This window comes from Triticum aestivum, chromosome 4D, assembly GCF_018294505.1.
Source record: "Triticum aestivum cultivar Chinese Spring chromosome 4D, IWGSC CS RefSeq v2.1, whole genome shotgun sequence".
Taxonomy (NCBI): Eukaryota; Viridiplantae; Streptophyta; class Magnoliopsida; order Poales; family Poaceae; genus Triticum; species Triticum aestivum.
In genome coordinates, this window is record NC_057805.1 from 45,852,349 (window position 1) to 45,924,437 (window position 72,089).

General features: G+C 43.7%; 1 protein-coding gene and 1 long non-coding RNA gene across 2 annotated transcripts; one reads left to right on the forward strand and one right to left on the reverse strand.

Annotated features, from left to right (window-relative positions):
- Positions 1-12,339: 12,339 nt before the first annotated feature.
- On the reverse strand, positions 12,340-18,697 carry LOC123099551 (uncharacterized). Its single transcript, XR_006448179.1, has 4 exons — positions 18,666-18,697; positions 18,381-18,457; positions 13,305-13,584; positions 12,340-12,775 (listed from the first exon to the last, which is right to left on the reverse strand). It is a non-coding gene; the product is annotated as an uncharacterized lncRNA (long non-coding RNA).
- Positions 18,698-32,493: 13,796 nt separating this feature from the next.
- On the forward strand, positions 32,494-41,943 carry LOC123096643 (uncharacterized). Its single transcript, XM_044518405.1, has 2 exons — positions 32,494-35,741; positions 36,955-41,943. The coding sequence occupies exon 2, from the start codon at positions 41,092-41,094 to the stop codon at positions 41,941-41,943; it is 852 nt and encodes a 283-aa protein (XP_044374340.1). The 5' UTR covers positions 32,494-35,741; positions 36,955-41,091.
- Positions 41,944-72,089: the final 30,146 nt, after the last annotated feature.

Below are 72,089 nucleotides of genomic sequence, written 5' to 3' on the forward strand. Positions count from 1 at the left end.
CAACTGCCAAGCTTGGGGGGTGCCCCGGTATCGTATCACCATCACACTCCTATCTTTACCGTTTTTCTTAGTTCGATCCTTTTAGTAATATCTTGACCTAGTAGAATAAAGTTTTAGTATGATCTAGTTTTGAGTTTGGCTTTATGATCCTTCTATGTAATCGGGTCCGTGAGCTATATAATAAAGATTAGTGTTGAGTCAAGGGCTTGATTGTCTTGCTATGATCGTGAGGGAATAAAAGAAAAAGAAAGAATAAAAGAAACAAAGAGATCATATTGATTTTATGGAGAGTAATGACTTCACATATAAAGAGTATGATGAATAAAAGTTGTTGAGAGTTGACAAACATAGTTTTGGTCATCGTTGCAATTAATAGGAAGTAATAAAGAAAGAGAGGTTTTCACATATAAATATACTATCTTGGACATCTTTTATGATTGTGAGCACTCATTAAAATATGACATGCTAAAGAGTTGATGTTGGACAAGGAAGACAACGTAATGGGTTATGTTTTCTTATATCCGAAATAAAGTATATTGTCATGGATCATCCAACATGTTGAGCTTGCCTTTCCCCCTCATGCTAGCCAAACTCTTTGCACCAAGTAGAGATACTACTTGTGCTTCCAAATATCCCTAACCCAGTTTTGCCATGAGAGTCCACCATACCTACCCATGGATTGAGTAAGATCCCTCAAGTAAGTTGTCATCGGTGCATGCAATAAATATTGCTCTCTAAATATGTATGATTTATTAGTGTGGAGAAAATAAGCTTTATACGATCTTGTGATGTGGAAGAAATAAAAGCGACAGACTGCATAATAAAGTTCCATATCACAAGTGGCAATATAAAGTGACGTTCTTTCGCATTAAGATTTTGTGCATCCAACCATAAAAGCACATGACAACCTCTGCTTCCCTCTGCGAAGGGCCTATCTTTTACTTTTATCTTCTACCTTATGCAAGATTCATGGTGATCTTCACCTTTCCTTTTTACATTTTATCCTTTGGCAAGCACATTGTGTTGGAAAGATCCTGATATATATATCCAATTGGATGTAAGTTGGCATGAACTATTATTGTTGACATTACCCTTGAGGTAAAAGGTTGGGAGTCGAAACTATAAGCCCCTATCTTTCTCTATGTCCGATTAAAACTCCAAACTCATAAGTATTGCGTGAGTGTTAGCAATTGTGAAAGACTAAATTATAGTTGAGTATGTGGACTTGCTGAAAAGCTCTTATATTGACTCTTTCCTATGTTATGATAAATTGCAATTGCTTCAATGACCGAGATTATAGTTTGTTGGTTTTCAATGAAGTTTCTGATTCATACTTGACATTGTGAATAGATTGTTACTTTAGCATAAGAAATCATATGACAATATATATTTATGTTGCTGTTATAAGAATGATCATGATGCCCACATGTTCGTATTTTATTTTATCGACACCTCTATCTCTAAACATGTGGACATGTTTATCGTTATTGGCTTCCGCTTGAGGACAAGCGAGGTCTAAGCTTGGGGGAGTTGATAAGTCCATTATGCATCATGCTTTTATATCAATATTTATTGCATTATGGGCTGTTATTACACATTATGTCACAATACTTATGCCTATTCTCTCTTATTTTACAAGGTTTACATGAAGAGGGAGAATGTCGGCAGCTGGAATTCTGGGCTGGAAAAGGAGCAAATATTAGAGACCTATTATGCACAACTCCAAAAGTCCTGAAACTTCATGGAAGTCATTTTTGGAATTAATAAAAAATACTGAGCGAAGAAAGTACCAAAGGGGGCCACCCACCATCCACGAGGGTGGGGGGCGCGCCCTACCCCCTGGGCGCGCCCCCTGCCTCATGGGCCCCCTGGTAGGCCTCCGGTGTCCATCTTCTACTATATGAAGTCTTTTACCCTGGAAAAAAATCATAAGCAAGCTTGCGGGACGAAACACCGCCGCCACGAGGCGGAACCTTGGCACAACCAATCTAGGGCTCCGAAGGAGCTGTTCTGCCGGGGAAACTTCCCTCTAGGAGGGGGAAATCATCACCATCGTCATCACCAATGATCCTCTCATCGGGAGGGGGTCAATCTCCATCAACATCTTCACCAGCACCATCTCCTCTAAAACCCTAGTTCATCTCTTGTATCCAATCTTTGTTCCATAACCTCAGGTTGGTACCTGTAGGTTGCTAGTAGTGTTGATTACTCCTTGTAGTTGATGCTAGTTGGTTTACTTGGTGGAAGATCGTATGTTCAGATCCATTATGCATATTAATACTCCTCTGATTATGAACATGAATATGATTCGTGAGTAGTTACGTTTGTTCCTGAGGACATGGGAGAAGTCTTGCTATAAGTAGTCATGTGAATTTGGTATTCGTTCGATATTTTGATGAGATGTATGTTGTCTTTCCTCTAGTGGTGTTATGTGAACGTCGACTACATGACACTTCACAATTGTTTGGGCCTAGAGGAAGGCATTGGGAAGTAATAAGTAGATGATGGGTTGCTAGAGTGACATAAGCTTAAACCCTAGTTTATGCGTTGCTTCGTAAGGGGCTGATTTGGATCCATATGTTTCATGCTATGGTTAGGTTTACCTTAATACTTATTTTGTAGTTGCGGATGCTTGCAATAGGGGTTAATCATAAGTGGGATGCTTGTCCAAGAAAGGACAACACCCAAGCACCGGTCCACCCACATATCAAATTATCAAAGTACCGAACGCGAATCATATGAGCGTGATGAAAACTAGCTTGACGATAATTCCCATGTGTCCTCGGGAGCGTTTTTCCTCCATATAAGAGTTTTTCCAGGCTTGTTGCTACAAAAAGGATTGGGCCACCTTGCTGCACTTTATTTACCCTTGTTACTTGTTACCCATTACAATTTACCTTATCACAAAACTATCTGTTACCGATAATTTCAGTGCTTGCAGAGAATACCTTACTAAAAACCGCTTGTCATTTCCTTCTGCTCCTCGTTGGGTTCGACACTCTTACTTATCGAAAGGACTATGATAGATCCCCTACACTTGTGGGTCATCAGATGGGTAAACATATTGTTGTTGGGCAATTGGTAGAAAAGCGCATAGTTATGACATATTCACGATAATGATCATGTATATAGGCATCACGCCCGAGACAGGTAGACCGACTCCTGCCTGTATCTACTATTATTACTCCACCAATCGACCGCTATGCAGCATGCATCTATGGTATTAAGTTCATGAAAACGGAGTAACACCTTAAGCAAGATCTCGATAAAACGCGAATTAAAATAAGTAAATAAAAAGTGTAGCAAGGTAGTTTTGGGTTTTTGGAAATATAGATCTGAAAATAAAAGTGTCAAATAATAGATCGGAAAGCAAATATGAAGAACAATAGACTCGGGGCTGTAGATTTCATTAGTAGCTTCTCTCAAGAAAATAGCATACGGTGGGTAAACAAATTACTGTTGGGCAATTGAAAGAACTTTAAATAATTATGACGATATCCAGGCAATATAATGATTATATAGGCATCACGTCCAAGATTAGTAGATCGACTCCTGCCTGCATCTACTACTATTACTCCACACATCGATCGCTATCCAGCATGCATCTAGTGTATTAAGTTCATGGAGAAACGGAGTAATGCAATAAGAACGATGACATGATGTAGACAAGATCTATTCATGTAGGAATAGACCCCATCTTGTTATCCTTAATGGCAACGGTCAATACGTGTCTTGCTGCCTCTTCTGTCACTGGGAAAGAACACTGCATGACCGAACCCATCACAAAGCACCTCTTCCCATGGCAAGAAAAATCGATCTAGCCGACCTAACTAAACCAAAGATTCGAAGAATAAATACGAGGCTATAAGTAATCATGCATATAAGAGATCAAAAGAAGACTAAAATAACTTTCATGGATAAAATAGATCTGATTATAAACTCAAAGTTCATCGGATCCCAACAAACACACCGCAAAAAAAGTTACATCAAATAGATCTCCAAGAGACCATTGTATTGAGAATCAAAAGAGAGAGAGAGAGAGAGAGAGAGAGAGAGGAAGCCATCTAACTATTAACTACGGACCCCGTAGGTCTACAATGAACTACTCACACATCATCGGAGAGGCACCAATGAGGATGATGAACCCCCCCCCCCCCCGTGATGGTGTCTAGATTGGATCTGGTGTTTCTGGAACTTGCAACGACTGGAACTGTGTTTCGTCGACTCCCCTAGGGTTTTTAGATTTTTAGGGTATTTATAAAGCAAAGGGCGGTGCAGGAGGCGGCCGAGGTGGACACAACTCACCAGGGCGCCCAAAGCCCCCAAGCGCGTCCAGGTGGGTTGTGCTCCCCTCAGAGCCCCCCTCTGGTACTTCTTTGGCCCAACAGGTGTCTTCTGGTCCAGAAAAAATCTCCAAAAAGTTTCGCTGCATTTGGACTCCATTTGGTATTGATTTTCTGCGAAGTAAAAAACAGCAACTGGCACTGGGCACTATGTCAATAGGGTAGTCCCAAAAAATGATATAAAGTTGCTAAAATGATTGTAAAACATCCAAGAATGATAATATAACAACATGGAACAATCAAAAATTATAGATACGTTGGAGACGTATCAACAACCGCGCCTGCTCCCGCACCCGCACCCACACCCGCCCATAGCAGCCCGTCCTCTGTCTCTGGCGTGCTAGGCGGGCCTTCGTCTTTGGTTGAGCTCGACGCCCTCATGGTAATTACACGGCGCACCAAAATATATCTAGAATATTCCGTTTTCGTTACCTTTCTGATGTTTTACGTCGCAGACATGTCTTTGCAGGCTGACGAAACCCCGTGCACCATACTCTCCTTGATCAAAGGCTGGAAGGTGGGTGTGGGAAAGACAGTGATAACGAAGCCCTTGGAACTCAGGTTCCATGGCCAGCAGATACCCGTTGGCCACTTCAGGGTTAACTTGTCGAGTGTGAAATCGGGGCATGAGGATTTGCCTCCTCCAGTAAGGCTCGGGGGAGAGGACGATGAGACCCCGACGTGGCTTGGAAACTGCAAGGGTTGGATGCTGCTATGGACGAAGAATCTTCTTCGTCTGGAGGCAAGCGAGAGCACACCAATAACCACACATCAGCAAGCAGGTATGAACACCACCACCCCGCCTCATCTTCGGAGAAGATCACCTTGGCCTACTGCTGCTGCGGCCTCCATCGACCACCTCGGCGGCATCGAGAAACCTTAGGCAGGCCGACTCGCGGTCACAAAATACAGGTAAACCGGTCTTCAATATCTTTGATTCCGGATTATATCAAGTGCAAATGTTGTCTTTGTACTGAATTGATTATTTGGATTCGCAGTGCCCAAAGTGTTTGGACACCAGGGGTTTGTGCAAAAATGGCCACGTAATGTATGCCAAAACCTTCCTAATAACACTTCTAGTTGGCTTTGAAGACATGACAATATGTTTTTTACTTTGGTTGTTCTTTCATTCATGGTGTGCCTGAATTGATATTAGTTACTTCATGAAACTGTACTAGTGGTCTATGATTTAGGCCTTTGTTAAGGTGATGACCATGGCCGGCCTGCATGCAACTGACTAACAGTTAAATTGATATGTGAACATACATGCATGTTGTTTACATGATTGCTTCGTAATTACAAAGGAGTATTGATCAGATTTTAGATCATTCACATTGTTTTTTGAAAAATCCTAACAATAGTTATCCATGTATAATTTAGAGAACATGCTAAAAATAGAACAATAGAGTTTTCAGAAATTTATGCCACATAGTGCACATTTTTGTTAATGCTTGAATAGACATAATGATCTCTTGGACATTCATCTAGTTGTTTTGTGCAAGTATGTAAAAAGAGCAAGTCATTGTTAAATTTGTGAACATGCTAACATAAGCCACTGAGAATTAATAGACAATTGGTATATGTACTTATTTATGACTTGCAAGTGTAACTATTCCAATCCTTCCATTTGTGCACAGTTCATCCACTGCTTTGTAAGAAAAAAAAGTCCTGATGAAGCTGGGCATTTATTCATTTCAACACTCTTTTGTTAAGCATCGGCTTAAAACAAAGCATGGCTTTCTTTTCTATTGTTGTCTCCAAAACTTTGAAGGGAAAACATTTTTCACTGGACCAACTTGGCGAGAATTTGCAAAAGTATACAGAATCCAAGTTGGTATGAATTTGTACTTCAATATTAGCACACATGGAAATCAAAGTGGTGTGGAATTGGACAATGTCCCAACGGTTCATCCTTGTAAATGTTCTCAGACATACATACCTTGCTTAGGTAGACTTGCGTTTACTTCCCTGTTCTTAATAGTCGTAAATATAAATATCTGCACATCTCGTTCTTGTTTATGTATATCTGCTTAGCTTACTATGCGATATCGGAAGAAAAAAAAATGATAGTTGGCAACATGGAACTCACTGCTGGAATCACATGTACGTGGAAAGACATGCAATACGTCGTCATTTTTGCTGACAATATTGAATCATTTGTGGGATCGTATGCACATGAACCAAGTTTCGGACCATACAAGGTACTGATGCACACTCTGACCGAGACCAACGTTAAGAAGAAACTGCTGGTAATAATTTTATTTGTTTCAGCGTTCATTATACAACATTTGTTAAAAATATGCCATCATACCATGTAACAATTGTGTTAATGCAACAGAGACTCCCTAGTCGTGTTCTTCCTGGTCAGATGGATTGACATGGTGAAATGAGAATTATTATGTTTCCTGAAGCTGACATATGGTCATTATACTTGACGTCAGAAAAAGATATATGCCTCATCGTAATTGGATTGCTGGAAGGATTTACTTTCCTTGTCCAAATTGGTAGTTGGAGACAAGGTGTTCTTCGTGATCCACCACGGAGGTGATGAGGTTATCCTCTTTGTCAAACCGATGACTGGGTAATCTGTGTAATATGCTCAAGAGTAGTTCTACGTTATTGCTGCACTTCCTGTTGATGCTCGAACACTCCTACTCGTGATGTGTGATACTTTCGGGAATGACATTGCTGATGTACCAAATGTTTGTTCCATGTCTGAACTTGTAATGCTATATTATTATTTGTGATCATATTTTCCTGTTCATGTTTTATTTAAGAATTATTATGGCATCTCATAGTTCAGTAAATGATAGCATAAACAGAAAGAATATAATAGATTTCATTACGAGCATCTCAACTAATATCCATTACATAAACCCAAAACTTTGTTTCAAGCCAACTGCACCATTTTTCTCCTTTCTCAACATGCCGAACATCTCAACTAATACCCTAAAAATTTGATTCTAATATGTTATAAACTCTGCCATGGCAGAAACTATAAGGTACTATATTCCGAACACCAACTCGCCATTTTAAATAATATTTATAACCAACCGACCATTTTTTTGACACCAAACATTTTACGTGAAACTATGAACCATCTCAGAAAATGGACATGCATAGTGACGTACAAATGCGTCGCCGCAAATCAGGCCAAAACGTCGCCAAAGTTGGCTAGGGCGTTGCCCCGGGAGGAAAACACCTCGTGACAGTGGACCGTCACGGAAAACGGTTTTAGGCGATAGTTCCTGTTTCATCACTAGTTTTTTTTTTTCATTGAATAGAGCAAATTTTGTAGTGATTACAACATGAATGAGATCATGCAAGACAAAAAAACCTTCTATCAAACACTCCTTAAGATACGAAAAATGGGACATGTCGAGTTAAACTACAAGTAGAAAAAGCATCCGGTCGAAACGAGAATGCCCACGATGTACATCTCATCTCTCAAACCATGGATTAAGGTGGTATTTTGGGGAGCCAAAAATACAGTCACCATACTAGTTCTGTTGAGCTCGTAGTTTAACAAGACGGTCGCACTCCATTTACGGGAACGAGTGTTCTCGGCATACGCTTGCATGAAGCTATGGCTTAACGCGTACATAACTTTTTAACAGGAAGTACTTAGCTTATCAAACACCCCGAGCATTGGATCTCGACGCCAAGGACGTGTTAAGGTGCTTGATGATTAGGCATTGACCAGGTCAAGGTCCACACTAACAGTGTGAGACCCATCGTTGGCCTATCGTCGGCCTGCGCTATGTTGATGATGAAGGAATTCTTCTGCTCGGCCGGCCTCCCCAACAGCCCTGGCTCCATGAACGCCGGTTGTAGCATGGGCCCGGGTCTCGAGATAGCAAGCCGGCATCCGCCAACTCCCAAAGGTTGCTAGTTCTGCCTACCCACCGAGCCGCCATTGCCGATTGAGGGGGGTTATGGGATTCTGAGATCTATTCTTTCAACCTTGCAATGCTTTCAAAATAATGTTGGCGGTTAATACAAATTCCCTATGTGCGAAAGTTTTGAAAGCTAGATATTCCCCCACTGTGACTCTTCAAGCTAGCTTGAAAAGTGGAGCGTCATTGAAAGGGCTTGAAACTTCCAAGTTGGGGTACATATGGAGGATCGGGACACGAGAAAATGTGAGCATTTGGAACAACCGCTGGATCCCTTTGAGTCCAGACCAGAGAGTGATTATAATTCACGGACATACAATGGTTTCATCGGTCAATGACCTTGTTAACCCAATGACCGGTGCATGGGACGATGATCTGATAAAAACTATCTTCAATCCAGTAGATGCACGGAGGATCTTACAAATCTCACTAAACTATGGCGCATTCGAGGATTTTATTGCCTGGAACCCAGATCATAAAGGCTACTTTTTGGTTAGATCGGTTTACCGAGTGCACTGGATTCGAACTTTCTAGGCCCATGCAAATGGAATGGCTCGCCAGAACGCCGGAAGTATGGAGTACAATGTGGAAACTAAAAGTCCCACGTAAATTTCAAATATTTTGCTGGCGTGTTTTACATGGAATCATCCTGCTAAATTCAATACTGACTAACCGGCATATTGGCACAGATGGGGCATGCCCGATCTGCCATGAAGATGCAAAAGAGCTACGGGAGAACCTGGGCATCACAGATACAATGGAAGAGGCCAAGTAGGTAGATCGTCTTGGTTCTGTGATCAAGGAGCATGTACTCCTAGTGCAAGATAAGTCACTGCCAATTAAACCAACTTTGAATATCAAACAAGTGGTAATGGTTGACAGCTGTTCACACAATGTGGTAAATCCCCCCCCCCCCCCCCCCCCCCCGGCGCGCGCACATATGCCAGCCCTTGCTAACTTTTGTGATGGTCAGTCTACATTGTGGGATACAACGGTTGCAATATTCGCAGAGTGTGTCGATGTGGCCTCTTCATGGAAGGTCAGCTTTAACCGTTGTTTTTATTCTAGTAATCAAGCGGCGCATGTGCTAGCTAAATTTTGTTATTGTAATAAGACTACTTTTAATTGGACAAATGAACCTCCGGGTTGTCTGGTTTCCATTCTTATGGATGATGTAATTCCTATTTTAAATCAATAAAGCTAGCTATGATGGCCTTTCTAAAAAAAATCTACTCCCTCCGTTTCATAATGTAGTGCACATAGATTTTCTGATAAGTCAAACTAAACAGATTTTAACCAAGTTCATTGAGAAAACTATTTGTATCTACAATACTAAATATATATAACATGAAAAAATAACTCACAATATCTCTAATGATACGCATTTGGTATTCTAAATATAAATATTTTTTCTCTATAAGTATGATCAAAGTTTACAATGTTTGACTTTTGAAAAGTCCAATTATTTTTGTAACACACTTTTGAAAAATTCATACGCACTACATTATGGAACAAAGTGAGTACTAAGTTGGTTAGATATGTACAAGAGAACTAGTAAATCTAGTAGAGTACTAGAACAAATCGCTGAAATATCTCTTTCATGTAGGTATAACCTGACATACAAGATGTAATGCACCAATCAGTTTACACATAGTAGAACCTTTCATGCAACCTCTTGTTTTTTTTTCTTTCTTTCGAGGATTCATACAATGCAACCTCACTTGAAATATACGGATTATGTTGAATTCTTTTTTTTCTTCAAATCCAAAAAATCGCATCACATTTAACAAGTGACTTGTCTGTATTCCCTAAAAAAGTGACCTGTCTGTCAGATTTCCCTCCTACGCATTTAAACTAAATTGGCAAACTGGTACAGATTTTACAAGATCTTGTACAATGGTATCATATATTTACAAACTGGTAAATATTTTAAACTAAATTGGCAATCCCCAAGTTACGTTCATGAATCAGTTTCAGAAATTAGAACTGGGCACTCTGCTAAAAAACAATGTTCATGAAGACAAGATCATGATTTTTTTATTTACAAAATTAGTGTTTTGCCCAACAACCTGTAATTTGTTGCCGTGTCAGTTCACCAATTCAGCTCACATCTGTAATTTGCAAGAGTCTTGCGCGTTTCTAGCTTCTGAACTTTCCCCTTTGTGGACTGTTTTTCATATTCTGCTGTTGTTTGCTTGCAGGAGCACCGCTGCAGTCTGATCAACAGCTCGGGAATAATGAACAGCCGCCGCTCCTCCACAGCTACAACCAGCAACTAGGGCGTTGCTCTCCTCTAAAGGCGCTCTGCCGCCGCTCCTCCGTGCTGATCAGGACGAAGAGGTAGGGCAGGGTGGCGAGGAGTTGCGCGCTCGCGCACCTCGCCATCCCTAGCTGCACGGCCGGCAAGGAGCAGCAGCACACGGCATGCTCGCGCGCCTTCCGGTTCGGCCGGACTTGACGAAGTTGGCCCCAACGGCGCCAGAACCAGCGGGAGGACATGAACCGTCGTGGCGTTCCCCAAATCAGCGAGCCTCGAGGGTTGCTTCTCGCTCAAGAAAGAGGTGTGGCCGGGTAGATCATGGGGACGAAGGGGTTGGTTGGATCCAGAATCCAGATATACCTAGGTTGGATCGGACGGAGCGTAGCGCCGCGCACGCCAGAAGAATTTGATTTTGCGTTATTTATTTGCCCGGTTTTTTCTTTTCTTTTGAGATAATTAAAAACAACCGTAGTTTTTTTGTGTGTAAATGGTCAGTGTTAGACTGTGCTTCCGTGGAATACCAATGTACCCTTCATTATTTGCAGAGGATGAAGATTCCAATACCTATGTATGCACAGAAACTTCTACTAGTGATGCTGATGGAACATGATTGTGTTAAGGTATCTGATATCCTGAATGAAGCGACAGTATCCCAGTGCTTTGAATATTTGCTTGGAGATCTTTCAAATGCAAACGTAAGCAATGTCAAGCTTTGTTTTGCTCTGGCATCTGCTCCCGACATGGACTCCAATATTCTTTCGCAGCTTCAAGTTGTCAGAAGAACAGGGAATCTACTTGAGTTAATTTGTGACTGCCAAGATATGGATGATTTTCAGGAACCAACCGTGGAACTGTCACTAGTAGAAAACAGGGCTTAGGTCACATGGCAGTTTTCACATTAGCCCCGGTTCAGTCACGAACCGGGACTAATGTGAGCATTGGTCCCGGTTCGTGCGGCCAGGGGCCTGCCGGGCCTCGTGGGGGCATTGGTCCCGGTTCGTCCGGACCCTTTGGTCCCGGTTGGTGGGACAAACCGGGACCAATGGGCCACGCTCCTGGCCCACCACCCTTTAGTCCCGGTTCATACCACAAACCGGGACTAAAGGGCTGGTCCTAGTTGCGGCCAGTGTTTAGTCCCACCTCGCCAACCGAAGGGCGCTCACACCAGTTTATAAGCCCGTCCCTCTATGCCTTGTTGAGCTTCTCTTAAAGTGAAAATAAATGCCCTTATACAGGGAATTTCACCTAAATTCACAGTAAATTGAAATTTACTGTGAATTTAGGTTTAATTTTCTCTATAAGCGCATCTATGTTCATTTTTTATATTTATAAAATAAATAAAACTAAATAAACCTTAATAAAATAAAATAAAATAAACTATAGTAACTATAATAAATAAACCTTAATAAATTAAGTAAAAATAGCAGCAGTAAAATAAATAAAAATAAAATAATTAAAGTAAAATACATAAGTAATTACAAATAAAATAAATAAGTTTTTTGTTGTAAATAGAAACAAAACAAAACAAATAAAGCAAAAGAGAAAAAAACACGTCCCTCTCTGTCTTGTTGAGCTCCTCTCAAAATGAAAATAGATGCCCTTATACAGGGAATTTGGCCTAAATCTTTTTAAGTAAGTTTTCGATGTGGGAGAAGGAGGAAGACCTGCGAGTAACCTACCCCAACCTTTTTAAGTAAGTTTTCGATTTCGAGGACGAAATCTTTTTCTAAGGAGGGTAGGATGTAACGACCCGTATTTTTTTCACATAGTAATTCCACTCTTAACTAGATAATTAAGTAGAATCCATTAAGCAAATACATATCAGATTTCTTCAACAAGCATCATAACCACTCAATTATATATATTTATATTCATAAACCTCAGACAGTATAGCTGTAAAAGTGTATTACAAATCTTTGGAAAAAAATTTAGGGAGACCATGCTATGCTAAGCTATACAGTTGGACCAACACAAAATATCTCTGGGTCAACCAGTACAGCAAGACACATGGACCACCACCCTCACGTGCACCATATTAATAGTCAATTGGTCAACAGTATAGTCTATGTATGGGCTTCAACCTTCAGCCAATTAGAAGCTAGCACCTGTGAGAACAATGGAGAAGAGGATGGGCAGCCATACCAGCCAAGGGAGGTGGATATCAGATATTAGATGGCAAGGAGAGTAGAGTAAGCAACTGCCAAGTTTCACTCGTCTCAGCTCTACCCAAAATAGCCAGACCAAGCCCTCTTCTTCCCAGCAACACTAGCATTCCCCTGTCCAAAACCAACAAAGATCCAAGAACAATAAGTGAAGATGGTGACATGAGAAATCATCAGTAGACTGAAGGGGACAGGCTAGAGCAAGAAGCTAGCCTACTGGACTGGGGTCTGGAGCGTAGGAGCAGCAAGAGTAGGGCCAACAGAGAGAACAGAAGAAGAAAGGTGAGTTCTTCCTCTTCTGCCAGTTCTTAGTACTCACATACACAAAGAGGCCTAACCCAGATTTACACACAATATTCCTCAATGGATTTTCACAGATGCACATAAAAGATAAGCCATCACAGTAGCATCACATCTCAGTTTAGGAAATAAAAGTATGAGGAAGAAAGGGGATACAGCCTCAAATAACTCAAATAAAAGGGATCAGGTTATTGTACAGTATCAGCACACCATAATCTTGAACAGGGAGTGATGAACTTGTTCAACACACACATGTGAGCCAATTTAATTTACTAAATCTGAGAACTTGAACGTAAAAATAAAAAAAATAAAAAAATTGGGAAGGGAACAAGGCATCACTAACCTGCACATATGTTCGATCTGCTCCATGGCCACGCACTGGAGCTCTAACCTGCACCATCCAGCATTACGGCGACGCCCAACACCGACCACTTCAATCCGGAGCAGGGAAATCACATCCCCAATAGGGTTTGACCTGCAAGCCAAAAAGAACACACACACAGAGGGGGATTAGAGAGTTGAGGCTGAAATTCATGGGGATAATATGGGGAATCACATCAGGGGAGAGAGAGTGTGGAGGATCTAGCAGCGGCATCTTTCCCGTCGCTGGCGGCGGCGCCGATCTGGGGAAGGAGCAGAGGAGCATCAGTCTGTACTATTACTTATGTTCTTCCTGGACTAATAGTACTAGTGGGTGCTCTGTTCGGTTGATAACTACTAGTACAGAACTAGTACAGGGAAGAGAGAGATAGGTTTAGTTTAGAGAAAGGGAGAGGGCACGTGGAGGATAAATTAGCTTAGTAACATACCCAGGTGCACACCTGGACCTGGTACACGTACTAATGCAAGCTTAGTAAAAAGACATTAGAAAAAAAAAGAATATTCGACTGTAGGATGACCACACTGCACCGGCGTATATTTTTATTTCCTTAGTATTCACTCGACTTAGTCTCGAAATATATATTTGCCGAATTGCAGGAAGCGAGTACAGTCAGGAGAAGGAGGCGCTACAGAAGCAAACTGAGTCCGGGTCTGAGTACGAGAACTCAGGCAAGCTCTCATTGATCATGCTGAGTAGAGCTACTTTTGAAAAACACTATTCTCTGCTGCATCTTATCATCAACTTGCATAAAATGTTTTGGGTAATAAATTGTGTGGAGTGACTGTTGACAAATAGTTGGGTTAGCTGATGGAGCAGCTAATCCATTGATTTATTTATTTTTATAATTATTCGGTGGGTAGAGGGTGCCCTGGATGGACATACGGGAAGGTGGGGCCCTCTACATATGGCTAGTATATTAAGATTAAATAACTTTCACTCATTTTATGCGTCGCACTACAACCGTATCAACCATGGTCTCGTCTAAGACGAGTTGAGCCCAATACCATCAAGTTATTATACTCCACATGGGTAAGTAGTAGTAGGATGGGCGATGAGTTCCCACGCTAACGCCGGATGGGTGCATTAGCAAGCGCTATATATTAAGCGTTGGTGGAGTGCGGGTTCCGAAACCTGACACAACGGCTAGTGACCACTAGCCGGGTGGAGATATAATATACAAATGGGAAAAGCTTAGGTTCTGAACCATGTCTCGCATCTAAGGAAATGCAGATTGCAATTATGGTTTCGAGCTCTATGGGTAAAGTGATACAAACTCTGCAGAGTTAAAGAAAAACATGAATTCATGCCAGTCTCTTGGATTGGGGACTACGGGGACCTATTGGTGGTCTATCTCGCAATACGAGTGTTTGATAGCTTTTATAAATTGAAATGAACTTCTGCAACAAATATTTATTTTTGAAAGGTGTGAGTTGAGGTAGGACTTGTTGATCTATATTGAGCTATCGTGAGTGTTGCATTCTGCTATTTGAGCTTGCTGAGTACTTTGTACTCACTCTTGCTATTAATCATCTTTTTCTTAGAGCAAAGCTTGTATGAGAATCCTACTGGACCAAGTGAGGAGAGCAATGGTGATGGCTACAACTACACAGGGGACCTAGATGTGGATCCATCTAGTGCTATGTGCGATATGGATGCTACATATGGGGGTTGGGATGAATAATTGATGACCTAGCTATGTAATCCAGGAACCATTTTATCACCATCTGTGTAGTACTACTAGTTGAAGCTCCGGTGTTAGGAGATGTAATAATTTGGTGAACATGTGAGAAGCTTACCTAAGACTTTTAGCCCTGCGTGGCATGGTACTGTAATATAAATGACTATCTCTAGCTATTCCCTGTTGCAAATCTCTGACATGGATTATTATTTGACAAAACAAGATTTTGTCAAGAAATAATCCAAGGACTAGTGTCATTATCTATAATAATAATGACACGGGTCGTCACAGGTGGTATCAGAGCAATGGTTTCGAGGGCCACGCATATAGTTAGAGACGGTAGGAATACTTTAGTTAGAACCCATACTTGCTATATTGCACAAGTAATTAGTCCCAGAACATATTATCCTGTCCAGTAACTTTAGATGACTACTATGCTAATTAGAAGCCTGTTGCAGGATGGTTCGAATTAGAATTCCACCATCAAGGGTTCGTGGCCAGCATGTCCTACTACTTTGGCAAATGATGCAGGAGCTTGGGGCACCATGTCCTCAATTCTTTGAAGAGATGCCAGATGATGGAACACACTCCTACAGACGTGTAGTTGTGGTGCTCAGCGGTGTTCCATCAGACATGGACTTCTATGTGGAGCTCTCCACAATGCAGCGGTCATCCGATGACACTCTACCCATGCAGGAGGTTGCCAAGGAAGCTATGCTTGGACTGCGAGCATGCTTTGGAGAGAAACTACGCACCACCGGATACCGTGACTTGCCAGCACTTAATTCTGGGAGTTTTGGGCAGAACCATCAACAAGGACCTAGAGGAGCAAGCCTGGGTGTTGGGTCTTCATCAGCTCAGCCTACACCTGCCGGTTCAACAGTTAGCACCACTTCTAGTATGACAATGATTGCTGATACGATGATGTATCATACAATGAAGGAGGAGCTTATTAGACACCAGGAAGCAACCCAATTCTGGTATCAATGCTATCAGATGAGCGAACATGATAGGATTATGCTTCAGGGAGCACTAAATGCTATGCCTGGAGGTCCTCTGAATCCTATAGTAGTACCAGGTGATGTTCAAGAGGAAGAAGAGGAGGATCCAGAGGAAGTAGAACCAGAGGAACCGGAAGAAGTTGAGGGAGTAGAGAACCCAAATGAGCCACTAGTTCCACCCCCACCAAACGTACCACCTACACCACCCCAGCCACTACCTGAGCATATAGATGAACCAGAACCAGCCCTACAGCCAGATATAGAGCAGCAGCAGCTACCCCACTTCCCTATCCCACGACCACACCAACCTGACTTTATCCACCCACACATGAGTGTCAGCTTGAGGGAGTACAGGGAGGTTGCTACCTATGCAAGGGTACTTGGGCTTGGCACGAGTGGCAGCGGAGGAAGCAATGGAAGTGGCAGCGGTAGCAACAATGGCAGTGGCAGCAGCATCGTCTAATCAAGTTCCAATCTGCCAGACTCTTAGGCGTGGGACGCCTTGGCCATAGACTAGTCTTTTGGGATCAGCAGTAGTTAGTGTAGTGGCAGCCTGAATATGTGTGTTTATGTAAGATATGTGGCAAGGCAGAGTTTGTCCCCTATGTACTAGTAAGATCTGAACCCTATGTGGAGTGTGTTGTAGTTGTAATGCAGTTATGCCCTTAACTAAGACTTATATACTGGTTGTAATATAAGTGCTCGTTCTGTAGTATATAACTTGTGTGCATTAGGAGGCTCATAGTACCTTACTATTGTGTGCTTGAGTGAGTAATCAGAGTGGTATCATTCTGGTTAGTAAGAGGCATTTGCCACCATGATTGCACTTCATGTTGGGTTACTGCAAATTTAAGGACAACATGCTATTTATTGGTATCACTTGCACTTGTGCTTGCTGATTGGAATCAATAATCATGCAAAGAAGTAACCAACTAACTAGAAGAAAAAAATGCAGGATGAATAACAATGGTTTGACTGAGCAAGACCTTGTCTTTCGTTTGGGATCAAGCGCCCATGATCAGCATGGGGGTACACCAGTTTCAGAAAATCAAAGTGCCCTACCTGGAGCGGCGCAACTTCCAAGCAATCCAGAAGTGGGCAATGCTGGAACTTCTGGACTTATGGGTGGAGAAGGCAATTTGGGAGATGTCCTTAAGTTCATGGAGAATTCTCGAAGGGAGTCCCAAGAGAACCAGAACCGCTTCCTCGAAGGGATACTGACAAGACTAGTTCCTGGAGGAGCAAACCTACCCGGTGCAGGAGTAAGCTTGGGAGAATTTCTGAAAACTCAGCCACCCACATTCTCCAAGGCGGTGGATCCACTAGAGGCAGATGACTGGCTGTTAGAAGTAGAACACAATCTGGAAACCGTGGGGTGCTCAGATGAAGAGAAGGTGAGATATGCATCGCACCAGCTAACCGGACCAGCAGCAGCTTGGTGGAGGAATTTCAGCCTTAGCCGAGCAAATAATCAGCCTATCACTTGGGAGGAGTTCAAGGAGAATTTCCGTCAGACCCATATTCCAAAGGGAAAGATGGATATCAAAAAGAGGGAGTTTCGCAATCTGACTCAAGGTAGCAAGAGGATAAACGACTACCTAAACCAGTTTAATGATTTGGCAAGATATGCCCTGGATGATGTGAATACAGAAGCCAAGAAGGTGGAAAAGTTTATGGAAGGGCTGCATCCATTCCTGAAAATGCACCTCTCGATTCACGGGATCACCCAGTTTCAAGACCTTGTCAACAGGGCCTTCATACTTGAGAATGAGCATGCCAACCTAAGTGAAGAAAGAAGGAAGAAGGCAAGGGTAGATCCACGCCCCATGATGCATCACCCACGTCCTATGATGCCTGTACCAGTGCGTCCTCATATGCCACCACCACGGCCTAGATTTCCTACTCAGCCAACCTTTGTTCCTAAATGTGGGAAGTGTGGAAAAGGTCATGCTACTCGAGATTGTATGACGGGTACAGGACTTTGCTTCAATTGTGGGAGGCCAGGACACCACAAGCTCAATTGCACCTCTCCTCCCGTGAATCCTACAAGGCCACCTATACATCAGACTCAAGTGCATCGTCCACCAGCTGGGCGAGGACAAGGCGGACCTATGAACTATACAGCAAGAGGAGCTGGGCGTGGAGGACAAGTAGGAGGACAACCAAGGCTGAATTATGTGGCTGCAGAGCAACTAGGAGAAGCTACAGATGTTGTCATCGGTAAACTACTCATTCCTCCTTCAGTTGGTACAGTACTTTTTGATACCGGTGCCACACACTCATTTATTTCTCAAGATTTCGTGAATAAGAATGGATTAACATGCACACCGTTGGAAAAAGCTTTAGGAGTTAACTCACCTGGAGGGAAGATTACAGTAGAGGCAATGCGCAGAAATCAACCAATAATAATCCACAACACCAAATTTTCAGCAGACCTGCATGTTATAGAGATGTCAGGGTTAGAAATAATCCTTGGGATGGATTGGTTAGCTGCTAATGGAGTGAAAGTAGATTGTGAACTTAAAAGTGTATCCATAAGGAAGTCTGATGGCTCTAGGCTGATATATTTTGAAAGTAGAACCAGACCCAACAATCCCTTAGTAATGGTAGCAAGTGGACAAAAGAAAGAAATAAAGGATATACCTGTAGTTTGTGAGTTTCCTGATGTATTTCCGGATGAAGGGTATGCCGCCTGATAGGGAGTTAGAGTTCAGCATTGTTTTAATGCCTGGGGCATCACCTATCTCCAAAAGACCCTACAAAATGTCACAGCCGGAGTTAGTGGAGCTAAAGAAACAATTGGATGAGCTGAAGGAAAAAGGATTCATTAGGGAAAGCATGTCACCATGGGGAGCACCGGTATTATTTGCAGAGAAAAAGGATGGAGGGTTGAGGCTATGCACAGATTTTCGAGACCTTAACAAGGTAACTGTAAAGAATAAGTATCCATTACCGAGAATAAATGATTTATTTGATCAACTCAAGGGTGCATGTGTCTTCTCAAAAATTGACTTGAGATCTGGATATCATCAAATGAAAGTGAAGGAAGAGGACATTGAGAAGACGGCATTTGTGTCTCGGTATGGACACCATGAGTACACTGTGGTTCCATTCGGTCTAACTAATGCCCCAGCTATGTTCATGAACTTGATGAACAAAATTTTCATGCAATATCTGGACAAGTTTGTAGTGGTCTTTATTGATGACATATTAATATATTCAAGAAGCAAGGAAGAGCATGCTGAACACTTGAGGATAGCACTTCAAATCTTAAGAGAGAATCAGTTGTATGCAAAATTTAGTAAGTGTGAGTTTTGGCTGGACCAAGTAGCTTTCTTGGGGCACGTAATTTCAGGAAGAGGAGTTGAGGTTGACCCATCAAAAATTGAGACAGTTGTGTCTTGGGCTCGTCCGACCAATCCAAGTGAGATAAGGAGTTTCTTGGGCTTTGCAGGGTACTACCGCAGATTTATAAAAGGGTTTTCGCAGATTACAGCACCAATCACCAAATTGCTTAGGAAAGAAGCTAAGTTTATTTGGACTGAAGAGTGTGAGAGAAGTTTTCAGGAACTAAAGAAAAGGTTAACTACCGCACCAGTGTTGGCATTACCTGAAAGTGGACAAGATTATGTGGTGTATTGTGATGCTTCAAAATCTGGACTAGGATGTGTTCTGATGCAAAATGATAGAGTGATAGCCTATGCTTCTAGGCAATTAAAGACACATGAAGTAAATTACCCTACCCATGACTTGGAGTTGGGAGCTGTTGTGTTTGCACTGAAAATATGGAGGCACTACCTATATGGTTCTAAGTGCACACTGTACAGCGACCACAAGAGTCTCAAATACATATTTACACAAAAAGAGTTGAACATGAGGCAGAGGAGGTGGCTGGAACTAATCAAGGATTATGATCTGACAATTAACTACCACCCTGGTAAGGCAAATGTAGTGGCAGATGCACTTAGTAGAAAGAAGCAATGCAACCACATATCCATTGAAGGGTATGGCAAAGAGCTACTGCAGGATCTTGCAAAGATGGGAATAGAGCTGAGAGAGGCCACATCTAGTGCTAATATAGCAGCCATGACATTTCACCCCACATTGCTAGATCAGATTAAGGAAAAGCAAGCAATGGATGCATTCATCAAGGAGAAAACGAGAAGAATTCAAGCGGGACAGCCTTCACAATTCAAGTTGGACCAGGAAGGAGTTCTTTGGAACCATATTAGGATCTGTGTGCCAGATGACCTACAGATCAAGGAAATTATTTTGCATGAAGCTCATGACACTTTGTACACTATCCATCCTGGGAGCACGAATATGTATAAGGATGTGAAGGGAAATTTTTGGTGGCCTGGTATGAAAAGGGAAATCGCAGAATATGTCAGCAAGTGCGACACTTGTCAGAGGGTAAAAGCAGAACATCAAAGGCCTGCCGGGTTATTAAAGCCACTAGAGACACCAGATTGGAAATGGGAAGATCTATGTATGGATTTTATTACTGGTTTGCCTATGACACCAAAAAAGAAGGATGCTATATGGGTTGTGGTCGACCGACTCACTAAGTCAGCACACTTCATTGCCACAAACCAGAAATATTCCTTTGATAAGTTGGCTGAACTGTACTTAGAGAGGATAGTTACCCTCCATGGTGTGCCAAAGACCATAACATCTGACCGAGGTTCCGTGTTTACATCAAGCTTTTGGAAGAGCCTACAGAAGTCTCTTGGAACTGAGCTACACTTTAGCACAGCTTATCATCCCCAAACCGATGGCCAGACAGAGCGGGTAAATCAGATCCTTGAGGATATGTTGAGAGCATGTGTAATGAACTTTGGAGAATCATGGGATAAGCATCTACACTTAGCAAAATTTGCCTACAATAACAGTTATCAATCCAGCATACAAATGGCTCCATATGAGGCATTGTATGGGAGGAAATGCAGATCACCTATATGCTGGTATGAAGTTGGAGAGAGACCATTACTTGGTCCTGACATAGTGAGAGAGAATGATGAGAAGATCCAACTAATCAAAGAACGACTACAGATTGCACAAAATAGGCAGAAGAGCTATGCTGACCGGAATAGGAGGGTTATGAAATTGGCAGTAGGAGACTTGGTTTATCTAAAGGTATCACCTATGAGAGGGGTTCGACGCTTTGGAATCAAAGGAAAGTTGAGTCCTAGATATGTTGGGCCATTTAAAATTTTGGAGGAGAAGGGAGCATCTCCTTATAAGTTGGAGTTACCGAAACGTTTATCAAGAATTCACAATGTCTTCCACATATCTCAACTTAAGAAATGCAACAAGCCACCACCACAAGTATCAGACTTGGAGATTGAATTACAACCAGACCTGACGTATGAAGAACGACCATTGAAGATCTTAGAAGTTGAAGACCGCAAGCTCAGGACAAGGACCATTTGGTTCTGCAAAGTGCAATGGAAGAACCACTCAGTTCGTGAGGCGACGTGGGAGAAGGAGGAAGACCTGCGAGTAACCTACCCCAACCTTTTTAAGTAAGTTTTCGATTTCGAGGACGAAATCTTTTTCTAAGGAGGGTAGGATGTAACGACCCGTATTTTTTTCACATAGTAATTCCACTCTTAACTAGATAATTAAGTAGAATCCATTAAGCAAATACATATCAGATTTCTTCAACAAGCATCATAACCACTCAATTATATATATTTATATTCATAAACCTCAGACAGTATAGCTGTAAAAGTGTATTACAAATCTTTGGAAAAAAATTTAGGGAGACCATGCTATGCTAAGCTATACAGTTGGACCAACACAAAATATCTCTGGGTCAACCAGTACAGCAAGACACATGGACCACCACCCTCACGTGCACCATATTAATAGTCAATTGGTCAGCAGTATAGTCTATGTATGGGCTTCAACCTTCAGCCAATTAGAAGCTAGCACCTGTGAGAACAATGGAGAAGAGGATGGGCAGCCATACCAGCCAAGGGAGGTGGATATCAGATATTAGATGGCAAGGAGAGTAGAGTAAGCAACTGCCAAGTTTCACTCGTCTCAGCTCTACCCAAAATAGCCAGACCAAGCCCTCTTCTTCCCAGCAACACTAGCATTCCCCTGTCCAAAACCAACAAAGATCCAAGAACAATAAGTGAAGATGGTGACATGAGAAATCATCAGTAGACTGAAGGGGACAGGCTAGAGCAAGAAGCTAGCCTACTGGACTGGGGTCTGGAGCGTAGGAGCAGCAAGAGTAGGGCCAACAGAGAGAACAGAAGAAGAAAGGTGAGTTCTTCCTCTTCTGCCAGTTCTTAGTACTCACATACACAAAAGGCCTAACCCAGATTTACACACAATATTCCTCAATGGATTTTCACAGATGCACATAAAAGATAAGCCATCACAGTAGCATCACATCTCAGTTTAGGAAATAAAAGTATGAGGAAGAAAGGGGATACAGCCTCAAATAACTCAAATAAAAGGGATCAGGTTATTGTACAGTATCAGCACACCATAATCTTGAACAGGGAGTGATGAACTTGTTCAACACACACATGTGAGCCAATTTAATTTACTAAATCTGAGAACTTGAACGTAAAAATAAAAAAAATAAAAAAATTGGGAAGGGAACAAGGCATCACTAACCTGCACATATGTTCGATCTGCTCCATGGCCACGCACTGGAGCTCTAACCTGCACCATCCAGCATTACGGCGACGCCCAACACCGACCACTTCAATCCGGAGCAGGGAAATCACATCCCCAATAGGGTTTGACCTGCAAGCCAAAAAGAACACACACACACAGAGGGGGATTAGAGAGTTGAGGCTGAAATTCATGGGGATAATATGGGGAATCACATCAGGGGAGAGAGAGTGTGGAGGATCTAGCAGCGGCATCTTTCCCGTCGCTGGCGGCGGCGCCGATCTGGGGAAGGAGCAGAGGAGCATCAGTCTGTACTATTACTTGTGTTCTTCCTGGACTAATAGTACTAGTGGGTGCTCTGTTCGGTTGATAACTACTAGTACAGAACTAGTACAGGGAAGAGAGAGATAGGTTTAGTTTAGAGAAAGGGAGAGGGCACGTGGAGGATAAATTAGCTTAGTAACATACCCAGGTGCACACCTGGACCTGGTACACGTACTAATGCAAGCTTAGTAAAAAGACATTAGAAAAAAAAAGAATATTCGACTGTAGGATGACCACACTGCACCGGCGTATATTTTTATTTCCTTAGTATTCACTCGACTTAGTCTCGAAATATATATTTGCCGAACTGCAGGAAGCGAGTACAGTCAGGAGAAGGAGGCGCTACAGAAGCAAACTGAGTCCGGGTCTGAGTACGAGAACTCAGGCAAGCTCTCATTGATCATGCTGAGTAGAGCTACTTTTGAAAAACACTATTCTCTGCTGCATCTTATCATCAACTTGCATAAAATGTTTTGGGTAATAAATTGTGTGGAGTGACTGTTGACAAATAGTTGGGTTAGCTGATGGAGCAGCTAATCCATTGATTTATTTATTTTTATAATTATTCGGTGGGTAGAGGGTGCCCTGGATGGACATACGGGAAGGTGGGGCCCTCTACATATGGCTAGTATATTAAGATTAAATAACTTTCACTCATTTTATGCGTCGCACTACAACCGTATCAACCATGGTCTCGTCTAAGACGAGTTGAGCCCAATACCATCAAGTTATTATACTCCACATGGGTAAGTAGTAGTAGGATGGGCGATGAGTTCCCACGCTAACGCCGGATGGGTGCATTAGCAAGCGCTATATATTAAGCGTTGGTGGAGTGCGGGTTCCGAAACCTGACACAACGGCTAGTGACCACTAGCCGGGTGGAGATATAATATACAAATGGGAAAAGCTTAGGTTCTGAACCATGTCTCGCATCTAAGGAAATGCAGATTGCAATTATGGTTTCGAGCTCTATGGGTAAAGTGATACAAACTCTGCAGAGTTAAAGAAAAACATGAATTCATGCCAGTCTCTTGGATTGGGGACTACGGGGACCTATTGGTGGTCTATCTCGCAATACGAGTGTTTGATAGCTTTTATAAATTGAAATGAACTTCTGCAACAAATATTTATTTTTGAAAGGTGTGAGTTGAGGTAGGACTTGTTGATCTATATTGAGCTATCGTGAGTGTTGCATTCTGCTATTTGAGCTTGCTGAGTACTTTGTACTCACTCTTGCTATTAATCATCTTTTTCTTAGAGCAAAGCTTGTATGAGAATCCTACTGGACCAAGTGAGGAGAGCAATGGTGATGGCTACAACTACACAGGGGACCTAGATGTGGATCCATCTAGTGCTATGTGCGATATGGATGCTACATATGGGGGTTGGGATGAATAATTGATGACCTAGCTATGTAATCCAGGAACCATTTTATCACCATCTGTGTAGTACTACTAGTTGAAGCTCCGGTGTTAGGAGATGTAATAATTTGGTGAACATGTGAGAAGCTTACCTAAGACTTTTAGCCCTGCGTGGCATGGTACTGTAATATAAATGACTATCTCTAGCTATTCCCTGTTGCAAATCTCTGACATGGATTATTATTTGACAAAACAAGATTTTGTCAAGAAATAATCCAAGGACTAGTGTCATTATCTATAATAATAATGACACGGGTCGTCACACATGCCAACTTTCAACCTTTTCAGAGTTCATTTGAAATGCTTTTCAATTTTAGGGTCTTATAGCTCAAAATAATTAGTAAATGCATGAAAAATAACAAATGAAGTCAGAAAGGATTGAAAAATGATGATGTGGCTTTGAATGATGCATTTTGAACACACAAAAAGTCAGGAGTTCAAATAAATTTTAAAAAATGAAATCCCTTTGTAACAGACGAGTTTCCGGATGAAATCCTGATACTTTGAAAGAGATTGTCCGTTTTGTACACGAAGTGCATCCAGTTTTTGCCGTAACCCTCTCAACTTTCTTGCACATGCTATGTGGATGAAATGATGATATCATGCCAACTTTCAACCTTTTCAGAGTTCATTTGAAATGCTTTTCAATTTTAGGGTCTTATAGCTCAAAATAATTAGTAAATGCATGAAAAATAACAAATGAAGTCAGAAAGGATTGAAAAATGATGATGTGGCTTTGAATGATGCATTTTGAACACACAAAAAGTCAGGAGTTCAAATAAGTTTTAAAAAATGAAATCCCTTTGTAACAGACGAGTTTTCGTATAAAATTTAAACTATTCAAATTTGGAAACTAATGGAGTAACAGAAAGTTTATAATTATTCTGAGCTAAAAGCAAAAAGAATAAAAAATAAAGCAAAAATCAAAAGAAAATAAATAATTCAAAAAACAAAAAAAATACTGGAAAAAATAAAAAAATGCCGCCTAATGGGCCACACGGCATGCATACGACTAGAAACCCATCTGCACATGGGCCAGGATGCAGGCCCGCAGGCCCAATAGGCCCAACATGGCAGTGACAAAGGTAGGCATGTAATGCTTGCATATTAGAGAGGAGCTCAGCACCTGAGCTGCAACGCAGCTTATAAACAGGTGCTGAGCTCTCTCAGCTAGCGAGGTGGGACTAAACTTCCCACCGCACCGCGCCAGCACATTAGTCCCGGTTGGTGCCTCCAAACGGAACCAATGCTCCCCTTTGGTCCCGGTTGGTGCCACCAACCGGGACCAAAGCCCTCTGCTTCCCGCCCTTTGCGCTGGTGAAAAGAGGCCATTGGTCCCGGTTGGTGGCACCAACCGGGACCAAAGGGTGGGCATTGGTTCCGGTTTGTGCCTTGAACCGGGACCAAAGCTGATATATAATAACTCTTCATGCGCGCATCATGCATCATCATATATAATAACAAGTCCTACTAATCATCATCATACAACTTCTACTCGTTATTAATAACAAGTCATACGATCATCATCCTCACAGTCATCGAACCAACCCTACTTAATTGTTCTTAGCACATGATCATCAGTATTAGGTAGGACCGGAATACCCTCTTTAAGGTAAAATAGCATAAAACAATATAGACCCTGACTCTCCGTTATGGAGAATGGAGATCATCCTGTCTCCAATTCTTGCGCGTCGCTTCCTTTTGCTTCCAAGAACCTCCTTGCGACTGTCCATACATTTTTTCCATTCTTTGATTTGCATGTCTCCACTTCTTTTAGAAATCCGGTATGGACAGTTGAGATTCGTAGGATGACCTGGTTGTATATTCAAAACATCAAGCCTACCATTCTGATACATCAAATGAGGCACACAATCCTCTGGGATTATCTGTTGAAAAACATAGTAATAACTTCATAGTTAGCAATGATGTACTAGTTTTAGAACTATGCAAAATATGCACGGATGTCGTAATAGTAAGAAATCTTACCAGGGTATCTCCATAGTAGTTACCGTAGTTCAACACGTGCACTAGTGGCACGTATTGACCATAATGTTGAGGAGTTTGATTGTAGATATTGTAATTCTCAATATCAGTACAAAATCCGACCAGATGAGTTTTCTCCTTATAAGTTAACTCAGAGCCATCGGTGTAGTAGGTTCTGTCTACCATGTTCCGCACATTGAAAATAAGCTGTCAACTATTTTGAAATGAACAATATAAATTAGCTAATAACTATGTTTGAGAAACTCACATAGCGGTAGAATTGGAGGCGTATCAACAAGGACCCAAATGTCCATATTGTCTTGCTCAATGTCAGGATCACCAAGATCCATGGTGACAAGCATACCCTCATCAAAACCATACATCTTGCAAAATGCTTCCCAATTTTTGCAACCAAAATGGGTTACGCTCTCAGAATTATACAGCTTTACTTCAAAATCTATATCATGATGGGTCCTTAGGTGAATTTTCTTTGTTTCCATACTTTCATGGTCTTCAAAACCCATCCTCTCCAAGACGTAGCGTCTTGCATGGCATGGGATAAGCTAGCCGAATTGTAAAATATGAAAAGTACACGTTGAAATAGTTGAATTCGTGCTTAATTACGAAAAAATAACACTTGTCATCGTTGCGTACCGTTTCAACATCGAAGGTCTCCTCCAGCTTAATATTGAAGCGCCGATCTTCGTCCAGGTGAGGCCTGTCGCACTGACCTCGGTCGTCGTGGCACCAGTCGCACTCCCCCAGGAGACTTTCGTCGTCCGAGTACGACATTTCCTATGTTCATAATTCAAATATTAAACATCTACAATTAAATATATGTACTAAAAAACCTAAGTTAGATCATTATTATTCATCACGGGCTGACTATCGGTTTGTCGAGTCTTTTCTTGAAAACTCTCAGCTCACGTGGTGTATACATTCGACCGTTGGTGATGGTCGCTCCTCCCTTTGTCCCCGTGTGCATTACACCAAAATGTCTAGCACACGGGAACAAAGGAGAAGCGACCCCCACGACAACAGTCGGGATTCTTCGTCCTCTCATATATATATGGTGGAACTCTCCCTCACTGATTCCTCTCTGACATTTGCGACCGTCGGTGATGGTAGCTCCTCCTTTCGTTCTCGAGTGCATTACACCAAATTGTCTAGCACACGGGAACGAAGGAGAAGCTACCCCCACGACAACAGTCGGGATTCTTCGTCCTCTCATATATGGTGGAGACTCGACAGACTTACAGTCAACCCGAAATATCGTTTAATTATCTTTCTAAAAGAGGATTTGGCTGGTCTCACCTCGATGTCGGAGGGGGCTGTGACGGGGACGACGGCGGGGATGATGGAGGGGCCGGGGGCTCCTAGATTTCTGCGAAAACAAAAAACCTATAAGCTATCAACTAATCATAGTGCTCTCCAATTTTAGCATTCAAAGTAGGATCGGAGTAGTTTTCCACTTTGAGCATTCAATAAGCAAAATCAATTCACAAAATAAAGTAGTATTCAAATTAGGATGCATTCAATTATAAGCAAAACTACATCATCTCCATGCGTCCGTACATCGTCGAATATTATCACTAATACACCTCGAATACTATCATACATATAGCATCGCTAGTACAGCTAGAACAGTAGCGCCCGACGGGTATCGGCGCGGGCGGTGGACACCCAAAGGGACGGAACCATCACAGGATCATAGCTCCAGTGAGATCCCTGAAGAACCTTCCAGGTATTGTCGAACCTGCCCTCCAACGCAACCATGTAGCGACGGACGTGCTGGTCCTCCTCGCTGACACGGTGACGTACCACCTCCGCGGTGTCCGGAAGACTCGGCACCGTCACTGGCCCACGCGAGCGCCACCAAACAAGGATCGGGTCAACGACGGGCTGGTTCCTCACCAACCTACGCCCACCGGAAGGTAGCACCTCCCAAAACCAGCCCGGCGGAGCCCAGTCCCGGACATGGCCCCTCTGATCAAGCCGGCCTCCTCCGCCGAGTCGACTACGAGGATGCGGGATAGGCATCGTCGACGTCGATGCGGGAATAATTGCTTTAACTAAAAAAAACTAGTTCTATTAATTTCCTTGCTAAAAATAAACTACTTATATAGTAAAATAAACTAGTTTTGTTAAATCAACTAGTTCAACTACTAATTAAGCACTTACTATAAATAAAATAAAGTAGTTTTATTAATTAATCAACTAGTTCAACTACTAATATAAGCACTTACTATAAATATATAAAATAAAGTAGTTCTTACTAAAAATAAACTACTTCTATATATAGTAAAATTTAATAAAATAGTTTTATTAAATCAACTAGCTAGTTCAACTACTAATAAGCACTAACCTAAAATCATATAGCTACATTATATTCATACATACATAGTTCTATAAAATTGTATGAACATTATATTCATACATACATAGCCACATCCATTCATCATATAGTTACCACATACATATATATATATACACTATATATATGAAAAAATGCAATGAACAAAAAAATAATAGAAATTATATGAAAAAAAATTCCATCACGTGGCGTGGCGGCGGCCATCGGGCGTCGGAGGGCGACGGCGTGGGTGGCGGAGGGCGACGGCGACCGCGGCGGGCCGGGGCGGAGGGCGACGGTGACATACGGGCGACGGCTCGGGGGCGCGCGGCGGAGGCCGACGGCGACGGCGGCGGGGGGCGGAGGACGACGGCGACGGGCGATGGCGTGGGCTCGGGGGCACGGGCGACGGCGACGGCGGCGGGGCAGCCTGGCGGCGTAGATCGAGCTCGCGGCGTCGTCGGGCGGGGGGAAACTGGTGATGGAAATCTGAAAATTTCCTAAGTGCTGGCTTATATAGCAAAAGCTTTGGTCCCGGTTCAAGGCACAAACCGGAACCAATGCCCACCCTTTGGTCCCGGTTGGTGCCACCAACCAGGACCAAAGGCCTCTTTTCACCAGCGCAAAGGGCGGGAAGCAGAGGGCTTTGGTCCCGGTTAGTGGCACCAACCGGGACCAAAGGGGAGCATTGGTTCCGGTTGGAGGCACCAACCGGGACTAATGTGCTGGCGCGGTGCGGTGGGAAGTTTAGTCCCACCTCGCTAGCTGAGAGAGCTCAACACCTGTTTATAAGCTACGTTGCAGCTCAGGTGCTGAGCTCCTCTCTAATATGCAGGCATTACATGCCTACCTTTGTCACTGCCATGTTGGGCCTATTGGGCCTGCGGGCCTGCATCCTGGCCCATGTGCAGATGGGTTTCTAGTCGTATGCAGGCCGTGTGGCCCATTAGGCGGCATTTTTTTATTTTTTCCAGTATTTTTTTGTTTTTTGAATTATTTATTTTCTTTTGATTTTTGCTTTATTTTTTATTCTTTTTGCTTTTAGCTCAGAATAATTATAAACTTTCTGTTACTCCATTAGTTTCCAAATTTGAATAGTTTAAATTTTATACGGAAACTCGTCTGTTACAAAGGGATTTCATTTTTTAAAACTTATTTGAACTCCTGACTTTTTGTGTGTTCAAAATGCATCATTCAAAGCCACATCATCATTTTTCAATCCTTTCTGACTTCATTTGTTATTTTTCATGCATTTACTAATTATTTTGAGCTATAAGACCCTAAAATTGAAAAGCATTTCAAATGAACTCTGAAAAGGTTGAAAGTTGGCATGATATCATCATTTCATCCACATAGCATGTGCAAGAAAGTTGAGAGGGTTACGGCAAAAACTGGATGCACTTCGTGTACAAAACGGACAATCTCTTTCAAAGTATCAGGATTTCATCCGGAAACTCGTCTGTTACAAAGGGATTTCATTTTTTAAAACTTATTTGAACTCCTGACTTTTTGTGTGTTCAAAATGCACCATTCAAAGCCACATCATCATTTTTCAATCCTTTCTGACTTCATTTGTTATTTTTCATGCATTTACTAATTATTTTGAGCTATAAGACTCTAAAATTGAAAAACATTTCAAATGAACTCTGAAAAGGTTGAAAGTTGGCATGATATCATCATTTCATCCACATAGCATGTGCAAGAAAGTTGAGAGGGTTACGGCAAAAACTGGATGCACTTCGTGTACAAAACGGACAATCTCTTTCAAAGTATCAGGATTTCATACGGAAACTCGTCTGTTACAAAGGGATTTTATTTTTTTAAATTTATTTGAACTCCTGACTTTTTGTGTGTTCAAAATGCACCATTCAAAGCAGAGACTGATTTTGAATGGTGTATATATTCAACATACAAAAAGTCTGTAAAGATCGCCAACCCCAACATAAAAAAATGAGCATAGATGCGCTTATAGAGAAAATTCAACCTAGATTCATAATAAATTTCTATGAATTTCAGAGAAACTCACTGTGAATTTAGGCCAAATTCCCTGTATAAGGGCATCTATTTTCATTCTGAGAGGAGCTCAACAAGGCAGAGAGGGACGCGTTTTTTTCTTTCTCTTTTGCTTTATTTGTTTTCTTTTGTTTCTACTTACAACAAAAACTTATTTATTTTATTTCTAATTACTTATGTATTTTACTTTAATTATTTTATTTTTATTTATTTTACTGCTGCTATTTTTACTTAATTTATTAAGGTTTATTTATTGTAGTTAATATAGTTTATTTTATTTTATTTTATTAAGGTTTATTTAGTTTTATTTATTTTATTAAGGTTTATTTTATAAATATAAAAAATGAACATAGATGCGCTTATAGAGAAAATTAAACTTAAATTCACAGTAAATTTCAATTTACTGTGAATTTAGGTGAAATTTCCTGTATAAGGGCATTTATTTTCACTTTAAAAGAAGCTCAACAAGGCATAGAGGGACGGGCTTATAAACTGGTGTGAGCGCCCTTCGGTTGGCGAGATGGGACTAAACACTGGCCGCAACTAGGACCAGCCCTTTAGTCCCGGTTTATGATATGAACCGGGACTAAAGGGTGATGGGCCAGGAGCGTGGCCCATTGATCCCGGTTTATCCCACCAACCGGGACCAAAGGGTCCGGACGAACCGGGACCAATGCCCCACGAGGCCCGGCAGGCCCCTGGCCGCACGAACTGGGACCGATGCTTACATCAGTGACTGAACCGGGGCTACTAAGCCCTCTTTTCTACAGTGGCAGGATCGTCGTCGTCGTCGTCTCCCGCGGCACCAGCCTCCTCGTCCTGCGCGATCTCCCACCAAACCTCCGGGTCCTCCTCCTCCGGTGGAAGGATGAAGTCGATCGCGGCCCCAACGCTGCGGCGGATGTTGTTGGCCTCGTCCGCCGCCGCGAGGAGGGCGTCGCAGGCGCGGCGGCGCTTCTCGTTGAGGACGAACTCGGCGCGGGGAGGACGGGGCTGGGAGGTGAGGACGAGCATCCCCGACCTGAGGAAGGCCGCGGTCGAGTCGACGAGGGCGAGCGTGTCGTCGGCGTGCGTCCTGGCGGCGCGAAGCTCCACGAGAGTGCTCCACGCGCCCTCATCGACACCTTGGAGCTCGTCGATCGACGCGAGGGGCACGGCGGGGTCAGCGCTCCCTCCCATCAGCGCATGGCCCTCGGCGGAGACCATGGCGGCCCGGAGCTCGGTGACGACCTCGGAGCGCCTGGTGATCTGGTCGTACGCCGCCTTCATCCTCGCGAGGGAACGAGCGTCCTCGAGGTCGGAGATGGGGAGCTCGATCACCTGGACGAGCTCGGTGTCGATGCGGACGAGGAGGGCGTGCAGCTCCTCCCGGAGCTGCGCGCGCCATGCGGGCTCCGGCTCCGGCTCCGCCATGGCTTCTGCCGCTCTCTCTCTCTCTCTCTTCCCCGGGACTCCTCTCTCTCCTCCTCGCGCAACTGCGGGATTGCGGTTGGTTTGAAAGTTTTGGGTTGTGGGCTTGTGGCGGTGGTGGAAATGGTAGCACTTATTTTATAGGCCTATAGGTGGACCCCACAGCGTGCAGCTGGGCAACGCATCCCCTGCCGCCTCTTCTCCACCTCCGACGCCCCCCGCCCCAACCCACCCCATGGCCTCCACCGCCGACCCCCGTCCGCCGTGGCCTCCTCCTCTCACTACCACTCCGTGGACCTTCCACGTCATCTCCCGTCTCCGCCGCCCACCGACTTGGCCTCGGTCGTCTCCAGCGCCGCCGCCGCCGCTTCCTGTATGAGGAGTTCGTCGTCCTCCCTCAGGTCCGCCGCTTCCTCCAGGAGCAGCGGCCCTCCACTTCGTTCGCCCGCCCATCCCCTGCCTGGGCCCGCCACCACCTCCCAATCTCCCCCTGCGCAGATCTGGGCCTGCAGAGGAACAACGACATGGGGATCTGCTTCTTGGTGGATAAACTGCAAAGCCTGCGCGGGCAGATGGCCGTTACGGTGGCTGGCCCCTTATTGCCTGTGCTTGCCGTTGCTTTTCTTGTCTAATTGCTGTTGTGCAGTGTGATGTTGCTTGTGCTTGGGTGCTGCTTCTAGCTACAGGCTACTGCTGGCGCGAGCTGCTGCTGCTTTTGTTGCCTCTGCTAGTGTTTGCCGTGATTCCTGCTCCTGATAGCTGCCAGTGCTTGTCAAGATTTGTTATAGGATGTCAACTTGTGATTGTGATTGTTGTTTATTTCTGGCTGCTCTTTGTCTGCGCTCCATGAAAATTGTTCCTAGCTGCTCCCCCACCCTTGCATGTTTCCTCCCAGACATGATTTGTATAGTTGTAAGTTGATGCAGATTAAGAGCCAATATATTGGATTTGGTGACATAAAAGGTGACTGAGATTTTGGTATCTCAAGGAATACAACGACAGCTAGTACATGACATATCAGCTGAACATCGAGAAATGGCACTTCCTTTTCTAATTAGTTGCACAAATTCAGGAATGCAAGGACAATGCTGCTAATGTGCAATTGCAACTGCTCTCAGTTTTGGCATCTCTAGGTATTTTCGGGTAGCGGCAGTCTTTGTTCTTGTTCTTGCGTATCCTTAAGTATTGCTTGCTCTTTGAATATTGCTAATAGATATCTATTCTGGACGTACGAAGTTGCACTGAACTTGTTCATTATTTTGCAGTGCATGTGTTACTTTTATTGCGACCATATATCACACAACATTGTAGATGAGTAAACAAGACAGCTGAAAAGTAAATTGCATAACCTGATAACCCTAATTGCATTATATACTGCTTTGCAATTTTATTTGAATATTGTGCAAAGCATATTTTCTTGTCTCAAATTCATCATGTCATTTTTCGTAGGCCCTATAGCTGGTTTCTGTTGGGCTTGGGATATCTACCTTGATTATATTTATTTAGCCTGTTATAAATTGTTCAATCTGTATCTGGTATTCTTAAGGTAGTATATCTGGTTTTTGTTGGGGTACCTAACTTTCTTTGTTTTTCTGTAATATGACGTTCTTCCTCTGATGCAAGCTTAAACATGGCGGTGCTACCGTGGTGCCATGTCTGCCTTGTTCTCTAGGGTACTAAGGGCCCCTTTTTGAGTTTTTCCCTCCATGTGCCATCAGCCTGCTTGCTGCCATAGTGATAATTCGATATCTCAAGGAATGACAACTAGTAGATGATATATCACCTGAACATCTACTACTACTATCGGCATGCCTGGCTCACTGGTGATTAGGAGCCATGCTTGCTGCCTCCGCACGCCGGATTGCTGCTGATCCCATCACTGGGCAAGGCCTCATCTGCTTCCTGTCGCTGACAACCCGTACCTGCAGTCGTTCACGCAAGGCACCAGCCAGAAATGGTGTCAAACAACTTAATACAGCTATTTGGATGTTTCTGTTTTTTTTTTGCAGGGCTGGATGTTTCTGTTCTAGTTGATCAGGAGATAAATGACTGGCTTGTAGCTTTGATCTGAAGTCTATTTGTTAATGCCTGGAAAGAGCATGGCACCGCAGGGTAGCTATACTGCTTGGGCTGTAGTTACAAGTAGAACAGGAAAACAAATATGGTTTCGTTTGTGCTACAAAGCTATTAGTCATCTCTTCATCTTCATTTCTTTTCAAGCTGCACGATTGTACGTACTGAATCACCAAGAGTCCAAGACCATATTCCCTATTATCTTGGTATGGGCATCAAAGTCTCTATAGAAAGTTGTTGGAGGGTTATAATGAGATTGATTAACTGTGGGCAGTAGGGGCTCTCTACTTGGTCTATGGAGACAGGAAACGTTTGTGACTGTTGAATTTACAGTACCTTGATGTTGAATTTACAAGATGCTGATGTTGGATTTACTGTCTTGTAGCTTTTGTAATTTACAGTAGCTCCACAAAGTTTGTGACTGTTGTTTGTACAGTGAGCTATATAGAATGCTTGATCACATGAATTAGTCTGAATGCATATTTACAGTACTCTTATGTTGAATTTATAGTATACCGATGGTGGATTTTACTGTCCTCTAGATTCTGTAATTTATAGTAGCTCCATATAGTGCCATTGTTGTTTGTACAGTTAGTTGATATAGAATGCTTGATCACATGAATTTGTATGAATGTATATTACAGTTTCCTGATGTTTCATTTGTAATACATTGATGATGGATTTACGGTCCTATAGCTTCTGTAAATTTCAGTAGTTCCTAAAAGTTTGTGACTGCTGTTTTTTACAGTGAGCTGATAGTGAATTTTCCAGAGGCCACCTCTTGCTGAGAACACCATCACTACGTTGCACTCTGATTTTGCTCTAACTGTTGTCCTCCTAATAGGCACTATACTTTCGCTTTCTACTTCTTTTGTTTTGCCATGTTTGTTACACTTCACCGTGATTCTTGTATAGTAGTGTTTTTCTTGTTTGTTGTTCTCGATGCTGCAACAGTAGTGACTGAAAATCCAGCGACACTCGAATAGAAGTTGAAGAATTCCTGCCCTTCTTCTCTTGTCTTGAACTCCATGCCAGGTGTGGCTTTATAACGCTCTCAGTGTTCATGACATTTCCTTCTTGTGCTACAGTATTTTCATTTTCCAAGAAATTCTCAATAACCTCTTCATTAAATACTCATCTTCCTTTTCAGTCTGCTGTAACTGATGGTTATCCATGCTATTCTCAGTTTCATTATTACTCTCTGCGTGTTCCACATGTGGCACATTGTCTGAAGTGTATGAATTTCCATGTAACATGATGGATCCTTCATCTTCAGCTACCTATAACAAGTGTATGCTTTTTATTTATTTATTTGTCAATGAATGTTTGTTGCTGATGCTATCTGATTATATGTTTACATTTTAGTTTCTCTACTTGATGTTTCTCAATTACCTTGTCCAAGCTTAGGTTGTCAAAAAGTCCTACTTCCCAGGGATTTGAAGAAGCTGGATCAATACTCGCTTCATCTCCTTGTGTTAGTTGCGGGACCTGCAAACATGGTAGAAGGTTAGTTCCTTAAAATAAATTAAAGAAGCTTTCTGTAGCTTGTTGCCTTATTGTACATTGTTGTAAGGGTTGTACAGTCCTGTATCATCGAACTGATTTTCTGTAGCATGTTGTCCATCCTGGTAGTTGACTAAGTTATTTTCTGTGAACTGTTCCTGTTTCAAGCAAGGAAGTCGATGCAATTTTTTGTCTGACGTGTGTAATGTACCATGTAGTTCAGCTTTGCATGCACTCTATGTATTTACCTCAAAGTAGATGCCTGACTGGAGCAACTGAGTGAATGAACAAGTACCCTGCAGAGAGTTAGTTCATAGGTTACGTAACAACAACAAATTGTTCAGTTATCTGATCCTTGTCAAAAAGTAATTGCTTTTTTACTTACATTGAGAAAAGCATCATCTTCAGTGTACATAAATTCCATGTCCTTTGCAATGTTTGGCTGCCTTGAATGATGCACATGTTGACTTTCTGTCTCTGTATGTTGGGTGGGATCAAGCCCCTACATGCAGTAGAAATTTATTTTGTTTTTCCATGTATGTTTGGTGAAGTCATGCAACTGAAGCACCTCATTGTCCCCTGTATTTTTTGCAACTTGTTTGTCTATGTATGTTTGGTGAAGTCATTCAAGTGAAGTGATATATTTTTCTGAGTGTTTGTCTATGTATGTTGAGTGAAGTAGTGAAGAAGTCATTTCGTTGGTCCGTTAGAAATTTATTTTGTTTATTTTTTACTAATGGGTAATACTGTCCAGTTTACAGTGGCTCCTAAAAGTTTGTGTTTACATTTACAGTTTCTTCATGATGAATTTACAGTACCATGACGATGGAATAATTGCCCTGTAGTTACTAGATTTTTTTGTATCGCTATGATGGATTTTACTATCCTATAGTACTCATAGAAGTCTGTTTTTCTGTTTTTGTAGTAAATTATAGTTAATTGATGACGAATTTACAGTAACCTGATGATGGATTTACTGTCCTATAGCTTCTATAATTTACAGTACTACTATAATTTTTTATCAGAATCGCTAATTTACAGCCGGTTGAAAACAATTCGTTTTTCCTGCCGTACAATATCTGTGCTGAGATTCGTGGTTTTTCCATGCCTCCGCCAGCTTGTTTGTTATCGGGCCCGCCAAAAATTCGGGACGCCCTGTTATTTCCTCATCAGAGTCCTTTTTGATTTTTTTCTTTTTCTCTACTCTATTCTGTAGGTCCTCCCCTTCCCCTTTCTCATTTTCAGCCAGTCAACCAGAGCTGAGAGAGAGGGAGGCATGGCGATTTGGAAGGCCCCCCCCTCGCCGCCGGCTCCCCCTCCCCGCCCTCTCCCTGCTGCATCTCTCCCGTCTGTTCGAGGATGCTTCATGTGTTGGTCGCTTCTCAGATGTGTTTCTATCGATGTGTGTTATGTGTTTGGCGCTCAAATCTATTGTTTATTCCCTCTTGTTAGTTGCATTTAGCTGTGATAGGTCCCCACAGGTATGATGTATGTGGTTGTGTTGTCCGTGCGCTTGATTTAGCTGTGTATCGTGCATTCAGGTTGCTAGCGGATTGCTTCCTGTTGTGTTGGATTGAGTCTGGATTTATGTTCTAATGATAGATATGACATAGTTTGTTATGTCAGTGATTGCCCGGTCTCGTTTCCTAATTGATAGAAATGATTTTGTTGGGTGTGACTAGTAGTAACTTACTGGTATATTGGTCTCTAATCCTATGTTGGTGCAATTGTTGTTCTTGTGTTTAGAGGGTGTTCATTTCATTCAGTTTGTAGTTAAGTTTGCTGTCTAGCCTTAGTTTGTTATGCCTGCAGTGTAATTGTGAATTTCTCTTCTATTTACAGTCATCTTAAGGTCTTTTTACAGTGTCTATGCCGCTGTAATTTCTATGACTTTTTCACTATTTGTTGGGTAATACAATTTTTTAACATGATATATGCATTAAGCTTTGTTTTCTATTTTACAGTCTCCTTATTGTCTATTTACAGTGTATATGCAACTATTGTAAAAACAATTTCTCTTCTAGTACAGCATCTTAAGGACTTTTTACAGTGCGAATAGAAATATTCTAACTTGATAAGCACAATAATTTTGGCTTATCTAACACTATAATTCCAGTCATCTAGAACTGTATTTCAAATGTAATCCCCACTGTAATCTCTATTGATCAGCAATGTAATTCTAGTGGTTTGCTACTGTAATTCTAGTGGTTTACTATTGTAATGTCTATTGGTTTTTGTAAGTTTTATTTGATAAGCACTGTAATTCTACTGAATTTTCTACTGTAATCTCTATTGGTTTTGATTGTAATTTCTCTTTTTAGCTCTGTTTTTGTATTTGTAATTTCCATTTTTTTCCTGGATTACTACTGTAATATAAGATGCATGCCTTTGTAATTATCTTGCTTGCCAGTATAATTCATTGGTTTTTAGTTGATTTCGACTTTAATTTAAGTTGATTTGCAATGTAATTTTAAGTTGTTTCCCACTGTAATCTCTGTTGCCTTTTTAGTGTAAATTATATCTTGCTCTTCTAGTACTCCCTCCGTAAACTAATATAAGAGTGTTTAGATCACTAAAATAGTGATCACTAAAATAGTGATCTAAACACTCTTATATTAGTTTACAGAGGGAGTAATTTTTAATTTTCATGCCGTTTGCATCTGCCTCTGTATCTTCAGTGCGAAATGCACTGTATTCTCATCTTGCTTATTAATGTATTTCCAGTGGTTTAGCATTGTAATTTAAATGTAATTACATAGTTATTTTCCGCGGGTTTACTATTGTAATCTATAGTGATTTTTCCTGTAATTAGCCTGGTTTAGTTATGTAATCTTCTTGTTAGTATTCTGTTTTCTTGATGAATGTGCTAATGTGATTTCTTCATTGATGAATGCTTCGCCATTCTGAGTTGCATGCCCATCTCAAGTTACAAAGGCAGGCAACATATAACCCTGCTCCTCCAGTGTGCATTGGCAGCAAGAAAGAAAGTAGGTTTCTAGCGAGCTATTTTCATGTTAGTTGTGTTTCCTTTTTGTTTTTTAAGTTGTCTGCCATTGTAATTTATGTTGCTTGCCAGTGTATTCCATTTCCATTTACTGTAGGCCTGCCTTTGAAATTTTAGTTGATCGCCTCCATAATTTATGTTGCTTGTGAGTGTATATTTTCTCTTACTGTTTATATTCAGTGATAGTAGCGTAAGCAGTTTAGTGTATTCTTTTTGTCTACTAAAATGCAACTTGATTCTAGAACAATAGGAACTACCCATGAAATAATTTCATTTGTAAAATGTAATAAGCCCGAATGCAGTAAAGCGTGGACTATGCATGCCTGAATTTTTTACAAGATTTTCGATAGTAATTGTCTTACAGAACTACAGTATTTTTTTCAACCATAGTTCTTGGTGTCTTTTCCAGTCTAGTCTTTCAAGTTTTGTACTGTTTATTTTGGACATTCGTACAGTGCCTATGTTTCTGAATTACATTGTAATCTAACTTGTAATTAACAAGCCAGGATGCCGTAAATATTATAGTCACAGTAATTGCAAAGAGAAGCTCACAGCAAGTTGATCGAGAAGTCACGGTAATTTGAGCTCTTGTATAGTGCCAAAGTTTCTGAAATTCTGTCTTTTGTTCCTTGAATTTTTGTTTGATCATTTCCCAATTGATTTATATGAACATCTTTCCCCCCTTAGTCTCTTGACCCTACACTGTGTTGCTTGGTTCTTCTATCTTTTCTGTAGCATCTAAGAAGATTTCCATAGTTCGAACGCCAATTAGTATCAGTGCATAGCCTGATTTTTTCAGTCTATTTTGTGAACATTAGTTTCAGTGTGAACTTCTTTGTAATTTCAATTAAACTTCACAGTAATTCAAACTTCAAGTCACAGGAATTTGTAACAGTGAGTTTCTGGAATACAGTTTTTTGTTCCTAGACTTTTTGTTTGAGCATTTTCACAGTTGATCCACAACTTTCTGATCATGTTTTCTTCTTGATCTGACTAGTTTTCTGCCTGTGCAACTATTCTCTCTCCTTCCTCCATCCTCTTCCTCTTTCTTATCTGATCATAAATCACACATTGTTTCTGGTTTCTCTTTATTTTTACTGAAGTTCCAATATCTTTGTTGTAATTTGGCTGTAGTGACTGTAATTTTAGTAAAATGAGCATTGTAAATTCATCGAAACTGAATATGTGATACGCTATAGAGGTTCACTGTAAATTTCAACTGAAGCCATTGTAAATACAAAAGTAGCTGCAATTTAAAGTGTAACTGTAAAGCTTAATGATGATGAAATTTTCAGTATGTGATGATTAATTTACAGTAGCTTGTTGATAAATTTACAGCAGCCACATGATGAATTTGCTGGTCTTTTGATGAATTTACAGTATTTGTTGATCATTTTACAGCAGGTTGATGATGATTTTACAGCAGCCTAATGATGAATTTACAGTATGTTTGTGTTCAGGAGTTTCTTCCACAAGTATCAACTTGAGATCTTTGATGATGCCATGAGAATTTCGTGTTCTCTTCCAAAAGTGTGTGAAGAAGAACAAAAATGTCAATAATCTAGAGAAGGTTGTGAGTAGTGACCTGGCAGTGTTGCTTTTTGGGCCCTTGCGTTGCTTACTCATGGATAGAGCGCACAGGTCATACAAACATGTGTCACATTTGTAGTGCCTGATAAAATTGATTGAATGTCTCTTTATTTTCAGTCAAAGTTTTTGCCCGTTGGACATGTGACATACATACAGATAGGTGTCAGATTGTTACTGGTTGGCATATTTGATTGAAGGCCAGTTCAATTTCAGTGAATTGTAATATAGACACTCGTTTTTTTTAACTTAATATATAGCTGGAACACTGCTTACGCTCTGACGTTAGCAAAATAACCAGACTAAACAATAGGACAGGGAACAGAATGTACAGGGGCGCTTCAAAGATTTGTTCCACTTTTGGATGTAATCTCCGGGAAAATATCAGGTGATACTGTCTCCTTACCTGCCGGCATACCAAACCCCAGGACCTGACTGCATTGTGTCGATGGGAGACTGTACCTTAAAAGATTTGTTGCATTTCCTGCTTCCAATATGTTTCAGCATGCATGAACGGCAACCAACACTTGCCTTGCCAGAGCCGTGTGCTGCCATCCATCGCCGCTGTATTGTATCCCATCTGCCGTGAGTAATCTGCCTTGCAGCATAAGCCAAGTGGAGAACTGGCGGCATTGGGATTTTGTTGGGCCCACCCTGCCAGGCTAGCTAGCTATATAGTCATCAGGTGCCATAAACGCATCCCTATCGAACCAATTCAGTCCAGCAAATACCCCCCCGGGCGCGCGCGCGAGAGAGAGGGAGATGGCGGAGGAGGCGGCATGGCGGGTGGAGCTCCGGGCCCGGTTGACCTCCGTCCAGGAGGATGTCGACGGGCTCTTCTCGAGGCTTGACCGGAGCGTCGCCGCTCTCGAGCAGGAGCGGCTCCACGGCCGCGACGCGCCGACCACCACGAGTGCCAGCGCTCGGGGGACGGTCGAGGCGGCGCTCGACGACCTCAGCGAGTTGTGCGCCTCGCTCGGCGTCGCCGCCGCCGACATGCTCGAGATCGAGAAGGGAGCGCTCGCCGGAGGAAGCGACGACCAGGCGGCGCCGCTCCTCTCCATCCAGGACTTTCACGGCCGAGACGAGGGCGCGTTCCACGCCCTCCTCGGGCTCCAGAGTGCGAGGGCGCACGCCGGGGACGCCCGAGGGAGCGTCGAGTCGGCCTGCGGCTTCATGAGAGCCGCGGGGCTCATCCTCGGGACTCAGCCACGCCCGCCGCGGGTCGGGGTCATCCTGAACCACAAGCGATTGGGGGCTGTCAACGCTCTACGGGGGCGGTCGGGGCGTGGGGTGACTGCCGTGCGGAGGTGCGGGCCGCGATCCCACATTTGGTTGCGGCGGAGGACAATGAGATATGGTGGGAGCAGGCTGGCGAGCTGCCTCACGCCGAGGATGACGCGGAGGTTGAGGGCGACGACGACGCCGATGAGGGCGAGGATGACGAGGAGGCCGTGTGGTGGGAGGTCGATGACGGCGAGGGCTCTGCATCAGAGGAGGAGGAGGAGGAGGACGCCGGGAGATCTGAGTTGGACGGCAGCGCCAAGTCCCCGCCGTGATCGCTTCTACGCACCTCCTGGGGTCGTGAGCCGGACTGCAGTGGATTCCGGATGATCGACGCAGATTCGGCCGAGAACAACAGCAACTGTGGTTGGTTGGTTGCCTTCTGCACTAGCAGTTAGTCCGATTTTTTTTGCTTTTCACTCGGAGGATTTTGTCCATTGGTTTAGTTCATCCGAGCAGAAACAGATACACTTGTATAGCCAAGAGATAGGGATGCCTGTATAGCGAAGGGCCAAATTCATGTCCGGGAACCGGGATCACTGAAATGTACTTCCTCCCAGCGTGTACTGAATCACTGATGTACTTGTAGTCACTCTGTGCGTTTGGTTTATTCGGTTTTTCGGTTTGTACGGTATTAATACTTGGTAAATACGGTATAAAATTAAAATATGGTTCGGTTTCGGTATATACAAATTATTTGGTATGGTTTCGGTATATACCATAATAACCAAAGTTGACGCGAATTTGAAAATGACATAATAATAATTGCAAATTTATGACTCAAAACACATATTATTTTACACAAAATAGTATATAACTATATATATAAGTATATATGCATGCATTAATTCATCTGTTGATGATTATGGACGTGCTTAGCATTTTAAATAGAGAAAAATGAGTATGTTACCAGAAAATTTTACGTGCTTAGTAGTGAATTTGACTCATGTACGAGGAAAATGACGACTTGTACGGTTGTTAATCTCAATAAATATAAATTTATTTTTTACTTTGGTTTATTCAGTTAACCGTTCAGTTTTTGGTATATACCATAAAAACCAAAGTTCAAATCGGTATGAAAAGTTCATACCATACAGAAACCAGAAACCATAAAAACCATAAAATGTTCAGTGCGGTTTCATTTCGGTATGGTTTTTCGGTTCGGTTTTTAAATGCACAGAGTGAACTTGTAGTAGCATTCCCAGTGTAGTGCTCACCATAAGAGTTCGCCTCACTGAAATGCACATGAAGCTTGCATAATGAGGTAAATACAGTACTGGTGCTTGAACTTGCTATGCATGTTTACTTTAGTGCTCACAGTTGTATATGAAAAAGGGTCTTCCTGCTTTAGATTATAAAGCAACAACCAACCGATACAACCAGCTCGCTGGGGCCGCAGCACAAGCAAGCCCAAAAGAAAAAGGAGAGAAAGAAAAAAGAAAAAGGGTCTCCCTGCTTTAGATTATAAAGCAACAACCAACCGATACAACCAGCTCGCTGGGGCCGGCAGCTTAACTAAGCGAAGATGGCTGACAACCGCTGCATTCTTCGGAGAAGTACCACCATACGCCTAGCACTCCGAAGCCTCGCGTACCAAGCAACACCTTCTGGAAGGAATGCGACGACGACGCCGCAGCTGCCCGGACAAGTCCTGGGGCTTCCCCCGGTACACGAATGGCAGTGGGGAAGGGATATCACCGATGCCCCTTAGGACGGCTCGCAGCCGCGCCAGTGGCGAACGAGCCGCCAGAGATTTCTCCAGCCCTGAAACCACCACCGTCACCCCAGACAATCAAAAGTGCACCGTCCAACATGCCGCCCACCAACCTGTGCCACCACAATCACCGCACCAACTTCACCGTCTCACAGAGGACACCAACACGATACCTGGAGGTAGGACGAGGAGACACCGGACTCGGGAGCAACCGCAACACAGCCAACAAGAGGGGACAACCTCACAGTTGGAGTAGTAAAGAAAACTGGCGTAAAAACTTCGCTCGCGGATGTAGTACGTGCATTTTTTAATCTCTGTACGCTGGTTCACGGTGCTAACGATTGTGCCAGGGGCCCACTGTCAGCGACCAGAAGGGTCGGAGCAGTGCATTTTTTCAAAGCCCCCATGCTTTTGTGACCAATCGCACAAAAGGCCATCAAAAGGCCATTTAACCTGAAAGAGTTAAAAATTGAGCCGTGATCTTGAAGATTGTGTCACTTCTCTAATAGTAGTATTAACACATATATTTGTCCTATGTTCAAAAAAAACACATATATTTGTCCGATCTCCAGACACGCTTACTACTTGGGTCTAGATTTCTAGCTAGCCTGGTTAAGAGTGAGAAAGCCAGTATACAACATTGGTAGTTACTGGACCTTAAAGATCATCTTGGCTTCCTTCACGTGGTGTGAAATAGGACAAACACTTACACTGTCATGCAGGTTGTTATTCATGACATCCCTCACAATTCATCTTTAGTTGTTCAATACCTAAAAGCATATGGTGATTATATTTGTTAATCATACATAGTAATATATTCGCTAAATGTTCATTACCGTTAAAATCAGGGGCGGAGCTAGGATTGGGCCACGCCCCGGGCCCAGGCTGATACAATATGCTACAGTGTTGCTACATGGTCCAGAATGCTACAGTAACCAAAGCAACTATTGTGCACACCCCAGGCCCAGCCTCCCCCTCCTCCCCCACCCCGCCTGGGTCCTGGATCCGCCACTAGTTACAACATCAGGTATAAGCACAAACACTTAAATTGCCGCTTCTTATGAGAAATGCCACCTAAATTGCCTCCCAGCTTCATTTAGGTTGCATCCAACACCGCTTTTAGAGACAAGCATCGGTACATTGAAGTAGGTAAGGTCTGGACTAATTAAACCTTCAGTTCACAACTACTCTATTTTTGCATTTAGCTGTGATGTGCTTTATACTATGGTAATTTATTAGAAAAGGATTATCATCCTTTTGGTTACATCTGAATTTAGGAAAAAAATATAGTTTCCGTCCTTCAACCCTCCTGAAAGTATAGAAATAGTGCCTCAACTTTTTAAACTGGGTAACTTTAGTCCCTCATAGCGCTTCAGGTGGTTCCTATCTGAAGTGGACATGGTTTTGACCAAATCTTGACACGTCATCCATGTTTGAGTACCACATTACGGTTCACGTCACATGAGTGACCCCAACACTTTGCCCTTCGCCGCTTGCATCAAGACCGTGCTCCACCATGTTGCCGTTACCTCCGTGGTTCGAGAACTACCACAATTGGGGTTTGTGTCCCACAGAACTACCACATTTTAAAAGTGTGTTCGCACACAAACACGTCATTGTGTACCTCCAACGCCGAGGGTAATGTACCGCAGCTCACGTCGAAGGAGACCCGGCCGGAAGCGCGATACGCAGGCAATCATGCGGGCGCTTTTGTAGACCTGAAACCCCACACACCCGGGAGGGACCCGCCTGGACGCGTGACGGCTATGGGCTGCCCTAGGTCGACCTGATCGCCCCTAGGGCCTCGTGGATCGCTTCCCTGCAAATGAAGAACGAGCGAAGAACGAGAAGAAGAAGAACTAAGGTTAAGGAGAAAAGATAAAAGATAAAAAGTGGAAGATGATTTGTTCGATTGTGTGTTGTTCAATCGGCCGTCACCCCTTTGGTATATAAGAGGCGGATGGACTTCCCGTACAAGAAAATGACTCCAAATCATGTCCAAATCACGTCCAAGTCTTTCCAAAATTAACCGAACTCGGATTTAGGTAAGTTTGGAATATCAATTCGGTTTTCAGGCCCCACAGGCCACAAACGACCTCGGATGAAGATGAGCCCAAAAGCAAATTTGACTGTTTCAATGAGACGAACAAATTTCATCTTGAACATTTTTTGATCAGAGGCCATCTTGAGGGGGTTTTCGGCTGTTTTCCGAATTCTGCAGTAGAGAAATCCAAAACCCGGACGAACATCCTGGAGTGTTCGGCCATCCTTGGAGAAACCCAAAACCCGGATGATTATCCCCGAAGAGTCCGGCCATCCTGATGTAGTCGCGCATTTTCGGCTCTAACTTTTGCATACAAACTTCGATTGAGACATTTTTTATATCAAAATCAACCGCTTCGACAAGACGCACAACTTTCATGTTGAAACGTTTTCCATCTGAGGACATCTTAATTGGGTTTCAAGCCATTCTTTAATCTGGTGTCAACATAAGCATCTCTAAACTTGTCATAACTTTTGCATCCGAGCTTCGTTTTAGACCATCTTCATATCCATATTGATCTTCTCGAAGAGAGCCATCTCATGGTGACTTTCAATAATAAGTTTGAATTAATCTTGACATAGCTTCAAGCTACTCTTTCTGATCGTGCCACTTTTGAGCGTCAACACATGCCCCTCTATTTTTCGGCAAAGCTAGATGCCGAAAAATAACTTGTACCGTGTTGGTTCTAAGGACGATGTCAACACTCCATCGGCCATTTATATGCATAGGGCGATAATTATGTACCGGCCATTATTAATTTTTGAATCCTTGATGCAAACTTCGGCGAAACCTTCTCAACTTCATTAACAATCCGATGATAAAGTTCCATAGATATGTATCTCAAGGTCATCCTCCAAACCATATTTTTCACCCTTTTGCTAGGATTTTGTAGATAATCAACAATAAACTTTCTCCAATCCTTACTTTCGCCTGCATAAAAATTTCATTAGTGGCCGAAGCTATGGACTTTGCTTCGGCCTTACCTATGTTGACGAGACTAAGCATCGACTATTGAGAGAAATGCAATACACCATGATTATGTTGGGGAACGTAGCAATAATTCAAAATTTTCTACGCATCACCAAGATCAATCTATGGAGTTTACTAGCAACGAGAGGGAGGAGTGCATCTACATACCCTTGTAGATCGTGAGCGGAAGCGTTCAAGAGAACGGGGTTGATGGAGTCGTACTCGTCGTGATCCAAATCACCGATGATCCAAGCGCCGAACGGACGGCACCTCCGCGTTCAACACACGTACGGAATGGTGACGTCTCCCACGCCTTGATCCAGCAAGGAGGAGGGAGAGGTTGAGGAAGAAGGCTCCAACAGCAGCACAACGGCGTGGTGGTGGTGGAGTGACAGTTCTCCGGCAAGGCTTCGCCAAGCTCGCGCGGAGGAGGAGAGGTGTTGGGGAGGGGAGGGGCTGCGCCTTGGATGTCGTGTGGCTGCCCTCCCCTCACCCCTCTATTTATAGGGAGAAGGGGGAAGGGGGGCGGCCCCTCTAGATGGGATCTAGAGGGGGGGGCGGCCAAGGGGGAGGTGGCTTGCCCCCCAAGCAAGGGGGGGCGCCCCCCTTTAGGGTTCCCCCAAACCCTAGGCGCATGGGCCCTAGGGGGTTTGGCGCCCCAGCCCACTTAGGGGCTGGTTCCCTTCCACCTACAGCCCATAAGGCCCTCCGGGGCAGGTGGACCCTCCCGGTGGACCCCCGGAACCCCTTCGGTGGCCCCGGTACAATACCGGCATACCCCCGAACACTTCCGGTGACCGTATGGTGACTTCCCATATATAAATCTTTACCTCCGGACCATTCCGGAACTCCTCGTGACGTCCGGGATCTCATCCGGGACTCCGAACAACATTCGGTAATCGCATACATACCTTCCTTATAACCCTAGCGTCATCGAACCTTAAGTGTGTAGACCCTACGGGTTCGGGAATCATGCAGACATGACCGAGACACCTCTCTAGCCAATAACCAACAGTGGGATCTGGATACCCATGTTGGCTCCCACATGTTCCACGATGATCTCATCGGATGAACCACGATGTCAAGGATTCAAGCAATCCCGTATATAATTCCCTTTGTCAATCGGTACGTTACTTGCCCGAGATTCGATCGTCGGTATCCCAATACCTCGTTCAATCTCGTTACCGACAAGTCACTTTACTTGTTCCGTAATGCATGATCCCGTGACTAACTACTTAGTCACATTGAGCTCATTATGATGATGCAATACCGAGTGGGCCCAGAGATACCTCTCCGTCATATGGAGTGACAAATCCCAGTCTCGATCCGTGCCAACCCAACAGACACTTTCGGAGATACCTGTAGTGCACCTTTATAGTCACCCAATTACGTTGTGACGTTTGGTACACCCAAAGCATTCCTACGGTGTCCAGGAGTTGCACGATCTCATGGTCTAAGGAAATGATACTTGACATTAAAAAAGCTTCAGCAAACGAACTACACGATCTAGTGCTATGCTTAGGATTGGGTCTTGTCCATCATATCATTCTCCTAATGATGTGATCCCGTTATCAATGACATCCAATGTCCATGGTCAGGAAACCGTAACCATCTATTGATCAACGAGCTAGTCAACTAGAGGCTCACTAGGGACATGTTATGGTCTATGTATTCACACATGTATTACGATTTCCGGATAACACAATTATAGCATGAATAACAGACAATTATTATGAACAAGGAAATATAATAATAACCATTTTATTATTGCCTCTAGGGCATATTTCCAACAGTCTCCCACTTGCACTAGAGTCAATAATCTAGTTACATTGTGATGAATCATACACCCATAGAGTTCTGGTGTTGATCATGTTTAGCCCGTGGTAGAGGTTTAGTCAACGGATCTGCTACATTCAAATCCGTATGTACTTTACAAATATCTATGTCTCCATTTTGAACATTTTCACGAATGGAGTTGAAGCGACGCTTGATGTGCCTGGTCTTCTTGTGAAACCTGGGCTCCTTGGCAAGGGCAATAGCTCCAGTGTTGTCACAGAAGAGAGTCATCGGCCCTGATGCATTTGGGAATAACTCCTAGGTCGGCAATGAACTCCTTCATCCAAATTGCTTCATGCGCTGCCTCCGAGGCTGCCATGTACTCCGCTTCACACGTAGATCCCGCCATGACGCTTTGCTTGCAACTGCACTAGCTGACTGCCCCACCATTCAAAATATACACGTATCCGGTTTGTGACTTAGAGTCATCCAGATCTGTGTCGAAGCTAGCATCGACGTAACCCTTTACGACGAGCTCTTCGTCACCTCCATAAACAAGAAACATATCCTTGGTCCTTTTCAGGTACTTCAGGATGTTCTTGACCGCTGTCCGGTGTTCCATGCCGGGATTACTTTGGTACCTTCCTACCAAACTTACGGCAAGGTTTACATCAGGTCTGGTACACAGCATGGCATACATAATAGACCCTATGGCCGAGGCATAGGGGATGACACTCATCTTTTCTTTATCTTCTGCCGTGGTCGGGCATTGAGCCGTGCTCAATCTCACACCTTGCAATACAGGCAAGAACCCCTTCTTGGACTGATCCATATTGAACTTCTTCAATATCTTATCAAGGTATGTGCTTTGTGAAAGACCTATGAGGCGTCTCGATCTATCTCTATAGATCTTGATGCCTAATATGTGAGCAGCTTCTCCAAGATCCTTCATTGAAAAACTCTTATTCAAGTAGGCCTTTATGCTCTCCAAGAATTCTATATCATTTCCCATCAACAGTATGTCATCCACATATAATATGAGAAATGCTATGGAGCTCCCACTCACTTTCATGTAAACACATGCTTCTCCATAAGTCTGTGTAAACCCAAACGGTTTGATCATCTCATCAAAGCGAATGTTCCAACTCTGAGATGCTTGCACCAGCCCATAGATTGAGCGCTGGAGCTTGCATACCTTGTCAGCATTCTTAGGATCGACAAAACCTTCCGGCTGCATCATATACAATTCTTCCTTAAGGAAGCCGTTAAGGAATGCCGTTTTGACATCCATTTGCCATATCTCATAATCGTAGAATGCGGCAGTTGCTAACATGATTCGGACGGACTTCAGCTTCGCTACAGGTGAGAAGGTCTCATCGTAGTCAACTCCTTGAACTTGTCGATAACCCTTAGCGACAAGTCGAGCTTTATAGATGGTAACATTTCCATCCGCGTCCGTCTTCTTCTTAAAGATCCATTTATTTTCTATCGCTCGCCGATCATCGGGCAAGTCTGTCAAAGTCCATACTTTGTTTTCATACATGGATCCTATCTCGGATTGCATGGCTTCAAGCCATTTGTTGGAATCTGGGCCTGCCATTGTTTCTTCATAGTTCGAAGGTTCACCGTTGTCCAACAACATGATTTCCAGGACAGGGTTGCCGTACCACTCTGGTGCGGAACGTGTCCTTGTGGACCTACGAAGTTCAGTGGTAACTTGATCATGATCGTCATCATTAACTTCCTCTCTCGTTGGTGCAGGCACCACAGAAACATTTTCTTGTGCTGCGCTACTTTCTGGTTCGAGAGGGGTCATCTCATCAAGTTCCACTTTCCTCCCACTTACTTCTTTCGAGAGAAACTCTTTCTCCAGAAAGGACCCGTTCTTGGCAACGAAGATCTTGCCTTCGGACCTGAGGTAGAAGGTATACCCAATGGTTTCCTTAGGGTATCCTATGAAGACGCATTTTTCCGACTTGGGTTCGAGCTTTTCAGGTTGAAGTTTCTTGACATAAGCATCACATCCCCAAACTTTAAGAAACGACAGCTTAGGTTTCTTTCCAAACCATAGTTCATACGGTGTCGTCTCAACGGATTTCGACGGAGCCCTATTTGAATGCGGCAGTCTCTAAAGCATAACCCCAAAATGATAGCGGTAGATCGGTAAGAGACATCATAGATCGCACCATATCCAATAGAGTGCGATTACGACGTTCGGACACACCATTACGCCGAGGTGTTCCAGGCGGCGTGAGTTGTGAAACAATTCCACATTTCCTTAAGTGTGTGCCAAATTTGTGACTCAAATATTCCCCTCCACGATCTGATCGTAAGAACTTTATTTTCCTGTCACGTTGATTCTCAACCTCATTCTGAAATTCCTTGAACTTTTCAAAAGTCTCAGACTTGTGTTTCATTAAGTAGATATACCCATATCTACTCAAGTCATCAGTGAGGGTGAGAACATAATGATAGCCACCGCGAGCCTCAACGCTCATGGGACCGCACACATCAGTATGTATGATTTTCAATAAGTTGGTTTCTCCCTCCATTGTTCCGGAGAACGGAGTCTTGGTCATTTTGCCCATGAGGCATGGTTCGCACGTGTCAAATGATTCATAATCAAGAGACTCCAAAAGTCCATCTGCATGGAGCTTCTTCATGCGTTTGACACCAATGTGACCAAGGCGGCAGTGCCACAAGTATGTGGGACTATCATTATTAACCTTACATTTCTTGGCATTCATACTATGAATATGTGTAACATTACGTTCGAGATTCATTAAGAATAAACTATTGACCAACGGGGCATGACCATAAAACATATCTCTCATATAAATAGAACAACCATTATTCTCGGATTTAAATGAGTAGCCATCTCGCATCAAACGAGTTCCAGATACAATGTTCATGCTCAAAGCTGGCACTAAATAACAATTATTGAGGTTTAAAACTAATCCCGTAGGTAAATGTAGAGGTAGCGTGCCGACGGCGATCACATTGACCTTTGAACCATTCCCGACGCGCATCGTCACCTCGTCCTTCGCCAGTCTCCGCTTATTCTGCAGCTCCTGCTTTGAGTTACAAATATGAGCAACCGCACCGGTATCAAATACCCAGGAGCTACTATGAGCGCTGGTTAGGTACACATCAATAACATGTATATCACATATACCTTTGGTTTTGCCGGCCTTCTTATCCGCTAAGTACTTGGGGCAGTTCCGCTTCCAGTGACCGTTTCCCTTGCAATAAAAGCACTCAGTCTCAGGCTTGGGTCCATTCTTTGTCTTCTTCCCGGTATCTTGCTTACCGGGCGCGGCAACTCCCTTGCCGTCTTTCTTGAAGTTCTTCTTACCCTTGCCTTTCTTGAACTTAGTGGTTTTATTCACCATCAACACTTGATGTTCCTTTTTGATCTCTACCTCCGCTGATTTCAGCATTGAATATACCTCGGGAATGGTCTTTTCCATCCCCTGCATATTGAAGTTCATCACAAAGCTCTTGTAGCTAGGTGGGAGCGACTGAAGGATTCTGTCAACGACCGCATCATCTGGGAGATTAACTCCCAGCTGAGACAAGCGGTTGTGCAACCCAGACATTTTGAGTATGTGTTCGCTGACGGAACTATTCTCCTCCATCTTACAACTGTAGAACTTGTCGGAGACTTCATATCTCTCGACCCGGGCATGAGCTTGCCATTTTCAGCTCTTGGAACATCTCATATGCTCCGTGCTGCTCGAAACGCTTTTGGAGCCCCGGTTCTAAGCTGTAAAGCATGCCGCACTGAACCAGGGAGTAATCATCAACACGTGTTTGCCAAGCATTAATAACGTCTAGGTTTGCTGGGACGGGTGCTTCACCTAGCAGTGCTTCAAGGACATATACTTTCTTGGCAGCTATGAGGATGATCCTCAAGTTCCGGACCCAGTCCGTATAGTTGCTACCATCGTCTTTCAGCTTGGTTTTCTCTAGGAACGCGTTGAAGTTGAGGTTGACATTAGCGTGGGCCATTTTATCTACAAGACATATTGTAAAGATTTTAGACTAAGTTCATGATAATTAAGTTCATCTAATCAAATTATTAATGAACTCCCACTTAGACAGACATCCCTCTAGTCATCTAAGTGATACATGATCCGAGTCAACTAGGCCGTGTCCAATCATCACGTGAGACGGACTAGTCATCATCGGTGAACATCCTCATGTTGATCGTATCTTCTATACGACTCATGTTCGACCTTTCGGTCTTCCGTGTTCCGAGGCCATGTCTGTACATGCTAGGCTCGTCAAGTCAACCTAAGTGTATTGCTTGTATAAATCTGGCTTACACCCGTTGTATGCGAAACATTAGGACCTATCACACCCGATCATCACGTGGTGCTTCGGAACAACGGGCTTTAGCAACGGTGCACAGTTAGGGGGAACACAATTCTTGAAATTTTAGTGAGAGATCATCTTATTTAAGCTACCGTCGTTCTAAGCAAATAAGATGTTAAACATGATAAACATCACATGCAATCAAATAGTGACATGATATGGCCAATATTATTTGCTCCTTTTGATCTCCATCTTCGGGGCACTCTGTTCATCATTGTCACCGGCTTGACACCGTGATCTCCATCATCGTGTCTTCATGAAGTTGCCTCGCCAACTATTACTTCTACTACTATAGCTACCAGTTAGCAATAAAGTAAAGTAATTACATGACGTTTCAGTTGACACGCAGGTCATGAATAAACTAAGACAACTCCTATGGCTCCTGCCGGTTGTCATACTCATCGACATGCAAGTCGTGATTCCTATTACAAGAACATGATCAATCTCATACATCACATATATCATTCATCACATCCTTCTGGCCATATCACATCACATGACACTTGCTGCAAAAACAAGTTAGACGTCCTCTAATTGTTGTTGCAAATTTTACGTGGCTGCTATAGGTTTCTAGCAAGAACGTTTCTTACCTACGCCAAAACCACAACGTGATATGCCAATTTCTATTTACCCTTCATAAGGACCCTTTTCATCGAATCTGATCTGACTAAAGTGAGAGAGACAGACACCCGCTAGCCACCTTATGCATCTAGTGCATGTCAGTCGGTGGAACCTGTCTCACGTAAGCGTACGTGTAAGGTCGGTCCGGGCCGCTTCATCCCACGATGCCGCCGAATCAAGATAAGACTAGTAGCGGCAAGTAAATTGACAAAATCGACGCCCACAACAACTTGTGTTCTACTCGTGCATAGAAACTACGCATAAACCTAGCTCATGATGCCACTGTTGGGGAACGTAGCAATAATTCAAAATTTTCTACGCATCACCAAGATCAATCTATGGAGTTTACTAGCAACAAGAGGGAGGAGTGCATCTACATACCCTTGTAGATCGTGAGCGGAAGCGTTCAAGAGAACGGGGTTGATGGAGTCGTACTTGTCGTGATCCAAATCACCGATGATCCAAGCGCCGAACGGACGGCACCTCCGCGTTCAACACACGTACGGAACGGTGACGTCTCCCACGCCTTGATCCAGCAAGGAGGAGGGAGAGGTTGAGGAAGAAGGCTCTAACAGCAGCACAACGACGTGGTGGTGGTGGAGTGACAGTTCTCCGGCAGGGCTTCGCCAAGCTCGCGCGGAGGAGGAGAGGTGTTGGGGAGCGGAGGGGAGGGGCTGTGCCTTGGATGTCGTGTGGCTGCCCTCCCCTCACCCCTCTATTTATAGGGAGAAGGGGGAAGGGGGCCGGCCCCTCTAGATGGGATCTAGAGGGGGGGGGGGCGGCCAAGGGGGAGGTGGCTTGTCCCCCAAGCAAGGGGGGCGCCCCCCTTTAGGGTTCCCCCAAACCCTAGGCGCATGGGCCCTAGGGGGTTTGGCGCCCCAGCCCACTTAGGGGCTGGTTCCCTTCCACCTACAGCCCATAAGGCCCTCCGGGGCAGGTGGACCCTCCCGGTGGACCCCCGGAACCCCTTCGGTGGCCCCGGTACAATACCGGCATACCCCCGAACACTTCCGGTGACCGTATGGTGACTTCCCATATATAAATCTTTACCTCCGGACCATTCCGGAACTCCTCGTGACATCCGGGATCTCATCCGGGACTCCGAACAACATTCGGTAATCACATACATACCTTCCTTATAACCCTAGCGTCATCGAACCTTAAGTGTGTTAGACCCTACGGGTTCGGGAATCATGCAGACATGACCGAGACACCTCTCTAGCCAATAACCAACAGCGGCATCTGGATACCCATGTTGGCTCCCACATGTTCCACGATGATCTCATCGGATGAACCACGATGTCAAGGATTCAAGCAATCCCGTATACAATTCCCTTTGTCAATCGGTACATTACTTGCCCGAGATTCGATCGTCGGTATCCCAATACCTCGTTCAATCTCGTTACCGGCAAGTCACTTTACTCGTTCTGTAATGCATGATCCCGTGACTAACTACTTAGTCACATTGAGCTCATTATGATGATGCAATACCGAGTGGGCCCAGAGATACCTCTCCGTCATATGGAGTGACAAATCCCAGTCTCGATCCGTGCCAACCCAACAGACACTTTCGGAGATACCTGTAGTGCACCTTTATAGTCACCCAGTTACGTTGTGACGTTTGGTACACCGAAAGCATTCCTACGATGTCCGGGATTTGCACGATCTCATGGTCTAAGGAAATGATACTTGACATTAAAAAAGCTTCAGCAAATGAACTACACGATCTAGTGCTATGCTTAGGATTGGGTCTTGTCCATCACATCATTCTCCTAATGATGTGATCCCGTTATCAATGACATCCAATGTCCATGGTCAGGAAACCGTAACCATCTATTGATCAACGAGCTAGTCAACTAGAGGCTCACTAGGGACATGTTATGGTCTATGTATTCACACATGTATTACGATTTTTGGATAACACAATTATAGCATGAATAACAGCAATTATCATGAACAAGGAAATATAATAATAACCATTTTATTATTGCCTCTAGGGCATATTTCCAACAGATTAACATAGTAGCAGTATGCTTGTTGTGCTAACTCTTTCGAATTGTCTTGTCTAAATATATGAACAATTTTAAAGCAACCCAAGGAAAATTTTGCATCTAGACATACTCCAAGATAAACTATAAGTGATTCGTCAAAACATTGATAACGCTTGGATATTTGTTGCACTACTCATAACGAATCATAAAAAGCCTCAATATGTATAGCACCTATAGCAAGTAAAAGATTCAATCCGAATAACAACGCATATTCGTCTTTGATTAATTGTGCAAAAAAACATTCTAAGCGGCATGAGGCTTCAAAAATAGTACCATAAGGAGATATATAGACAACACCAACACTTTGGACATTGCTACAAATTGAACCATCAAAACATAATCTCCATAGTACTAGAGAGACAAGGCCAATATTAATATTATGCATGTCATTAATCCGATGTTCAGTAATAAAACCAGCTATGATTTGGCCTCTTATATATCTCTAAGATGCATAAGGCAAATCATATCCAAACAAAGTATAAGCCCACTAGCCAATTCTGCAACTATGAATTGGTCTATGCAGCATACATTGAATGACATTGGTCATGATGTCTCAACTCCATTCAATCATAATATAGGCATACATATAAATTTACATGAACACGTACCTTATCTTGCTCTCCAATCGAACTAAGGATGATGTTAGAATACTACACCGGCCATGCTTTAACATACTCTTAGGACGATAGATAAATATTGGCCATTACCATGTAAACTTCATTCATAGCACATATAGCCAAAATAAAAAAATAAAATGACAAATCAAGTATTTCGGCCCTTTGGATAAACAACAAACTTGTAGATAATCAAATGTATAGTGATTTGGTAATACCCTTTCATGATGTAAGAAATTATATTGCAACCATGGATCATTATAAGCCCATTGAGGGTAACCAATCATACCTGATGACGAATTCCATTGAATAAGCAATAATGGCAAAGTTGAAGAATATGGATAATGTGTGGACCGAAGATATTGAAATCTTCAGCTTGGTCTCATAGTTTTCACTATTTTCCTTCTTCACCTTTGCCGCACCTCTTGTAATGGAAGCTTGCACATAATTCTTATTTTGAGTACTTCCTTTGGGAACCCATGTCATGTTTCTCTTTTCAAGCTCTTGTGCACTAAGTTTTTGTAATTGCTTCTTTTCACTACAAAAAAATACACTTCTATGATGATACGTGTTTGTCACAGTAGGTCACGTTTTCTGTCATGCATGTACATCCATGACAAATTTATGACAGAATGAAGATAGTCATACCTGTGCTGTCGTAGAAGTGTTCCATGACATTACCAAAATTATCATCACAGAAGTGTCCACTTCCATGACGATAAATTGCGTGTCACAGAAGTGCTTTCGTCAAGGGTGACCGACACGTGGCATCCACCGTAACGGAACGCCGTTAAGCTATCGGGTCCGGTTTTGGATCCGATAACCCGTTAACAGCCCGGACCAATGGGGATTTTCCACGTGTAAAATTCTGATTGGCTGATGGAAACACATGTCAGCTCCGCGTTGGCACAGGTGTCACTCATCCAATGGGCGAGATGCGCCTATGATATGTTGACACGTGGACCGGCCCAAAAGTGGCCCATAAAGTTTAAATGGGCCGCCCAACTAAAGGCCCGCAAGATTTTGCAGACCATAATGGGCCGGCCCAGCTAAAGGCCCACGAGATTTTGTGGACCATAATGGGCTGGCCCAGCTAAAGGCCCACAAGATTTTTGTGGGCCATAATGGGCCGGCCCAGGTGAAGGCCCACAAGATTTTTGTGGACCATAATGGGCCGGCCTAGCTAAAGGCCCACGAGATTTCGCCGACATTAATGGGCCGGCCCAGCTATAGGCCCACAAGATTTTGGGGACCCTAGTAGGCCGGCCCATTAACTGGCTGCCATGTTTTGGGCCAAATGCCGGCCCATATTTGATCCGGTCCATTAATGGCCTGCCACATTCCGGGCCTAACAATGGCCCATATGAGATCCTGTCCGTTAAAAGCCTACCACGTTCTGGGCCAAATTACGGCCCAGATCAGGTCCGGCCCTTTAAGAGGCTTTGGGCTAAATTATGGCCCATATCAGATTCGGCCCGTCAACTGGACGCTATGCTTTTGGGCCCACTTGCTAAAGGCCCATTTAGTAATTCAGCCTGATAGTAGTTTCGGCCTGTTAAGGGCCCGTTTAACATTTCGGCCCTATATTAATTTTGGCCTGTTAAAAGCCCGTCATATAGTTGGGCCTAACTACGGCCCGGTTTGCATCCGGCCTGCTTGCAGCCGATAATCTAATTGGGCCAAACAAGGACCGAGACAATTTTGGCCTGTTAAAAGCCCGTGATTTGATTGGCACAATCATGGGCCGGGGTCCATTTCGGGCTTCTGCCGGCCCGTGAGCTGTTCGGCACGTTTCAGGCCCAACCTACTTCTTAGCCTCCTAAAAGCCCATTGAGTTTTCTTGCGAAAAGATGGCCGGCGGTTTACTCGGCCTATTAAAGGCCCAACTCTACTAGTGGGCCAGTTTACATTTAGGCCTTCTAACGGACCAAGACGGATCATACATCGTGATTGCATGACGGCCCGATTATGTACCGTAATTTTACGGTTTGGACGGTTTACTGCGAAGACAGGATATATATACAGTAAAATAACTGCATCATCGTGAATAAGAAAGAACCTAGACTATACAATAAAGAAATTACGGCATATTACATCCACTGGGCATCAAAGTTCGCCACTATGATAATAAAGCATAAGAAGACAGCGGATTACATACACGGGGCATCAAAGATCGCCACCGGTGCAACTAAACACGCCGACAAAATAATATACAAAATCGACAACACTTCAATAGAGTTCAAGAAAGGTTAGCCCTGCTGGGGAGCTGCAGCGTGAGTAGCTGAGCAAGCTGATGAGACTGCACTTGTTTAACACTTATATCCTCCTTACTCTAAAAGATAAACAAGCAGACAGATGACAGGTTTTGCACATAAAAGTATCAGTGCTGACAATTCATCACATTTCCTACTGACGAATAAAGTGACACAGTTTAAAATTGCATTAACACAATATGGTATTGTTCAGGTCAAGACATGGCAGGAAATGACATTGTGAAGGAGTTGGCAGCTTCACGACACCACTCGATTACAGATCAAGAACTCATAAGTATCACTGGTTAGTGTGCTGTCAATTTATCCCATTTCAGATTGGCAAATAAAGAGACGGTTTAAATTATAGTAGAATGATATGACATTGTTCATAGTTAAGACACTGCAGAATATGACATTGTGCTGTAGTGGGTAGGTTCACCACACCACTGGATTACGGATCAAGAACAGAAGCATACATGCAGTGCAAAAGAAGATCACTTGCTCTGTATAGTTTAATTTACATGGTATGAAGAAGGAACTTGGTTGTACAACTAAAAACTTATATTGAGAAGGACAAACTTTTGTTTATGAACTACATAATAAACTTTAAACATGCAATTTAATGCAAACACCAAAAATAAACAGTTGTTGCAGTCATGCCTAACCAAATATACACAACAAAGTTTGAAGGCTTGAGAAGGACAAACTTACATTATTGGTGAAGGCAGGCTCTATAAAGCCCTTGTCAATGCTGATGGGGGGGGGGCAATTCAAGAAGTTTACCACAGAATCTTCTTCATAAGCATTGCCTTTATTCTACATTTTGTTAAGAGTAAATATAGATGTGACAATATAAGAAAAAATGGAGAATATTTATGATAAGATGAAGAGTGATGCTACATAACCAAGTAGCTATAAACGTAAGTACAGCGATACAGGCAAAAGGTACAACCAAGAGCAATGCAGAGCTAAACTTCTTTAGTACCATCGGTGTTATCCAACCTTATGGTAAGAGTAAATATAGCTCTTATGTGTAGAAAATGGAGGGCAAAGGAAAATAAGCTGCAGAGTGATGGTAAATGAACAACTACCTGTCAATATAAGTACACTGATAAAGGACATCAGGTACTTACAAGAAGAATGCAGAGCTAAAAAATTTCATTGGCATTGGATATATTCTACACTAATGTAACCATTCATACAGATCAGATAATTTGGAGCGAACAATTGATAAGCAAGCTATCATGCATACTGCTGTCACATAATAAACCAGGTATGTATGCAAGTACAGTGATACAGGACAACAGGTACTAAGAAGAGCAAAGCAGCGGGCAGCATATTTGCGATATCCTGTCGTTCTTTTCAAACCGGAATTCTTTTTCGAGCAGATTTCCTGCAAAAAAGATCCGTAAGGCACATGCGGAAAAGTAGAAGTTCAAATTGTCATGCGATATCATAGACAGTACCTCATCCTCAGAACGAGACCAGTGCATAACAAGGTTTTTCCATTCAATGTCTTCTAAATTTAGCACAGGAGACTTCACCAGAAATTCGTTTATAGACTTGCCATCAAAGTGTGATTTCCTCAGGTAACACCAATACTGCTGCAATGCTTCCTTGAAAAGCGCAAGCAAGCTTTGCTCGTCATGACTATCCAGATTGACCCTCGCCTACTTACAACAATGTAATGTAAATCATTGATGTGTTCAATCAGCAGAAAACAAGAAAATAATCACCATGAATAATAGCACTTACACGTAAGTGGGACAGGAAGATGTGAAAATGGTGTTTGTCTTCACTATAATCTTCCCATGATGGGAATATATGCACGTAGTCCCTAACAACATTGAAAGCATTGTCTTTTAAACTAGGAATAACTAGAATGGGGTTCCAATCTGCAGGAATTGGCCGTCTCTGCAGTTGGGATAGGTCTTCGACCGGTGGACTTGCGGCACTTTTTGCTGGAGTGGGATTTTTCTGTGGTACGGCTGGTGCTATGGCAACTGAAATCAGCATACCTTTTGCTGGAGTGCAGGTCCTGTGTGGTGCGGCTAGTGGTGTGGCCAGTGAAGTATGGGTACAATCTGCTGGAGTCGGTCCTACGTTTTGTGTCACTGGTTGTACAGCCAATATAAGTGGGGTGCTGTCTGATTTCTCCGGCACAACCACGTTTTTCAAGGACTTTGCTGGTGCTCCTTCAGGTTCGGCAATCACCCTCTTCCTTTTTGATGTCTGATGCACAAGAACATCATTTGAGTGAAAAACATGGTATGATGACAGATGGAATATGTATTGATAATGGATGGGCATGGCATCTCGACATATATGATGAGTAAACTAAGTAGATGGGGGTGCAACAAAGTAGAAGAAATGCAAGACAACATATGCAATATACGCGTAGTCAATAAAACCTTGCCAAATTAGAACAGGCACCTTGATGGGTGAACAGGACAGGCCATCTGCCTTTGACTCCTCGAGGTTAGAATAGTCATTAGGATCATATTCTGAACAAGAATCAACAGGTGGGGAGCGTATGAGTTTCATTGCATCCAGAATGGCACTCAATGCCTTGGTGCCAATTTTGTAAGTCATTGCGGTGTTTAGCTTCAAGAGTGGACTGTTGCTAGTGCGACACAAAGCAGCTACACAGATCATAGTGTAGATATAACGGGAAAACCGTAAGCATCAGAGTAAAATCAGCAAAGTGGAACTTGCTGGAATATATGTGCTAGTATTGCCGGTACGGCTAGAAAGGCTTCGGATACCAGCTCTCTTCAACTGAAGGTGCGGTACTGTTAATATCAGTGTAACTCTCAAAGGCGACACAGCTCCCCACATTTCCTTGCTGTTCTTATAGGATTCAAGTGGGCAGGCCACTACAAATCCTATTCCCATGTTTACAAAATCCTACGAATCAAAGAGGCCCGAAGAGTTCAAATGTCCATACCAACCGACCGTATAGACCTCTACACTGCAAATGTCCCTGCTCATCTTCACTACAAGGAACATACTGTACTACTATCATACTCCCTCCATTCCAAAATATAAGTCTTGGTAGAGATTTCCACTATGGATCACTTATAGATGTATCCAGATACATTTTAGAGTGTAGATTCACTCATTTTGCTCCATATGTAGTCCATGGTGGAATCTATACAAAGACTTGTATTTAGAAACGGAGAGAGTACTTATTAAAGAAGAACGGAAGAGGAACATGCTAAAGAAGAGCAAGCAGATTTTGGATAATAAAATGTTCGTTGTGCAGTGCCCACACATGATGAACCAGAGCGCATTAAGAAAGCAACTCCCCGCTGTCTCTCTATATGTGGTGCACGTGCTTTTTCGAAAGTAAAGTAGGAACATTAGCTGACCAATTAAATGTTATCTGTTTTAGTAATATCAACATCATATCAGATTCGTACTTGAGCAACAAGTTTGGAATTATGAGTGGCACGTTGTTTAGCTTGATGGATTCAGGAGCAGTGCTAAGCAGGTACAATGATGGTACTGAATATAAAGGCATGTCTGCATGCAAGTCGCGTGACTTTGTCATTTGGGTCAGTCGACCATTTCAGGCGGTTGGATGAAGATCCTACGTCTCCTAACCCTTCTTCTTCCTCGTCTCTGATTCTTCCCATACAGAACACCGCACGGGCCACCGGCCCCACCGCCTGTGTTCCTCCGCCACCCCCACCCCACCCCACCCCAACCCACGTCGAGTTTTCTTCGTTCGGCGAGGCCCCACCACCGCCCTCCCCCCACAACCAAAATCCCCACCCGAGCCCCTTCGTTTGCACCGGCGAACTCCAGCGAGCTCTGAAAAATCGACTGACCCAATTTTGAAATTTAGTCTACTGTGATTTAACTAGTGTGGAATATAAAAGGGGAAAACCATAAGCATTGGGAGTATAGTGTTGAGCGTGCCATGGCGGATCTAAAGGTGCAAACCGGACAAAGGCAACTTCGCAACCAATGTTTGCTCTCAACTAGCAAGTAAGTGATGGACAAGAAATCAGAGTAAAGCAGTGGCGATCTATTTTCTTGCTGCGATAAATAAGTTGAGCATATACGAAAGAGTACCGCCTCTGGTGCGGCGCCGTGTATGCATTTGCTGAGAATTTGAGGGTGCTGCGGTAGCGATGGCTGTCGGCGGCGTGGAAGCAGATCTAGGAGGGTAGATGGTGGCGGCGGGGCGTGGTGGACGAGACGGTCATAGGAGCGACGCCGGCAAGGTGGACGACGGCGGGGATGAAGCGAGAGGACGGGATGCAAGGATCCCGGTCCGAAGCCGTGGATGAGAGAGGTCGATCTCTTGTAATGGACGGCGGCATCAGGGTATCAGCTCCGGCATGGTGGACGAGGACGGCGATGGATGGGGTGGCGGAAGGAGGAGGCTGGGGTGGAGAGGGTGTTTTGGCGCCCACGGAGTACGAATGGGGAAATGGAGGTGGAGAGGAAGGGGGGAACCATGTCTTCAGGGCGCGCTTATCTCAAATGCGAGGAAATTTACAAACTTAGCCCTCGTTTCAAATTTCCTACATCACAGCAATATTGGTCGGTTGGGGATAGGACGGTAATCTCGCATACACCGAATATTTGCCGACGAGAGTTTGTTTTTGGCGCCCACCGTGTATGAATCAGGGAGGGAGTCGATTTCGGCCGAGGACACACGGTGTTTTGGCGCCCACCGTGTATGAATCCGGGTGAGAGGCGGTTATGTCATGTTTGAGTGAAATTACAAAACTACCCCTATCGAAACCTATAGAAATCGAGCAGATAGGCTTTGCATGGCAGGGATAGGCAGTAGTAATTTCCATCTCGCAGATTTTGGTTTCGGGCGGTTACTGCGACTTTCCCCGCTTCGTTCAAATTTTGCAGAGTGCACGTTTACCATGCCAACTCAATTCGAATCCCGTTTGTATTCTATTTTTTTCGGGCGGGATCCATTTTCGATTGGAATAAAATTCTATATACATCATTTTTTATATATACTTTCAAAAGCACAACAAAGAATTCTGCTCCTATATATGTATAATATGATTTACAAATACAATGATCTCAAAATCATAAGGTTGAATTCAAAAAATTAAACCAAATTATGTTCTACTAAAATGTATGGATCAGTAATATCTACATATTAAATAACATAGATGCGCGTGAATTCATAGGAGTATGCATGTTTGATAGATCAATTTTGGTTCGAGTATGGATTACATGTATCATAATCTCGAATTCAAATATTTGAATCCCTTTTATGTTCACTCCTTTCATTCCCATCTCTCTCGCATGCATGCTCCTTCATGTAGCTATCACTCTCTTTTCTCCAGCTCACCCACACGCTCACTTCATGTTTATCCTATCCTCGCAAACATGGTCTCTCGACGTCTCCCTTGAGAAGTGTCACACTCTCCCTATCATTATACATTACACGGTTTTCATTATCTCTCACGTCTCTACCGTTCTCTCGTATCACTAGGTACCTAAGCTTTCTTTTTCACCTCCACACACACAGTCTCCACTCGTCTTTCACTTTGCCTTTCTCTCTATGGGATTCTCTCACACACCCTGCTATATGTCTCTAGATATGAATCATACCACTAAAATTACTCTCTCTCTCTCTCTCTCTCTCCTGTAGACACAACATTTGTTGCGGTCTCCTTTTCGTCTCCATCCCAGACTGACATTATTCATTTGTTTACCGATCAGACAAACTCCCTCCCCCCCCTCTCTCTCTCTCTCACACACACACAACTCCTGCTTCCACTCCCCTTCCCGACTACCGTCTCTCTCACACACACAAAAAACTCTCGCTTTCGCACCCCCGACTCGTATTTCTCTCACAAACATTTATCGACTAGCCTCTAGATAGGTTTATACACCCGCACATACGTGCTTCCACTATCGCATACATGTCTCTCTCCCGCTCCTTGTATCTATGTAGATTTTTCTTCCCTTCTTGAGACATGCCCTCTCGATCGTGCACACACACTATCGCCTCATTTTAAGCTGATACCTCTCGCACACACACTCTTTGTGTCTTTGTCACACATGCACTCCGTCCTCCTCCTCTCTCCCTCTCTCTCTCACACACATGGGCTTTTTGCAACAACTAGCAAGATGCCCATGCGTTGCACGGAACATCAAGATGCATTTTTATGAGTAGTTTATCTTGTGGGAGAAAAAGATGAACAAGGGAAGGCCTTATTTGCAAGTGTGGAGAGGGGTGTGGGTATATTTTTGCAAAATTGCCATAGTTTCCTTCTTATCCGTCAGATATAGATCGGACGGCCTATATTGCAGGATGGCAGGCACATGATCATCACCGACTATGCTTTTTATAAGAGCAGGGATAAAAATAGAGTTGGTGATGATGGTGGGCTTGCCATCCTGCAATATAGGCCATATGATTTATATCTGACGGATAGGAACGAAACTATGGCAATTTACCCGCACTCTTCTCCACATTTGCAGATAAGGCCTTCCCTCGTTCATCCTTTTCTCCCACAAGATCTTGATGTTCCGTGCAACACGGGCATCTTGCTAGTAAGAGTAGAAATTAGACATATACCACTTCTCGAATCTTGAAACCAACAACATTCCTCCCTTATCTCATCAAAACCGCCAAAGGAATATATTTTGAGTGAAACATAACAATTTTTTAGTGATATACGTATTTCAAAACTAGACTTTTTTCTATCAAATCGGTGAATATGTATTAATCTACTCAGATCGTGTGGCAACGCATTGGCACATTGCTAGTAGTTATTATAATTTTTTGGACACCAGACAAACGGTGGAGTACATATACAAAGAGAAGGGGCGCACGCACGCAGTCGGTCTCTCGCTGTCTCGCACACACGAGTGTTACGTAAAGGCAACGTTAACAAATAAACCCTAAAACCCTAGGTGCACGATTGCTGCATTCGCGGGTACCGGGTATGTGGTGGAGCGCACCTTTGTAGGAATAGTCAGCTCGCGTGATAATTTGATCCGTAGGAGTTGATGGTCGGGACCACAGGTGAACGACTTTGAGGCGGTGGCTCGCCAGTTGCCACAGATCAAGTAGCCACATTTAAAATATCATTTTTTAGCGGGGTTAAGAGTTCCGATTTTCAATGGCGCGTTATAAGTACTAAGTAGTTTTTAGAACAATTGGTATGGAGCGAAAATGGAATTCATAGTACTACGTACCTCCTTGGCGTATGGTTGTATGGGTTTATGTTGCGAGATGTTGAACCTGGTAGTTCTAGGGCAAATACTATGTTTAGATTTAGATGTTGGTTTTTAGTAAAGAAAATCGGAAGGGGAAACCCTTCTTTGATTAAAAAAAACTACTACCTCCGTTCTGGTTTACTAGTCCCCATCCTATTTTGGGTCAAAGTTTGTCCATGAATTTTACTTGTAAAATGTGAATGGAAAACGAGATTTTGTTATACGAAAACAAAAAAGGACTGGAGGGAGTGATTGCTCTGACATGGACGCGACCTCTCATAGCGCAGGCATTGAACCGGCGCGCCAGCCAAGAGGGCCCCACTCGCTGCAGGCCCGACTGAACATGCCTCCTCGCCGCATGCAACCTGCTTCAGACCGCCCCGCCTGCCTTCATTGAATCAGCGCGTGTGCTGGCAACACGTCCTTCTGCGAGCCGTCCGGCATTTTAGAACACAAAAAATGACCAAAATATAATTAATTACGCATGGTCTTGACTTGTTGTGCTCGCACTGGTAGCAGGAACTAGAGGTTTTTCTTTATTGATAACTCTCCTCAATTTTTTTTGGCTTTGAAGTGAATCATGGTTGTGGACATTATGTATGAATGTGGAGATATCTGTGAACATGAGTTTGATGTGGAAGTTGAACTTGGAATGTTGGGCTTGCGCGTGAACTATACCATGTCCAATGCTTCGTGTGTTATTGTTTGGAAAATAATTGCTGTTATTAGATGACCCGAAAAAAATATTTTGTGCCACATCAGTAGATGCACGGACATCACAACAGGCATGCTGACTGGATAAACATTTGAACCTAGCTACTATGAAGGAAATTTTGTATTGACAACAGTTTTAGATAGCAGGAGACGCCTAGCCTGCTCTGCCTCTGCTAGCTTATTTCTGGCTTCTTCCATCTCTTCTTTGGCATGGGTGAAGAGAGCATCTGATTGCTCTTTTCGCTTCTTCAGGAACTCAGCTACATTCTCAAGGGCTGCTGCACGCTTTCTTTCAGCCTTTACTAGAGCCACGAGGACACGAACAGCTAGCGACTCCACCTGGCTTGTGTGTAATCCAGCATCATCTGGGAATTTGCACCTTGTGTCTAATCCAGCATCATTAGGGAACTGGCACCTTGTGTGTAATCCAGCCTCATTCTGGAAACATGATCTCGAGGTTGACCATACTTCCCTCCTCGTAGGAACTGCATCCTGACATGAAGTTACTTCTTTTTTAGATAATTACTCAGAGCAACCCAGATCCATTTAGTAGAAGCCAGATAAACAGAACTGGGAGAAGTGAATTCAAAAGGAAAAAAATATATAAAAACAGACTACAAGGTGAGAACACCCACTTCCTACATCAAGCTAAAAACGAAAGCATTAGGACGATTAAGACTCTTCTTATGACACATCGAAGAACACGAGGCTTAAGAGAAACAGAAACTACAACATATACACATCAAAGAACACGAGGCTAAACGAAAGTAATTGAAAGGGTGTTACTTACCAAAGTTCGTTTTACAGGTTCGGTGCAGCTCCTCTTTAACTTGCCACGCTCCTTGAAGATGTCCCCAATATCCTATGTTTGGTCTTCATTGCTCCTCTGCATGTTCGCACTCGTGGTTTTAAAATCTCAACATGGCAAGAAAAATATACTACTAGTAATACTCGTGCATCTTGTGGGCAACATTAAAGCACTCGTCTGCCATGTTAGAGCATCTCCAACAGAATCGCAACGCGCGGCGCTTTAAAAAAGCGTTTACAGTGCTGCGATCGAGAAGTCGAGATAGAGAGTAGATGATAGTTCTCAGCATAGATAGATAAAAAAAATAGATTATTCAACTACTCCTCGTCGTCCGACTCCTCCTCGGTGATGTCCTCCTCCGATGTCTGACTGTAGGCCTCAAGATACCGATCGTCGTCAGATTCCCAGGGCGACGCTGCTCCTAGCCTCATGTTGAATCGAGCGTCCGCTTTTCGCCTACGCTTGTCCTCGCGATAGGCGGCTCACTCCGCCCTCCTCTTATCCCTCTCCGCCCTCCTTTGCTCGTAGAACTCGCGCTCATTGATGATGTCCTGCGGGAAGCGTTGGCGCCACAACGCCATGGCTACCTCATCCATCTCGGTGATGCCGAGACGGTGCTCCCGCCTCTGATTGTCGCGACGATCCTCGTCGGTGATAAGCCGCGACAGAGGCGCGAGCTCCTGTGCCCGCTCCCGCGTCGACACGTTGGGGAAGTTCAATGTTCTATGAGGCCACCGGAGGCGCCACGCCGCTGTGTCGTACGCGTGGGCGGCCTCGTTGGCGGTGTCGAAATTGCCGAGGCCGAGGCGCATCCCACGGAACCTGATCTCGGCGGAGAAGCCGCCAGAGGGGCGCGCGTGGACGCCGCGGTATCCCCAAGTTTCCCGGCGACGCGGCGGCATGGTGGCGCGGCGGCGGCGAGGCGAGAAAGAGCGGGGAGAGAGCGGTGGCGAGGCACTGAGCGGGGAGAGAGCGGTGGCAAGGCACAGAGCGGTGAGAGGGCGTTGGATTTTATAAAGCGCGCCGGACGCCGCGCGCCAAAACTAGCGCACGCCAGGCCGCTTTTTCCCGCGAGCGCGCAATCCTTCCCCGACGTCTCTGCTATCTCTACTCTCTTCTCTACTGTTATATTTATTTTATATTTAATATTTATCTCTACTTCTCTACTCTCTATTTTGTTTCTCTACTTTTTCCCTAATCTTATAAAAAACAGAGTTGGTGATGATGGTGTTCCTGCCATCCTGCAATATAGGCCATCCGATTTATATCTGATGGATAGGAAGGAAATTGTGGCAATTTTGCAAAAAGATACCCACACCCCTATCCGCATTTGCAAATAAGGCATTCCCTCGTTCATCCTTTTCTCCCACAAGATAAACTACTCATACAAATGCATCTTGATGCGTGCAACGCATGGGCATCTTGCTACTTCTAAAAAACTATCCATCATTTGCCACACTACTGGTTGCAGATGAAATACCTACCCAAGCACAGCGCGATACAGGAGCAACGCTCAATTACAAGCTGATATTCTGTTGGACAATGGAGGCTATAACCAATTACTTTTACGGGAACAATAGCACACAGGAAATTTGAAGGGTAGGTATGAACAAAATTGGAACTGCACATGTACTGCTAAGTGATTCAATACACACATCACCAGTCGAGGAGGAGAACGATGGTCGCGGCGGCCTCTGTGAGTCATGGCCGGCAACGGGAGTCAGTTCATTGTCCACGACGGTGGTGCTTCTGCGCTTGTGGCGTCGGCTTCCAGGAAGCAGATCCGAGACCGTGGAAGACGGTGCCGGGGAAGAGGCTCCGTGTACGACGACGGCGGTGGACCGGCTCCAGTGCGGCGTACGAGGTCGTCTATGAGGCAGATGCGCTGCGGTGGACGAGTGCGCCGATGTAGAAGGGGAGGAGCACGAAGGTTGCGGTGCCGTGGAGAAGTCTATTTTGCGGTGGGGATAGAAAATGGGGAGTATTCAGGTGTACTACTCTGGGTGCCGGGGTGGGGTTGCCTGGGTGGGGTGAACCTGAAGTTACGAAAACAACCCCCTACCAACCGTCATCCGTAGGCCTGTTCCGAAGGCTAAGATGGTAACTTCCCACTGCTCGAATCAGGGTCGCGGGAGATTTTCCCGCCGACCTCAAAATTTTGTGACACTGAACTCCTCGTGTGGCGTGTTGGGTGATTCGGCTAAGCAACTAGTGAGTAGTACTAGTAAACTTTGCATATTAGGTTTGACCGAAGTCAAACTTCCTAAAGTTTGACCAAGTTCATAGAAAAATATAAACATTTACCATAACAGATATGTATGATGTGAAAGTACATTCAATAATGAATCTAATGGTATTTATTTGTTATTGTATATGTTAATATTTTTTGTTATAAACTTTCTGAGAGTTTACAAAACTTGACTTTGACCAATGCTAATACGCAGACTTAAACAAAAACGGAGGGTGTACACATTTGTTTTCTTAGTATGTAGTGAATTAATCATTTGTTGAAATTGTGAAATAAATATATTAGGCTACTGACTTCGAATGTAATGGTCTATACAATTCAATAGTTACAATCATTGTCGAATTCGAAGATGTATACGAGGTCTATAGTACTTCACAACATGCTCAAACTCGCATAATCCCAGTCAAATGAGAATCAAAATGCATTTCATAGTTATTACTTTGTAGGATGCAACAAAACCAACAATAACTCTACATCAGCCATTATAAAAGCAACATTTTTAACATATCCCAATGTGTGAATGAAACGTGCAGAGAGAGCTTGCGAAGATGGAGCAGATAGGGCGGGAAAGATTGTATGTATGTGGACGAGAGAGTAGGAGACAAACCTAACGAAACAGAGAGAGGGAGATAGAGAGAGAAAGAGAGAGGAAGAAGTTACGTCTGCGAGAAAGATGGAGACATGTAATATACGTGAGATGCGTCTTCATCCGGATTCTGTACACGTGGAAGGAGAAGAGACAACAGGTTTGATGAGAGAGCTGGAAAAACATGGACGAGAGGGGAAGGATCTCGTGGGTTGAGGGATTGATAAATTTGTGCGGGGGAGAGAGGGATTGGTAATTTTGTGCGAGAGAGAGAGGGTGGGGGGAGGAGTCAGTCAGCCGTCGTCACATCATCCTGCTTCCAAATGGCCCCGCATTCTCTAGCGCAGTGTGGTCGCCGTCTTCGATCTCCTCGATGCCCTCTTTGAAGATTGAGGTGTTGTGCGTGCTGGGGTGCAGAGAAGCACAAGCGAGAGTGGTTGCCATATAACCTTGGATGGGGATGAATTGTGTGCTCGGGGGAGGGGGTGTGCTGTGTGCTGTGTGCTGTGTGTGTGTGTGTGTCAGATATTGAGAGAAAACAAACCTAAGGAGAGAAATGTGTGTGTATGTGACGGAAAACTACTTGCTAAACAGGGTATTCACGAAGAGATTGTGAGTGCGAGATAGAGAGCGTTGTGCGGGCCTTGAGGTGGGCAGGGGCCGGGTGAGGGTGTCAAAATGTGCGCGTTGATGCATGTGTTACATGCGATCGTGCGAGGGACGGACGAATCGAGAGAGATGGTTGTTGTGTTATGGATGCTCCTCTCTCTCTCTCTCACACACACACAAGTAAAATGGAAGACCGTTCTCTCATGTATAAACAACGTATCGGCATCTGTCTATGTCTCACTCATGCATGATCATTTGCACATTCACACCTCTCTATGTCTCTATCACACGCACACCGTCTCCACATTGCCCTTCCGCCACAACACACATATGGACACATACACACGTTCTCTCTCAGTCACACACACAAAATCAGTATTAAAAAAACTAGGGCGCACGTAAAACGTCCAAATCCAAATAAACACGAACTGGAGCTAAATTCAAATATATGGAAATATTGTAGCGTCAAGAACTTTTCCCGGAAAAAAAGTTGAGTAATATTCGGGGATTGTTTTCACACACACAAAAAGGTTCGGTGGATGTCCTTCGAGCGCGACACGGTGACGCACCGTTCGATCGACCGCGCGGCCGCGGTTCACGCGCTTGCACAGGATTCCGTATCATGGCTGTGGTAACTAATAAAAGCGCTGCCTAAGTCTAATGTTTACGAGGGTGCTTGGATACAAGGGACTTATTTTAGTCTGACTAAAAATAGTCTCTTTAAGAGGCTAAAGTTCCAAGCACTCCTGACTAAAGAGGGGCTAAAACTAGTCTTGAGACTAAAATTTTTTAGTCAGGGGTACCCCTACTAAAATGTGGATTAGTCCTCTCTCTCCTCATTTAACTCCTCTCCTTTAACACATGCGAGTTCTGGATTGGAGGGTTTGGAGTATAATAAATGCTCATTAACTTGATTTTAGTCTCTTTAGTATTTGGATCCAAGCATGGGTGAGGCTAGCAAGTTTTAGTCCCACTACTTTTAGTCATTAGACTAAAATGTATCCAAGCACCCTCTACGTGTACTAGTACGATTTTCTTTTAAGTTTGACCAACCCTATATAAAACTAAACTAAGCTCCCATACGCGCACTCATCAATATGCCGTTGCCGCCGTAGCGCATGCCGGCGCCCTCCTGCTCCGGACAACAATTTCTCGCCCATCACCGCCGTGTCGCCGCCAAGCCGAAGGCTCGCCCGCTCACGTCATCTGCAGTCCCTCCTCGCGATGCCGCCGTGCTTCCAAGCACGCGAGCAGCTGGTGGAGCCGCGTCTATGCATGCAGCGTACGAAGAGGAGGACGAGCGCGTGCTCCAGCACGCCGGCGAGGAGGAACTAGCGTGTCATTGTCGTCTCCGCCCGCGCGGAGGAGGCGCGCATGGTGGCTGTCGCGGCGGAAGCCGGTCGCACGCGCGTCGAGCCCGCAAACCGGGTGCGGATGCAGAATCTACCTTCGAGACCTTGAATGCCACGTGGATCCTGCAATCTGAAGGAGCAATTTGGGTCAGTCGACTCTTGTGAGCCGTTTGATGCAACATGGATGGCTAGAAGGGCTTCTTCAACCTCCGAAATTGATGCACGGTTCATCTTCTCAGCCCGCCACACGCCTAACCGCCTGCCGCGCCCTCCCCTAAACCGCCTGCCACCGCCATGCTCCCCCCACCCCCACCATCCGTTTAACCCCGGGCACGATCCATTTTTTCCGGCGAACTGCATTCCACACCCAACACTCATAAGATAGATCATGGGCACTCTGCCGTCTTCTTCCTTCACTCCGTCGAACTTCTTTCACAAATCGACTGACCCAAATTATACTACTAGTATGAACGTATTAACTACAGTAGGAACATGAAGATACGAGCAGTAGTACCAACTGCAAGAAGAA

What these genes read in the sequence shown, in the direction of transcription:
- LOC123096643 (XM_044518405.1), top strand. Translation starts at nt 41,092, where the DNA reads ATGGCGGAGGAGGCGGCATGGCGGGTGGAGCTCCGGGCCCGGTTGACC.